This window comes from Lemur catta, chromosome 2 (genome assembly GCF_020740605.2).
Source record: "Lemur catta isolate mLemCat1 chromosome 2, mLemCat1.pri, whole genome shotgun sequence".
Taxonomy (NCBI): Eukaryota; Metazoa; Chordata; class Mammalia; order Primates; family Lemuridae; genus Lemur; species Lemur catta.
In genome coordinates, this window is record NC_059129.1 from 55,834,573 (window position 1) to 55,906,661 (window position 72,089).

Genomic DNA, 72,089 nt, shown 5'->3' on the forward strand with positions numbered 1-72,089 from the left:
GTAAAAAAAGAATTACTCCTAACATCATCATTATCCGTAATAACTATGCTATCATGATACATAATAAAAATAAATTTTAACCCCTTGGTGTATATACTTCTAGATTGCTTTCTTTGTACTTTGCTCTCACTTAAAAAATGTTCTGTAACTCTTCAATAATTCATTTTTTCCACTAAATGTATTATAAATATCCTACTATTTCAATAAAATCTATAAACTAATGTTTTTTTAGAAAAGAATTTGATAGGAGAGTAAAGGAGAGATGCATGAAACCACTGTGGTGCTCAAATGAAGAAAGCAAAGCTCAAGGTAGAGGAGGGGAGGAGAGAGAGTAGAACACTCCACTTGCTGGTCTTTGATAAGGTTGTTCTTGCACATGATCAATCGTGGCCCAGGTTGGCTGACTCACTGGGTCTGGAGTAGAAGGAAGTTTAGTTCTGAGTTGTTGGCTTCTTACCATTAGACACCAGCCTAGTGGCTGGTACAAATTTCTGGAGTTGATGTAAAAAGGAATCTGACCACGAACTCTTTCTTCTGTAAGCTTATTGTGGGCAATCCTTCAAGTCACCCACTTGATAAAGACCTACGTAAACCAGCTATAGGACTTCTGAATTTTTAAAACTCTTGTGTTTTCTTGTTTGTATTTTATCAGGCTTAACACTAAACAAATTTTACCCCCAGAGCTTGAATATATCAATCCTTGCTGCTCATTTTTCTCTGACATTCTTTCCCTGGTTCTCAGGCATTTGTTAACCTTCTGGACATTTCAAGGCCTTCCATGCTTTTTCAGAGAGACCCCTGGATTACGTTATTCCCAACTCCTTCTTCCTCTGTGCGATTGTCACACCGATTTTTAAGTCTCCTGTCTTCTACTAGGTATCGAGTAACTAATTTCATAAACACCTTCATGTTAAAGTTTTCATGGGTGCTGATAGATTCAAATCTTATGTTCTCAGATAATATATCCCTAGAAAGAAATTTTGTGGTGATAATGCCTGAAGGCAAAAAATGGTAACTGTTTTTGAGGCAAGTGGGGGAGACCATTTAGGGCAGGACACTTTTGGACAGTCTACCTAAGTGTCTCTCCACAGTGCCCATGCTTTTTGTTATTAATAGTTCCTACCTTGAACCAGAGAAAATTTAGTGGGTCCAGTGAAAATCTTTTGGCGAGTATCTTTTGAAGATAGTTTTAAGGCTGGATAAAGTAGAACAGAATTGCACTCCTTTCCTTGATACTAATTTGTGTTTATTTCCTGTTAGGATGTGACCCTGTGCCATTCTCTTTGCCATAACTGCTTATGGCCATTTTGTAAGTCCATCCAGTTTGGACATGAAGACTTGGGTCTGGCTATGCCTCAAGCTAGCCCTTAGTTTTTATTGTGGAATCATAGAAGATTTTTTTTTTCGGATTAATTCTAGTAACACAACAGATATTTAAAATTTTTATGGTGATGAGGAGTAGGGGGTGGATTCAGCTTTTTCTGTAATAAGCTGTCAAGAGAACATTCTTAGGAAGCTTTACTCATGGTCACAAAGACAATTGATTAGCAGATATGAGAACAGTGGAGTATATTTTATTGCTTAAAGGATTATGCTAGCATGAATAATCACATACAACTTACTCCAAGAAATTTAATTTATTTCTTTGCCCAGATTCATAAATTCAGGGGAGATCTTGAGAAGTCATTTATTTTATGCTCCACTTTTAAACAGAATGCTTTCCTCCAACCCCCTCTCACGGTCCTTGAAATATTAGGCTCTTCAAAGGAGCACTTCCAGTGTTGTGCAGTATTTCAACAGCAGGCAAAAGCTTCCTTATTTCAATTTAAGGTTAAATTTGTCTAGATGCAATATACTTCTAGAATTCTCAGTCCTGATTATGTTATTTTAATTCTTTATTCTTTAGTGCAGTCTTACTGCAGCAGCTTTTCCCCACATAGGTTGCCTCTCTAAGCACTAGCACATGAAATATTGTGCAAGAAAAGAAAGTTTCCATAGTTACAAAATTTGGCAAACTCTGCATACTATCAGATTCTCTTGGAAATGATTTTTTTTTGTAGGTATCACAGTCTCTGGTAGTTACACCCAGACCAGGCTATCCAAAGAGCAACAGGAACACAAAAACAACGACAATAACAATATACAAAAAAGCAAGAATAAGTGATTTGCATGAGCAGCTGGTTGAGAACCATTGGTTTTGATCATAGTATGCCATCCCAGGGAACTGGGGGATGAGGTGACAAGGGACATCATGGATGGGACACCAGGGGCAGTAGGCAGGCTTTCAACACAGGAGGGAAAAGCAGGAAGGAAATAACCAGATGACTTTATTTTACTTACACAATAGGGTAACAGGCATATTCAATACTGAACAATGAGTTCTCTAAAACAGGTCTCTGAACAAACACATTTAGGACTATATGTTGCATTTATTATTTTCAGTTGTACAGTTAGTGTTGTTCTGCAGAAATACTTATGATAGTTACATTGCTACAGCCTGCTTTTAACAAAACGTCTAATTCTGTACTGGTGATGAAACAATACCTCAGCAAAATAATAATGATCCCGTGGTCAGTGTTTTCTCCTATATGCATTGGTACTTCTGACTTCTTTCTTTAAGAACTGAAAGTTATTTTATGCATGTATATGTAAACAAGAGGAAGAAATAAGTAAATTAAGCAGGATTAAGTGCCCCAGGAGTATTTTAATAGCTATTGAAGGAGTCAAATTTATCTTCTAAAGGGATGTAGACTGTGTTTTTATTTAATTTTTTTTATTTCAGCATATTATGGGGGTACAAATGTTTAGGTTATGTATATTGCCTTCGTCCTACCGGAGTCAGAGCTTCAAGCGTGTCCATCCCCCATTAGGTGTGTATATGTCCATTCCCTCCTCCCCCTCCCATCTGCCCAACACCAGATGAATGTTATTACTGTATGTGCACTTAGGTGTTGATAAGTTAATACCAATTTGATGGTGAGTACATGGATGTACACTGTGGATAGGAACCTGAAGGTCCAGTGAAATTTGGATAGACTGGGAAGAAAGGGAGTACACATTACATATAGGGGAAAAATATGTCAAAGGATGGAGTTAAAAATGATTTTGTAGTGTATGAGGAAGAGTGAAAAGTCCCCAAATAGCCAATATATTTAGGGTTCTCTACCTCTTTATCTCAGTCTGTCTCATGGAACTATATAAGTTGTATTTTTGAAAAGAACTGGAAACACCCTAAAATATTTACTTTCCAAACTTGGACAATAGCACAAATGTTGACCAGTGGATCCAGAAAAAATAAGCCTATGTATGATGCATCAAAAACAACTCTTCGGGCCGGGCACGGTGGCTCACACCTGTAATCCTAGCACTCTGGGAGGCCGAGGCGGGTGGATTGCTCGAGGTCAGGAGTTCAAGACCAGCCTCGCAAGAGCAAGACCCTGTCTCTATTAAAAATAGAAAGAAATTATCTGGTCAACTGAAATATATATATAGAAAAAAAAATTAGCCGGGCATGGTGGCACACGCCTGTAGTCCCAGCTACTGGGGAGGCTGAGGCAGTAGGATCGCTTCAGCCCAGGAGTTTGAAGTTGCTGTGAGCTAGGCTGACGCCACGGCACTCACTCTAGCCCGGGCAACAAAGCGAGACTCTGTCTCAAAAAAAAAAAAAAAAAAAAAAAGTTTAAACGTTCAAAAGCAACTCTTCTGCCAGGCATTCTAGGTTTTCCAGAACAAGGTCTCATGTTACCAAGCCAACCTGCCTGTCGTTTCTCACCATCAGGGACTCTCTACTCCTATGGAGCCAGTGTTCTTCTATCCTTTGAACACTTTATGTTCACTTTTGCCTTCAAATCTTAGCTCATGTCACTCCCCCACTGAAAATATCCTCTGTAGTTATCACTGACAATTAAAGCCCTTTAGTGCTCTGATGAAGTTTTACATTGTCATTATCAATATTAACATGAGTCTTAGGCTGTGCAAGGCCCTGTGGACCTCCAGACATAGAAAGGAGAATTCTTGATACACACACACACACACACACACACACACACACACACACACACACACACAGAGTCTTGTTAATTTCTCATAAAATGTAATTATTTCCTTACTTTAAAAATTATTGTCTAAAACCAAATAAAGCAGCATATTATTGTTTTATATTCTTGTATCATTATTTTTCTGACCATTATTTTTACCTTTTCTCTTCTCCAAAATTATAGTTATCCTCCTTAAGTCTAGGTAACATGGTAAACCTCTCTTGTCCTACCTTATAGTGCTGGGCTTATGGTAGATGTTCAATAAATACTTGAATTAATACACAAGCATGCATTTATTCAGCAGAAGACGCTGAGGAAATCTGTTAAGCAAAGCTGTATCTTGATAGATGGGCAAGTTTCAGAAAAGTAAGAGTTCTGGCATGTAATAATTTGACAGGACCCCCATTTATAATGTGCTTTCAAATCCAATATCCTATTGTTCCCACAATGAGTGTGAGTGGCGGGTAAGAACAAGATTGCCCATTTTACAGATGATGTGGTTGTGGTTCAGACAGTTTAAATAATCTGCTCAAGGTCAGAGGGTATGTGTCTAAGCTGGACTCCAACACTTGTCTTAGGATTCTGAATCTAAAGTCAAGGACGTGACTGGAGAGCCGGGGGTACGGGGGTCTGTGATGAGGAGAGGAGTGGCAATCGAAGGGGAATCAGGAGTCTGAAAAATAAAGATACTCTTTGACTTGGGGCAGGTCTTGAGATGGAGTGGGGTTGGCTGCCAGAGGTTTCTCCTAGAGCTTTCGATAGGTCCCAGGGAGGATTTTTAATGGACATTAACCATATGACTGTCCTCAAACTGTGTGTAGAAGTAGACAGTAGTTTCAATGAAATGGCCACTGAGAGGGTCACAAATCCCTTGAAAGTCCTTCCTAACTGTAAGCTGCAATCTGGAAGTTAGGAAGGGGTTAAGTCTGTCTCTTGCAAAGTTAAGTTACATCTTTAGATATCCACGGATCACCATGTCACCGACTGTGAGACACACAGAACTCTGCGTTCCACTTGCAGTCTGATGTATGAGGGCCCGAGTTGTTTCCTAAAGGGCTTAACACTGACATCTATTGGTTCCATTTGAAATAAACAAGTTCAAAAGAGATTGAAATGCTCAAGACAAATAATAATCATTCCAGAGGAAGTTCTGACATCAGCAGCATACTTTATCCCAGGAACAACACACAACTCCAAGTTTCAGTATCAGGGATACTGTATGACTTTTATTTTTGCAGAGAGCCCATCAAAGAATTCTTGTAAACCTTTTTAAAATAAAAATTCAATAGAAACAGTACAAAGACCTGTGTATTTGGGGAGTTCCTTATTGTTCAAGATTTTAGCCCGGACCATAAATGAGCAAATTGAGAAAATGGATTTGAAGGGGCAATGGTGGGAAATAGTGAAGTTGGTTTCTGCTTTAGGAAACTCAAAAACCAAACCTTCCCATAAATGAGCCTTGTGAGTTACAATCAAGCTTGAATTCTTTTCTAAATGACTCCAAATTTCAAGGTAACCTTGACAATCTTCTAGCTCTTAGTTTCATTTGTGAACCATTTATGTTCTTTTGTATTCAATGCTCAATATCTTTCCTTAGCAAAACTCTGAAGCTCACTGAACATATAACTGCTTGAGATGCTTTTCTGGGCAATTTGGATAATTAAAAAATACTACAGTCTGACAAATTAAAAAATAGTGTGCACACTCCCTACGATATCTTTTCCTAGCTCAGACCTTTACAAAAATTACTAAGAAACAGTAAAATGAACAGTTTGACCTACAACTTCTCGTCCACCCAAGGTAGGTGTGATCTGGCTTGAAGAGGGTGGCATGAGGAAGAGGAGAAAATGCAGGCTTGAATAATCTGAAAAGTGAATAATCAAGTATTGATATATTTGGATTATTGAAGAAAAATGTTAAAATTTTCAGCAGTTATTAATTAAAGAATCATGCATAACTCTGTGAATTTGCTTTTTTGTTTTAAAACAGGAGCCACAGTTACGAGATGGTTTAAAGTGGCTTATTCGGGTCTGTTGAGATCTCTACCGATTTGCTTTTCAGACTCCTGGTGGCTTGAGAACAGCATGGCGTTAAACCACACTGCCCTGCCCCAGGATGAGCACCTGCCACACTACCTTCGAGATGGGGACCCCTTTGCTTCCAAACTTTCCTGGGAAGCGGATTTAGTGGCTGGCTTTTACCTAACAATAATTGGTAAGTTTCCTTAATTCTTCTGTGCAAAGGCTGCACTTAGAAAATTCATGGGCTGATACGCTGATTTTGCAAAATGATTCCAATACTTCAGTGGATATTTTAGTGGAGGTAGAGAGTGGGAGGGAGGCAGAATATGGGGTGGAATTATGGCATTCAATAAATGTTTCTTAGACATGACTTATCTTGATTAATAGACATAAATATTCCATTGATAATCCAAAGAACTCTTACAGCAAAATTATTTATCTTGAGACTGTATTTCACTTTGGTTACTTTGGTAGTAGGTTTATCTTCCGAATACCAAAATTAAGGACAATGATATTTAAACAGAGTGCTTTCATTTTTTCAAAAATGTTTTCGATATAATCGTAAGATTTTACTCTCAGAATAGACCTTAGAAATAATCCAGTTCAGCCTCTTCTGAGTTCAGTGAGCGTAGTTCGATGCCATGGTGATGGTAGACAAACGGAGTTTACTTCACCAGAAAGTAAAGTTGCATCATGACAGCAGAGCTGACTCATTTGGATGAGAGGTGAAAAAATGTATTGGTGATAAGTGGAAGTCAGTCCAGGTTCAAAAGATTTTTGTTCCTAATCCACAAAGGGGTGCATCTGCTTCCAGATGGCCCTATCTAATGCAGGTGGCCACAGATGGCTCCTGAACAGGTGAACTGTGACTTTTTCAAACTGAGATGTTCTGTAGTGTGAATACACACCAGATACTGAAGACCTAGAACAAGAAAAAAAAAATCACATAAAATATCTCACTAATAATTTTTTTAAATTAAATGAAATGTTGAATCCACAGTATTTTGGGTATATTAGGTTAAATAAAATATATCATTAAAAATTAATTTACCTATACATTTTTACCTTGTTTCATGTTGCTACCACGACGTTTTAAAATACATATGTGGCTCGCATTTCTTTTTGACATTATATTTCTTTTGGACAGCACGAATCTAGATAATTAGGATTTAACCACAACACTTTCCTTAAATTTAAAATTGCTGTTTTAAACTTGGGTGACCAGTGTGCAGGTGGGTTATGTCTTTAGGTTCGTCTGCCTTTAATCTTTGCAGATGTTGAGTCAAGCTCGTTCTCTCTCTCTCCTCTCTTCATTTCTCTCTCTTCCTTCCTTCTTTCCTTCCCCCGTCCCTCCTTTTCTCTCTTTCTCTCCTTCTCTCATCTATTTATTACTGGCTAAGAGCTTCATTTAACCTCCTGAAATTAGCAAAACTCATTAGAAAAGTCTTGATATCCCTCTATGGTCAGTGCTTGAAGCCAAAGGAATCCATGAGTTTGGATCAAATTCTGCCGCAAAGTGATTCCCCGGGTCCTTGTCTTTATTGTTAGTTAGTGATTTACTAATTTAAATTCTATTTCTCATGAATGGACCCCTGTGTCCTTTCAACATAAATATATATTTTGCATGCACTCATGGCCACTGTTTTAAGTTGCCGGGAATAGAGCAGTGAATAAAAGGGGCAAACGCTCTGCCGTTTTTGCACACAGGCTATCTAGTGAAAACCACATTGCATTTTTATTAAACGTAAGTACTTTCAATAATCAGAAAAGGCAGAAAAATAAGTGTCTTATAAATGGAATTTAATATATCTGAGTCACAAGGAACATATTCAAAAGTAGTATCTTTAACCTGACCCATCTCTCCAAATGACACAAAATAGGGAGGAATACCCGTCCATTCCCAGTCTCACCATGACGGATTGCTAAGGAAGAGAGGCAACCAGGGTGGGTAGAGGGGACATCAGGAGAATTTCCCACCTGGTGCAGGTGGGATTGGAAAGAAAATTCACAGTCATATTCAAATGGGCTTGCTGAGATGGAGCCAGAAAAACAGGTCCAGAAAGAGTCCACAAACAAGGGGAATGGCAGGTGAATCAGGGTGCTGGGTGGTGAAGCCACAGGTATGTCTCAGAACAGTCACTCAGGCGGAGGAGGGGAGTTAGCTGGGGAGGCTGGGATTGATCCGAGACCCACCAGGTATGGTTTTTACTCTCCTATCATAGGCTTGTGTGGATGTGCCCAGATTCCTTTAAGGAGCCAGAGTAGAATGAACAACATTCTTGGTGAGCTTTGTGACGTACTAGACATCTTAGAGAAAACTGGAAGTTAGAAATATAAATGTGAGTTTGGAATGCACAAGAAATAAATTAGAGAGCAATTTTCCACCTTCTACTCTTTTCCTGTTATTGTAAATACTTAGTTTATTAACAATATGAGATTTTTTTTTGTTTTTATAAAAAGATCTAGGACTTTAATAATCTAAAAATGGCCCTGCCTTAGTCTTTATCTTCTTAATCTTGTTTTCCTTGAACTAGAATTAGAAATAAATTTGCTTTCTCTTGGCACTCATCTATAGATAAGATTGCTTGTGGGAATAATTTACGTGCAGCGAATAGAATTGACTATTTTTTGATAATTCTTTGGGCACTGGATGAAACCCTATGAAGCAGGGTTAGTGAAAAAAATGGAAAGAAATTAAAGTAAGAAAACAAATATTCTCCGAAGAGATGTAGACAGATAAAGGGTGTTTAAATGAGTCTCATGTATCAAAAACAAATGCATACTTACAGTTTTTGGATGCAAAGTAGGTGGCATTAGTTTAATAATTTTTCAAGCCATGTTTTTACATTTTACTATCCCATTGGGCCATGCAAATTGGTTTCCTTTAATGAGATGTAAGTTTCACTGTAGTTGGTTTGCTCTAGAACGCCATCTCTCTTCTATTTTTCCTCCTCTTCTACTTTAAGAAAGCTAAAGAGGTTTTAATGGACCATTAAGCAGCACTGACTCCAGGGAGTCAGAATTCTTAAGAGCACAATGCAGTTACTTCCTGGTGGTTTCATACCATCCGCTGAAACACACATTTCTTTCCTTGGCCCCGAAATGAATTGTGGTGGAGAAGTAGAAATTAAAATAGAAAAATCTGGGTTTCTCCTGTTAATACTCTCCTTATTCCTTACTACTAAAGGCAGCTGTACCAGATTCTCATTTTACACAGCTACACTATGAAGCAAGAATTCCTGAAGAAATCTACTCTACATGTTAAGCTATGGAAGTAGGTGTATTCTTTTCTTAAATAAAGTCAGTAGGGATTGGGTCTTTTTGGATGTAAACTGGGTTTGTAAGAACTTTTGAACAGTTTCATTGTAATGCCAACGCCAATTCATCATTAATAAAAGGATATGAAAAAGTGGGAACACACTTATGTCATTGTTGGTAGGTCTGTTGGGTTGAGGGTCACTTTCTCTCCCCTTGGTGGGAGGGGGAGTGCCCAGGTTATCAGTTGTCATCCACTTACCCTTGATACCTAGTTCAGCAGCAGCTGAAGGCTGTCCTATCTGCCAGACACCCAGTGTCCACGTCTCCTTGGCAGGCAGAAGTCCTGGGCTCTGTCTCTGGGAGAAGAACCATTCCTTGCAGGGCGTTATGGCAGTGTTACTTGGCCCCTGCCTCTCCTGAATGCTGGGGCTCCCTCAGGAGTCCACAGTGATACTGAAGGCAACTTCTTTGGTTGGCTTCATCTTCACAATTTATCAAGAGCCAAGGGGCTAACCCTACTTACCAGAAGGAGGGAGTTCTATAAAGCCAGTAATCTATAAAAATGGCTGAGGAAAATACTCCACCCTGGGGGCCAGTACAAGAACTGACCCCCTGAGCCTCGCTGGGAAGGTAGCCATTCCTTTTCCTGGGTAAGTTCAGCCTTATAATCCCTGACTCCTGTCCCTTTGGAGGCAACCCATCCCTTGCCTGTCACTCACAACTCATGCTTTTTATTTCATCTTCTTAACTTAGATTTTTATTTAGAGTCCTCTCACGACCCTCTAAATCTATGGTGTCCATTTTTGAAATTGAGAAGTGTTTCATATCCCGGTGAACTCTAAACCCTAGTGTTAATGATGGGAATTTTTATTTTTCCTTGTAGGGATTCTGTCCACATTTGGAAATGGGTATGTCCTTTATATGTCTTCTAGACGAAAGAAGAAGCTGAGACCTGCAGAAATAATGACTATCAATTTAGCAGTCTGTGATCTGGGGATTTCAGGTAACACAACCATGCTGTTCCTTCTTTGTGGGTTTAAACTACTCCCTATCCCAAAGCACTTCCTGGTCAGAGGTCACCCCAACCCACATCCCTTTTTGCTCCTGACTTCACATATCACCTTTACAGAGGTTGTAGTAAGTCAATGGAGTGTGGTCTGGATAAAGAGATCATTCATTTAACATTTACTGAGTTTTCTTCTATGTGTCAGACATGTTAGATGCCAAAGATACAATTTGGAATAATACATGATACCTTAGACACCTCAAGGTGCAGTAGGCAAAATGACTCAGAAATCAGAAATTTCCAGGCAGACTCCAGGTCACTGTTTTGAGCTCCCTTACACCCCTCCAACTGTGCAGAAGTCTGTTTAAAGTAAACATCAAGGGAGTGGGGTCTTGAAGGATAAATGACAGTTGAAGACAGTTGAGAGGGGAATATAGGAAGAGGGAAGAGCTTCCCTGCTAATGACATATTTAATCATGACTTAGGGACTGATTGCAAGTGTAGAAAGCTTCCGGTTCAGTGGTTCTCAAACTTGGCTGCGCGCGCGCACACACGCACACACACACACACACACACACACACACACAATCACCCATAAACCAGCAAGAAGGAGTTGGAATAAAATTTTTTTTTAATGATAATTCATTTTTAAAAATATGAATGATTTTGGGTAAGTCACCTCCCTTTGCCTTTTCCCATAAAATCTCAGGGTTCCTTGGATGACTGTAATATGTCTTTGGCTCCCAACATCTGCTATTTAGCTTACAGGCTTAAGTGAGGAGAGTTGGGGAAATTGTGTTTGAACAGTACACATCAGCTCCTCTTACCACTAGAAAGCTTTTAGCAATTTCTCCTTTTTTAAAAGGAGAAAGCCCCCTTTTAAATTTGTTTTCTGATATTTGTATCTCTCTTCCTAAGTGGATATTTCTGCCACTGCTGATAACTAAAAACAAGTCCCCATAATAATACTCTACCTAGTCAGTCACTATTTGTCATATAGCAGTAGATGTGGTGCCCTGTTATTGAGGGTTTGGATGATTACTCGGGAAGGCTTTGCTCAGCAGACAGGCTTACATATCATGAACTCTTGTGGGAAATGCACACGCACATTAAGAGGAGGCTGACAGGCCAGGCCCCTCTCTGTGAAACTAGGAGGAACTTCAGGAAATTTGCAAGGCTGCAAAGTGGCTGCCATTTTGCCTGTTGCCACGCGATGGCGGTATCACAACATGAATGACAGCTTCCCTGGTCACCCAGCTGGCCACTGAAGGTTCTCTACCTGGTACTGAGCGTAAAATGTCTGAATGAAACCTGTCATTTCAGCTATATCCTTCAGCAGTAAATAATACCAGACTCATGCATAAGACTGAATTAGACACTGAATAAAAATGTCCTTGATTGGTCTGATACATTGAAAGTGCTTTCAAGCAAGCAAGTCTGCTCTAGAATTGCACAAAACACCTCATTACTCTGCTTATGCCTTTAGAATAATTCACCAGGAACCATTTCCTTCCATGTGACAGCTTTCTCTAACCCAGATCATGTTTTCAACTTCTGAGCATCTATAATACACTTTCCCTTCCAATAAACCTACAAAAAAGTGTCTTATTTTTTTTTCTTGCTCAACTACATTCCATTATAAGCACCTCCAAGCTGCACTTCCTAGAGGCCAGACCTATGGCGTCAAAACACCTAATGCTTGTTGTTTAAGCACCAATGGCTCCCAGTCACGTATACATATTAGAATATCCTGGGGAATTAAAGAAAGTGTCCAATACCTGGGCTCACCCCAGATAAATTAAAACAGAAGATTGAGGTGTTGGAGCCTTGGACATTAACATTTAAAGCAAATCAAATCAAAGCAAAGCAAAACTAAGCAAAACAAAACAACCCCTCCTGTGCTTCTAATGCGTAGCCAGGTTCAGAAGCATTCTACTAAGTGGAAGAGAGAGAGAGCCATTCTAGATGACAACCCAAAGATTCATCCAAAGCTCCGCTTCAGGAGGAAGCCTGTAAAATTAGCTTGAAATGATAGCTTTGGCTAATTCGAGTCCCAGGCACAACAGACATTAATTTCACTCCATTTGGTCACTTTCACTTATCTTTTTGCTGCCTTCAGCACCCACCTAGCTGACACCCAACTCAAGGCTTTGAGCCTTCTGTCTCCTCTGCCTAGAATCTTTTCCCTCTTGATGTTTGCTTGACTTCTCTCCCACTGATTCAGGTAGCAAGCTAAATGTCACATTCTTAGAGTAGTCTTCCCTGGCACCCTTATGTAAAACAATTTCTGACTATCTCCTTCCTCTGCTTTATTTTTCTTCACAGCACTAATCACCACCCATCACTGTAGTAGACCATATCTTATATTAAAATTTGTTTTTTTTTCCCTGCTCTCCCTGTTAGAAAATAAATTTGTCAATCTCGATCTCCACTTTGTCCCCTAGTGCTCTGCTTTGTGCTTGTTACATAGTAGGCACTGAATAATTATTAATATTTGTTGAATAAAAAAAGAGTTCTTTCACACACCGGTTTGCTCACTGACAATAGGGTTAGATTCACTAGGGATAGGAGGCTCTCACGTGAGGGCGCCCAGACTAGCAGATTGGAGTGTGGTACTGTCTAGGCAACCAGAGGAGACGTGTGTCCAGCTTACAGAAGGCACTCTGTAAATGTTTGTTAATGGGCTGAACTAACAGGAAATCCTGCAAGCTTTTACCCGGGAGGGGCACACCTGGGAGGGGTGGGAGCTAGCACCTGCAGGCTGTGAATATCAGTTGTTTGGTTTTCCTAAGGCAATAGGTTAGGGAATCTTCTTTTGATGTGTAGATCAGATGGAGGCTTTGAAGAACTTCCTCAGCACTTTTCTTTCAGGGAGGGTAAAGACTGAATACAATGCCTGAATAAGAGAGGGCTGCAGGGTATGAATTAAAAGTAGACAAATGGAAAAACAAGCAGCATGTGTACTCACCATCAAGTTGGTACTAACTGATCAACACTTAGGTGCACACATGGAAGTAATATTCATGGGTGTCAGGCAGGTGGGAGGGGGGTGGAGGGGATGGGTAAATTCATAACTAATGGGTACAGCGTGCACTATCTGGGGGATGGACACACTTGTAGCTCTGGCTTGGGCGATGTAAAATGGTAACCAAAATGTTTGTACCCCCATAATATTATGAAATTTAAAATAAATAAATAAATGAATGAATACAATAAAAGTAGATGAATGCTTTCTAGAAAACAAAGCAAAACAAAACAAAACAAAAAAAACCCTAACGGAGGCTCAAGGAATAAATAGCTTAAGTCCCAGAAATCTGGCTCTGGTTGTAAACAGATTGAACCTACCATTTACTGAAATAGCTATCCCATATTTGAATAAGATATAACTCAACAGGACAAGAAAAAAAAAAAAAAGAAAACAAACAAAAAACTGAAACAGAAAAAAACGTGGAAATCTGGTCTCAACCTTAAAATGAAGAAATTTAATACATGATTCTTAAGCAGTTTTGTTAAAACAGTGATTTTTTTTGTTTGAAAAAGAGCTTGACTTAGAAGCTGAATATATAAAACAGATGAAAAAAGATGCGATTGAAAGAAGGTGGAAGATGGAGACCTAGTTGCTTGATATCTCTTCCCCTATATGACTACCGACTTCTTCAAGACACATTCACACTTACCTACTCATACACACATTCTGAGGAGCTCCATGGACCACCCTCCCCCAAGGGCTCTAGGCAGAAAATTGTTGCCCTGTAGGTTATTGGGGTCGCTCCTACTCTAGTATTTTTCTCTCTTCTTCACCTCCCCCCATCCTTTTGCTTCCCTGTGAATGTGCAACTTCCTGGAGTTTCTTAAATACTTTTTATTCATTGATAATAACAATAAGGAAATAGTGAAAGAACAAGTATGTTCTATATTTTTTAATAAATAAAGGACTAATTCAAATTTCCAAGAAAGTTACCCACACTATTCTGAAAACTATGTTTGGAACTCACTCATGCCTTCTTCCTCCAGTGCACTTTACAGTCTTTTTTCTCCAGAGTCTCATTCAACCTCCTCCTCTGAATTCAAAGCAATTAGTTCCCACTGCTTCCCTAATTAAGGCTTTCCCTGATAGATGACCTCTCTCTTTCCCCTCCCAGCCCCTTTGTAGACATTTGACTCCTAAAGCACAAGGTGTTAGAAACTAAGTTCCCTTTTTCATGACAGGAATCTCATGCCCCACACACTCAGATTCTAAAATGCCCTGCTTGAGGGAACAGGATGAGTTGGATTTAAATCACCATCTGTATCTTCTTTTTTTCTCTCTCCTTTTCTTTTTCTTCATTCTCCCCCTCTTCCATCTCCTCCTTTCTCTATTGGTTGAGACAATTTTATGAACGTTTTTATTATTAAAAAGTTGCATTTGTCCCAGGAATGTATGTTTCAACATCATACATTTATTAATAACCCACATTAACAAATTCAGTGAGAAAAGAAACTTTTGAAAGCATTCAATAAAACTTAACATCTACTTCCGGTAAAAAAAAATTCTTAATAGATAAATACGAGAAAAGAACTTCCTTGCCCAACAAAAGGGAGCCAAAACGTCATACTCAAGGGTAGAACATTAAAAACACTTTTAAAAATTAGCCACAAAACGTGGATGCCTGTTATGATCACTTTTATTCAACAATGTACTAGAAAATCTAGATATTGTAATACAATAAGAAAATATATCACATGAGTTAAAAACAGTAATTATTAAATCATGTGTCTACAAAGTGGTCTATCAGTCTTTGAATTATCAGACTCAGCTATTCTGGGATGTGTATATTGTACAGATACAGATAAAAATTCTTTGCATCAAATTACTCCTCAGTTCAGGACTGATGTCTTATTTTAAAGAATTCTTCCCAGTCAAATGAGACCATACTTTGTCATCTGTGCAGCAGCATTTCCTAAAGAATAATTAATGTAATGTCTGCAGGGTTCTATAGCGGAATATATTTGGAAAATGCTATGGCACACGAAGTTAGTTACTTTTCTGACTTTTGGAAATTTTTAGAGCCTTGAATTTTGACTGCCAGGAAGTGTGTATAACAGGTAAACTTGCCCGGTACTATTTGATTATGTAAGTACTTTTGTTTATTTATTTATTATTTTTTTGGAGACCAGATCATGGGATCATTGTTTTGCAGAACCTAAGTTTCTAAATGAGGTTGTTGAAGTTGAGTGGATGCTGACGTGTATTGTACAAAACCTTCTTCCTATGAATAGTTTTCACTACTCACACTTGAATGTTTAACTTTGAAGGAAGGAAAAATGATGGAGTCTTGGGTACTCTGTGGAGGAAATCAGTGTGGAAAAGTTGTGCTTGAAGAAAAAATTTTCTGTCAGAGATTCCACTGTGGATATGTTGCCCCTTCTTTTAACTTTCAAATGAATAGCTTTAATAAAACATTAGAAATGACCAGATTGTTGTCACTGCCCACTGTACTCCCTGAAGCTGGGTCTCTTTTAGGCAGTTCTTAATAGTGTAATTACTTTAAAAAATATCTTTTTATACCCTTTCAATATCTTTGTCTATTATGATGATTGAAAACCTCTCTGGGTAGCTTCAAACTCAGTTTATTCAAAGATAACTGCCAGAATTTTATTAATCTGGAAATTCTGTGTAATCAAGGGCATGTGTGTGTCACATGTACCCACAGGGGAGGAGAGGTCGGGTGAGTTGAGGTGGGTGGGGCAATTTTACCTGGAGGGAACAAACTTCCCTTGACAACTTGCTTGGTGCTCTAGTTGTAGGTAAGCCCTTCACCATCATTTCTTGTTTCTGCCACCGCTGGGTGTTTGGCTGGATTGGCTGCCGCTGGTATGGATGGGCGGGATTTTTCTTTGGCTGTGGAAGCCTCATCACCATGACTGCTGTTAGCCTGGATCGATACCTGAAAATCTGCTATTTATCTTATGGTAAGTTGGCAGGTTTCTCATTCCCTGATAGTCAAAGCTAGGTGGATTGAGTGTCAGAGCTGTACATACTTTACACAGGTAATAAATAAAGATGATTAATAAACTCAGAGATCAAGAGTATTTCTATGATAGCCTGTCTTGTTCTAATATGTGTTTAAGGATTTGAACCTATGTCAAAGTAGTTTCTTTTAATACTACTTGTAGAGTAACGTCCAGTGTTTGGCTACAATGATTTTTAAAAGTATCATTTTCTTATGCACAGTGTGTAAGCTTCCACCATGTTTTGCCATGCAAAGATGTTTAGCTGATTCCCAACATACTAAGTGTGATTATAAGAAAAGCTGTTTATGATTCTCCTTTAGGACTCAGACTCCCTGTGATTTCAGAGATGAGGAATTCCAAAAAGTTCACCTCCAAATTAGAGAGTCATGTAGCTGTGCCTGCAGGAAAGGACACACACATAGAAACAGCACTCAACATGTTTTTGTGGTAATAGTAGGTGGAAAGATGAGTGACTGAGAGAACTAGTAGGGGTGAGCCGGCAGTAAGTTTTCAGAGCCCAAGAATTTTCTTTTTAAATGATTAGACCTTTAACTCGTTAAAAATAATTTTTAGTACTTTTGCTTCCTGGGGCTCTGGGAATTTATTGAACCTGAAAGACATACATTTGGGCCTTTAAGTTTAATACCGAGAACCAGACACATCCAAGGAATACTAATGGTATTGACTCCACCTAGATAAAGCTCCTTTGATTGGCAATCTGTCAGTTAGAGTGGCTGGGGTCACAGTATGGCCTGGAGACTGAGGTGGGAAAAATCGAGTCGACCTGACACTCTCTTTTAAAATTTACAGTTTCCAAATGCCAAGGAAGCCATGCACGGACGCGGGGGGCGGTCGTGAATCATCCTCTTCATGATCTAGCACTCTCTCTCTTTTTTTTTTTTTTTTAATTTACATCTCCATTTTTAAACATTTAAAACTTCCAATAGAAATAGCTTGGATCAAAATTTTCAATAAGATAAAAAATATACAATTATACATATTCTGGATGACATCAGAGTCTAGTTCTTTCATAGACTTATTTTTGGTCATACCAACTAGATTTCAAATTTAACTATACATTTTATAGCTGGGAAGGCAAAAAGTTAAACTTCCTGGGAGTGTTTGAGGAATGCTAAATCTTGATGCCTCTGTTTTTAAATGTTTTCTTGAGTTCAGGCTTTGTGTGCATTAAGGAGATGATGCTGTCTACTGCCAGAATCATTGCAGGGTGTAACTCCATGTGGGAACTGTATAAATTTTCCAGCTTCTTCTAAGGTTGTATCTCAGTAGTATAGTTTCATCATTTAGTCTGATGCACCATTAAACCCTCCACACAGTGTTCTAGACTGTTGGAATTAGAAGGTTGCTTGGGGACATGTAGACCTTTCTCCCATGTAATGTGGTAAACTGTTTTAAGGCATACCTGAGAGACGAGCACTTGGCCTCTTCTTGAATAATTCCAGGGACCAGTGACGGGGAGCTTACTACTGCACAAGGCAGCCCATTCTCTGATTGGTCTGCTTTCGTTGTTACAATGTTATTCCTTATATTAAGACAAAACTGCCTCCCAGTAACCTCCACCCATTGGTCCTAGTTCTGACTTCTGGAGCAACACAGAACCAATCTACTAATCTACTCCCTCCTGTACTTGACAGCCTTTCACCATACTCGAATGTAAGTATAAAACACCTCACAAGTAACCCTAACCATAAATGCTTATACGTATACCTATGCACATCCCCGTAAATAAATGTGATTACCCGTGCCAATGTTAGTTACATCCGTTATAATGGATAACCAAGAGCTGATATATATTGTGGCTACATGATTGCTATCCCTGTATGGTTGAGTTTGAAAAGTTTGCATTTCATGAAACAAAACACCATGTATTTGAAAAAAAAAAATGGAGACAATAGGGTATAGAAACAATCTCTTCTATTTCTTGTTAGTGCTAAAATAAATGAGATAAACTTACACAAGAGTAAAAGTTCATGTTAATGTAGTGCTTCTTAGTTTGCACAGCAATCCCCTTATTTTATTTTATACACTTACCAAAACCTGTAAGCAGTATATTCTTATTTCCTCCATTTTACTGCTAAGAACACTGAATGTCTAGAAAGATGACATGGACAAGGTCAAATACCAGACACAGAAGAATTAGGCCTTATTGACATCCCAGACCTCACACTGTGCTAAGCAAAGGCAGGTCCTGAGTCTATGTTGAAGAAATCATTTAGCTTGTATTGAATACATTTTGATATTTCTTCTCTGCTAATATAAAAGCAATGCAGTAAGGAGTCCCTTCCTCGGCCCTCTTCGTTGAAGGTGATGAGTGAGGTGTGGAGGTATTAGTAATTTCCCGTGGAGGCTGATGCACTGAATCAGGCCGACCTGTCTTTGGTGGTTGTGTTGAACTTGGGAAAATGATCACTAGTACTTTACCGCTTTTCTCAGACGACTGCACTATTTCTTCCTCTTGGAACTCTCTTTTGGTTAACAGAAACTAGTGCTGAAAAACGGAGCTCATTTTTTGTCTTCCTGAAAATATCTTCACCGAATTACTGTTTCAGAACATGACGCAACCTACTTAGCTTCTCTACCTCTCCTGCTACGGCTGTGTGAGGGCGACTGTTGTGTGAATAACCTTTGAAGATTCAAAATCTGCTCCCCAAGTCATCAAGCACAGTCAACCACTTTAACCTCACACTGCAGGGTCACGCACAAGAGCTTCCAACCCCTGCTCAGCACGCTCTTAGAAAGACAGATGAGATTAGAGACACAAAAGCTTTTAGGAAGACGGGTATTTTAAAGACACAAGCAACGTTTCATGACTTCTCACCGCCCCTGAAGGATTCTCCCTTGGATGATCCACTAACACATGCCTTTGAGACGTTCTTCCACGATCCTCCATTGTCTTCAGCATCCTCTCATCTTTTTACTGTCCCCTTTTCCCAGCTTTGGTCACTTCTTGCTCCCAAAGCTCCCAGATGCCCAGAGAAAACATTCCCTGTGAAATCACCTCAAATTTTATTCTCCTAGAGAATGGCCCAAGCTCTGGAACCCCCCGACCTTTACTCCATTCCCCCTCAGGCTTCAGTTATCTGCCCACCTCTCCCAGAATTCCATGGAATAAATCTTTGGAGGTGGACTTTGTCATATCGAGGGGAGGTATTTGGGTGCAGGGCAGATTACATCTGGGTAATGCTTTTCTTCCGCCTCCAGGGGTTTGGCTGAAAAGAAAGCACGCCTACATCTGCCTGGCGCTCATCTGGGCCTATGCTTCCTTCTGGACCACCATGCCCTTGGTAGGTCTGGGGGACTACGCACCTGAGCCCTTCGGAACCTCCTGCACCCTGGACTGGTGGCTCGCCCAGGCCTCGGTAGGGGGCCAGGTTTTCATCCTGAACATCCTCTTCTTCTGCCTCTTGCTCCCAACGGCTGTGATCGTGTTCTCCTACGTAAAGATCATTGCCAAGGTTAAGTCCTCTTCCAAAGAAATAGCTCATTTCGACAGTCGGATCCATAGCAGCCACGTGCTGGAAATGAAACTGACCAAGGTAACTGCACTAATTACTAAATGATGTGTAGGCATACATATGTATAATTTTGTTATATATATGTATATTCTTTTAGCTTATATACAAAATGACATTATATAATATTCTTTAATATTTTATGATACATCTGTATTTCATTTATATTATGAAATATATATTAAAATAACCTAAAGATGAAATGTTTCTAATTATTAATATTTCTGCAAAAAATTTCATCAAAATTCAACCCATATTGAAAATAAACACAACTATTGTGACATCTTCTATACTAAATCTAAACCATTTTCAGTTACTACTAAATTTTGCCCTTGATTTTTCCTACTGAGTAAAAATAAGTAGAAACAACCTCACACTGGGCCTTTTTGTAGTCTTAGAAACCTTCCCCTCTGTTTACTGCTCAGGTTTGTCAATTTGCTTGTTCTCTTGGTGCTTCTGATTTTCAGAACAGCCTGATCTAAAAGCTTATTACTTAAAGGTTGCCTTTCTGAATTCTGGGATCAAAATTACTTAGTTTTCTGTGTACTCTAAGTATTTCTACCTGGGTTATTATTGGAGCCTGCAATCTGTCAGTCTGATCTTGTCAGGTTAGAATCTGGCATTCCATCCATAAACATTTTTCTACTTTGTAGCTTCCATCTAATTAATTGAAAAAAAAAATGACAGTTTTGCTAGACTTTTGTAGCAGCCTGAAATTTCACAACTACAAAACAGAGATGTGCAATATATATAAAATATATATGATAATCTTTATATTTCTGTGATCCAACATAATCTCATTTCTATGCCTGCATTTGATTTTGTAACACAAATTTCATATTGAATAATCAGGATAAATTCAGTTGAAACAGAAATGTCTCTCCTCTTCCTGGGACTACCTAAAATTTCAGGGAAGATTTCATAATGTCATGGTGCTAAGGGATGGGGGCCCCTGGTCTGGTTGCTGTCACTCATTGACCTTGACATTACTGAGATATTTAAGGTCCCTTCTGGTCTTAGTTATGGTTGTCATGGGTTACTTTGCGTCTTTATTGTTCCAACTATAGGCTGGTCAGCACTGCAAGCTATTTCCCCATCTTTCTAAAGCAACCCATCAGGTGGATTTTGGGTGCTTGGCTGGGACCCTGAGAAGTAAGGTGGAAGTTTTCTGCTTTCATATCCCCAAATGTATTGAGGGTTTTGTTGTTCCCCTGCCCCCATCCATGGCTCTTGGTGCTCAGCTCAATGGGGTAGGTTCAGGGCACCTTCTCAAAGTCAGTTACTGTCTCCTCTGATGTTCCCCTTTGCCTTTGGGCTGTAGGCCCTTTACCTACTCTGGGATGGGAAAGCTGGCTCATTTTTACGTGCATTCTCTAAATTATTCACATAGTAATTTTAATGCCCCAGGTCCCTTGGGCCTCTGGCTGTGGATGCCTAAAGTCATCTTTTCCATATTCAAAACCCTTTCTTGTAACTATTTTCTCTCCTATTTTTGCATTTCTGTTTTGAAACTCAGAAGCTGAGAAATGAATGTTTTACTTCTTTGGGTATTTTTGCTTGTAAAAGTCTTCACACAGTACAGCGAACACTCCTGCTGCTGATTTAATGAGGGGAATGGTGGAGTGACAGGAAGGCAATCCCAGAAGCATGGATTAATTTTTCCAAATATGATTATACCCTCCATGTTGGCACTTCATCGTCATTCATTAAACACACTTTGATCACCTGTAATGCTCCAGGCCTCCAGTTAGATGCTGTGGGTACCTGGGTTTCTCTTAGTGTCCCTTATTTAGACTAGAAAGCCTTTCTGATCCCCTCTGGTTAGTTCATGGCCCCCTGTTATGGGCCACCAAAGCACTTGGAACATTACCTTTAGTGATACTTGCCACACTTAACTAAGTCATATGTTTTTAACTCTTTTTTGGCAGACAGTAAGCCAGGTGAGGGCAGGGCTGCAGGTCCTGTTTGCCACTGCACCCTGTAGCCTGGCACCTGCTAGGTGCTTAATCAATATTGCTGGAACAAATACACAACTGGATAAACTAACGTAATGGAATTACCTTGATGAATGTTAAGAGGTTCCCTGACTCCTGGCTTGAGAGCCTCTGTTCCATTTATATCCAATGGGGCATTTTGTTTCACTTTACTCTTTCACACTGATTGTGAAGCCTTTTTAAAACTCTTTAGCCTAAAGTTCTGCTTCCCTCAGCTGACTCCTCTCTTTTATTGTTCATCCAATGTTATCACTGGGGGTCAGATTCAGAGGACCCCCTGTATGGACTCTAAGGGCAGTTTGTGGGAAAGCTGGACTATGCTGCTTTTTTTTTTGTTAAAAAAAAACCAAATTAATTAATTGCCACTCTTTGTTCTTCTTAGTTTATTCTTAGCTGAAATGTCACTACCCAGAGAAGCTTTTCCAAAATTGGATTCCATTCTTCCTATATAGTGTTTCTTTGCAGTCTTTATATTTTCTTCCTGGAACTTGTCACAATTTTTAATTAATTTAGAATTACATACTTATTTGTGTGATTATTTGTTCAATATCTATCTTTACCACTGATTAGTAAAGCCCATGGGGCGCAGGGAGTGACAACCATGTCTGTTTGTTCATTTCGTGTCCTGGGACCTAACATAATGCCTCATACATAGTAAGTATGACGTATCTGTTGAAGGAAGGAAGACACTTTCAGAGAAACATAATACTGAAAAGCATTTCAAACTAGAGATCAATCCCATTTTTGCCACTAGCTCACTGAAAGATCTCACGTAGTTGGTGTTTGTTGTTTATTTTGGCTGCCAGTTGTTGAATCCTTTCAGTGCCTAAGGAATTTCCAGCATTTTATGCCCAGTTGGGAGTGGGAGGAGGAGCCATGTGTCTCTTGATTTAAAAGATACTGAAAAGCCCTGACATTCATTTCCCAGGATTGCCCTGCAGCTAGAGCACAGCTGTGGACCCCAGGCACCGGCTATCAGCCTGTCTCAGGAACTAGTGACACCCGGATCAAGGGGCAGGGAGTTCTCTCCTGAGGCCATGGCTGCAGCAGCAATGGTTTCTGCATCAGAACCAGTTCACCGTCATAGTTTTGGGTATCATTTCTCTCTGCTTGGTCTCAATTCTAAGTGCAGCATTCTGCAGGGATGCACTGTATTAACCAATATCCTTTAAATAAATTCTCTTTTTGCCTCACTCAGACAAAGTCAATTTCTATTGCTTGCAACTCACAATTTTGATTAATTCACCTAGGGAAAACCATGTAATCTCTCTGGGCCTTAGTTTTCTCATCTGTGAAAGGAAGTGGGGGAAGGAAATTAAATGATATCTTTGTTACCTTCTGAAACGCTGAGGGTCTATGAAAATGGCTAGATTGGTTCAGTTATTTAAATGTCTGTGGCAATAGCTCTTATTACTAAAGCCATCTGGCGTCTCGACCTGAGTATTTGTTCTTCTCCAAGCAGCACATCTGCATCTCAAGGGTCTGTCTCTATGATGAACAGTGAAGTCTCCCCTGTTTTGTTGAACCAGATACTTGTAAATCATTTTCTGTTCTTTAAGCCAGTTACTGCCTAGTTGGGGGATGTTGTGTTTAATTTTGGACCCAAATCCTAAAACACAGATGCACAGAGTGACATGACCTAATTTGCCTCCTCTCTTTTCAGTTGCAGCTTTTGCTTGTTTACAGAGTAGTGGTATTTTAAGATTTGAGAAAATTGCAACTGGGAAGTGTGGAATTCTTCTTTTTTTAAGTATGAATTCATATCTTTTGCTTGGATCACAACCAGGGCTAACACGGGGTAGGTGTACCAAAGATCTCAGAAATTTTTTCTTTACGAGTTTATGGATGAGGGTCTAGGACTGTTGGCTTTAATTGTCATTCTGTGGATGAAATAGAAGGAAGGAAGAAATTCAGACTAGACATGCTTAAAGTTGTTGATTGCTTGATTTCTGAAAAGGCAGTGTGAAAGCTAAGTGACACCACCGTTACTTTTATATTTACATCTGAGGGACTTGAAGGCCAAAGGAGATAGGTCACAGTTGTCAAGTTCCCTACTTGCCATTGATAGTATCACTTAGTTTTAGGTGATCCCACGTGTAGAAGGTAGTAGTCTCATAGCTGGCATTTACTACCTCATCACTATCTTTGAATATAATTTTTCCTACTGGTTGGGAGAAAATCCATGTCCTTGCTAGGTAGGGCCAAGATAGAAAAACCAAATCTTATCATCCCTATGCTCCTGTCATTTGCACACTGTCTTGAAGCAGGCAGGACCCTCTTCCTTCCTGTTCACTTGGTGCACAATGTGGTGATCTCTCCCGGTGACCTTATCTCACCCCGGCCACTGAAAAGTCTTTGTTATCTCTAGTCTAAATGGTTCTGAATGTGATTCAGTCTCGTTATGGATGGGGATATTATTCTATCTGTTTGGCCCTTATTTTCAGCCTTTACTTTCACGTCAATTCCATGTCTTCTCATCTATTTCGTTATCCAGGGTAACATGCAGCATCAAATCTTAGCTGAAGTCTTATTCTCATCTGGGCAAAGAAGCCTGCTGGGAGGACCTGGGCACCCCTTCTGAAATGCTTCTTCATAGAAAGTCAGGGACTCCGCCCCACTCACACTGGTCAGTGGAACTGACCATAACCGGTATCATGAAGAGACCTGGAGTGTGTCCATGCCAGTGTCTTTCCTGCTATCCCTTCCTACTTCAGCACGATGAGAGAGGGTAGCAACTCCCTTCTTAGGAAATTCATCTGCCGGAATGGTTCAGATGTTTTGGACCCAAAAGCAGATCCATATATAACTTGCAGAATTTACTTTCAACCACATTATTCTGTTATTGCTTTAATTGGTTAATTCACTGGAATTGAGCAATTAAGGACAACATGGCTTTGGTGACACAATGCCAGCTTGAACTAGAGCTGGAAAGTGCCTATATCCCTTGGTCCTCTGCAGCAAGATGTACTCAAAACGAACTGGGTTGCAGATGTGTGATTCTTTTGTAGAAGCTAAACACATACTCTGTGAATTTCCTCCCACAAAACCTGTCTAATTTAGGATGTGAAGTTTTCCTGCTTTTCCAGTGACCCAAAAGGCAGTGATAAAAGTGAAGTATTTAAAAAATAAACAACCTAGAACAAGTTGACGGGTACAGGTGCCTGTGTTAGAACTGGCTTAAGGATTTATCTGGGGAGGAAATTTTGGAAAATAGAAATGAGGACACACTTAGAACTGAGGAAAGTGAGAAACAGACTGATGAAAAAATTAAACACATTCCAACCTGAGTAGAAAGTTCTGGAAAAAAACGAGCATAATGTGAAAGCTTTGAAAATGTTTGTTTTGTGTATATCTTAAAATGGTTTTAATATTTAAATATCCAATATTTTGTGGAGTATATTTTGAAACAAAAAGTTTATAGAAAATGAATGTGACTTATACTAACTTTATATTCACGTCAAAAACATAAACACAAATAACATTCTGTAGTACCTTTTAGATTTAGCCTTTTATCCCTCTTTCTACTTTAAATTCCCGGTTTTTAGTCTTTCAGTTTAAAGTATTTAGCTTTATTCTAACCTCAGAAAAATCACAATGATTCATTCGCTCTGTGTTTATAAAACCATGGTATATTTAATTCCCCTATGTTCTTTTAAAACGGATAACATAATGCAAATATTTTAAGTCTTTCCTGTTTCCCAATTGCAAACTTCTATAAAAGTAGAAAATATGTAAAATGTAGAAAATATTATGGACTAAGTGTTAATCTATTTTTTGTCAATGACTTTGGCAGCCACACAGAAAATGGCTCTTGAGATACTGTGAAATCATCATATGACTCACTAAAGAAGCAAGGATGGAGCTATGTTAAGTCCCCAGACATCTGCTAGAGCAAGCTTTATTTATATAGTTCGTGTTTATTTGGGGAGTTAGAAAAAGAAAACCCTCACTGTGAGCCTGGATGCATCCCTTCCATTTACAAACAAAAGTCACACAGACCAAACCAAATATTAATAAAAATTTCTCCTGGGTAAGCTTCTGTGGAGGGATGGAAAAGCACCCCAGTGGGAGAGCTGCATGGGTGCACTAGTCCTTGACGGTTTGTAAGCACAGGTGAGAATTTTGGTTCAGGACCCTTAAAGCAAAGCTGCAGGACATGCAGGAGATTTGGGTTCACTTGATTCTTCTCTTGGGGATCCAGGTTCTCTATTGGCAAAGTGGAACAAAATGGATATTGTTAAGGTTTTTCTCTGCAGCAGTTAATTTTCAGAGATGAGCCTTGAAATTCTTGGGTGGAATTTTAGAGCCCGAGACTTTAGGGCAGGTTTTCCATGTTTCATTGTTACACACCCCACAAAGGTGGGTTCCCAGGGCAAACACATTCTGGCTGTTCCACAGGTCCAGTAGACTGAGGGCTATGGACCATTCCCTGCATACAATAGTGCTGCTCCCACTAAAACCCACTGAAATGCACTTACACATGCATGACCTCATTATAATAAAAACACATCCAAACTCTTAAAACACAAAAAATTCACTAATATTGTTGCTTTAACAACGACGTTTAATAAAACATCTTGTGTCTCATTCCTTATCATTGATTCTCAACATAACTTGTCATGACCTTGATGTTGGAATTGTCATTTTACTTCTTAAATTAGGGGTTGAGAGAAAGAGGAAGTGATGCATGGACTCAGATAGCTCTGTCCTTACATCTTCCCAGGGTTTTAGGGAACTCAGAGATAAAAGGAAGGTCCGCTTTTCCTAGAACTCCCTTATAAAATGCCAAAGATGGGTCTGATCAAGATCTTTTGTGTCATGTGCTGGTCCCTGTTCCTATTATGGTAGCCAGAGACATGTCACCCTCTGATTGGTCAGAGTTGGGTCATGTGATACCTATGATGTCAACTCCATAAAACAATCGAGGACACAGAGAGACAAGGGATGCTGAGGTAGAAGATTCTGGGAAGATGAAAATAAAGGCAAACAAACAAACAAACAAAACCAAACAGATGTTTACCACACAGAAGGATGATTTGAATATAGTTTCCTTATTTATTTTACAGAAAGAATGAATACTCTAGTAGATAACAGTGTAAGGATACATTTAAGTTAGTCAATTAGGGCCTGAAATAGCTCAAGTTTAAAATAAAAACCAAAGCTTTGATTTCATTTGTCAGTGTTAGTACTCTAATTAAGACCACTCTTGTTTCTTGTTTAGACTGTTGCCTAACCAAATCTGTTAAAAGTAGAAATTCTGTGTAGGCAGGGATGTGTCTAGTTTGTTTATTGCTTTACCCTCCACATAGAACATATAGGAGATGCCCAGTAATACTTGCAGATTGAATGAATAGACAATGATCTTTCTACTTCCTGTTTCTTCCTGCTGCATTTTATTCTACAGGTTAATCTTAAGGAGCACTCTCATAGTGTTTCCTGCTCAAAAATTATTACCATCTCAAAGATAACAGAACTAATTGCAAACTCGGTCATCTGCTACACAAAACCCTGAATATGGAGATGTTATCTTTTTTTTCTGAGTATTTTATTGTCTTTAATTTCAAAATATTAAGGAGTTACAAATGTTTTAGGTTACAGGGATCACTTTTGTAATGCTTGAGTCCTGGCTAAAGGTGTGCCTGTCACCAACATAGGGTTCATAGTACTTGTTAGGTAGGTTTTTGCTCCTCCCCTCCTTCTTCCTCCCCCCGGTTGATTTCCACTGAGTTTTACTTCCCTCTGTGCATGTGTGTTCATTGGTTAGTCCCAATTTAATGGTGAGTACATGTGGTCTTTGTTTTTCCATTCTTGAGAAACTTCACTTAAGAGAATGGTCTCCAGTTCCATCCAGATTATTGCAAAAGATATTAATTCATATTTTTTTTGGCTGAGTAGTACTCCATGGTATACATATATCACATTTTATTAATCCTCTCATGAATTGATGGTCACTTGGGTTGCTTCCATATCTTTGCAATTGTGAATTGTCTCCAATAAACATTCGAATGCAGGTGTCTTTTTGATGAAAAGTCTTCTTTCTCTTTGCATAAATATCCAATAGTGGGATTATTGGATTGAATGGTAGGTCTACTTTGAGCTCTTTGAGGAATCTCCATACTGTTTTCCATAGAGTATGTACTAATTTGCAGTCCCACCAACAGTGTATAATAAGCATTCCTTTCTATTTGCATTCATGTCAGCATATATTGTTTTTCGACTTTTTCATAAATGCCATTCTAACGGGGGTAAGGTGATACCTCATTGTGGTTTTAGTTTGCATTTCCCTGATGATTAGTGATGTTGACCATTTTTCATGTTTATTGGCCATTTGTCTTTCTTCTTTTGAGAAGCTTCTGTTCATATCTTTTGCCCATTTTTTAATAGGATTGTTTGTTTTTTCCTTGCTAATTTGCTTGATTGAGTTCTTTGTAAATTGTGGTTATTAGTCCTTTATCAGCTATGTTGCTTGAATATTTTCTCCCATTCTGAAGATTGTCTATTTGCTCTGTTGATTGTTTCCTTAGCTGTGTAGAAGCTTTTTAGTTTAATCAAATCCCATTTATTATTAATAATTTTTGTTGTTGCCATGATTGACATTGGGGTTTTAGTCATAAATTCTTTGCCTAGGCTGATATTTAGAAGAGTTTTACCTACACTTTCCTCTAAAATTCTTATGGTGTCATGCCTTAGATCTAAGTCTTTTATCCATCTTGAATTAATTTTTGTGAGTGGTGAGAAATAGGGATTCTGTTTCATTCTTCTGCATGTGACTATCCAATTTTCCCAGGACCATTATTGAATAGGGCTTCTTTATCCCAATGTATGTTGTGGTGTGCTTTGTCAAATATCAGTTGATTATAGGTAGATGGTTTTGTAACTGGGTTCTCTGTTCTGTACCATTGGTCTATGTCTCTATTTATGTGCCAACACCATGCTGTTTTGGTTACTATAGCCTTGCAGTATAGTTTGAAATCTGGTAATGTGATGCCTCCAGATTTGTTCTTTTACTTTAAGATTGCCTTGGATATTTGGGCTCTTTTCTGGTTCCAAATGAAGTGTGGAATTATTTTTTCTGGATCTGTGAAGTATGACTTTGGTAATATGATGGAGATGGCATTAAATATGTAAAACACTTTGGGTAGAATGGACATTTTAACAACATTGATTCTATATATCCATGAGCATGTTATGTTTTTCCATTTGTTTGTATCCTCTGTGATTTCTTTCCTCAGAGTTTTGTAGTTCTTCTTGTAGAGATCTTTTACCTCCTTGGTTAAGTATATTTCTAGGTATTTTATTTTCTTTGTAGCTACAGTGCATGGTATTGAGTCTTTGACTTGACTCTCAGATTGACTATTATTAGTATGTAGAAATGCTATTGATTTATGTGGATGGATTTTGAATCCAGAGACTTTGCTGAATTTATTTATTAATTCCATGAGACTCTTGGTGGAATCTATAGGGTTTTCTAGATACAAGATTACATCGTCAGTGAAGAGCAATAGTTTGTCCTCTTTTTTCCTGATTTGGTTACCCTGAGTATTCTTCTCTTGTCTGATTGCTCTGGCTAGGACTTCCAGCACTATGTTGAATAGAAGTGGTGACAGTGGGCATCCTCCTTTTGTTCCAGTTCTTAGGCAAATGCTTTCAACTTTTCCCCATTCAGTATGATGTTGTCTGCAGGTTTGTCATATATGGCTTTTGTTAATCTGGGATACATTCTTTCTATGCCTAGTTTGTTGAAGGTTTTTTCATGAAATGGTGCTGGATTTTGTCAAATGCTTTTTCTGCATCTATTGAGAGGATCATATGGTCTTTGTTTTTGCTTTTGTTTATGTGGTGAATCACATTTATTGATTAATGTATGTCGAACCATCCTTGCATCTGTGGCATGAAGCCCACTTGGTCCTGTTGGATTATTTTTTTGATGTGCTGTTGAATTCAGTTTGCTAGTATTTTATTGAGAATTTTGACATCTATATTCGGAAGGGATATTGGTCTCTAGTTTTCTTTTTTTGTTGTGTTCTTTCTTGGCTTTGGTATCAAGGTGATACTGGCTTCATAGAATGACTTGGGGAGTATTTCCTCTCCTTCTTGATATTATAGAATAATTTCTGTAATCTGGGTACCAGGTCTTTGTAGGTCTCATAGAATTCAGCAGTGAATCCATTTGTCCCAGGGCTTTTTTTGTTGGGAGGATTTTTATTACTGCTTCAATCTCAATATTCATTATTCATCTGTTCAGGAATTCTATTTCTTCCTGGTTAAATCTTACAAGGTTGTGTGTTTACAGAAACTTGTCCGTTTCCTCTATGATCTTTAGTTTATGCATGTAGAGATTTAGATAGTATTCATGGACCATATTTTGTATTTCTGTGGTATCAATTATAATGTCACCGTTTTCAATTTCTGATATTTTGTATTTCTGTGGTACCAGTTATAATGTCACCATTTTCAATTTCTGATTGAGCATATTTTGGTCCTTTCTCTTCTGTTCTTAGTTGAGCAAGAGGTCTATTGATTTTGTTTATCATTTCAAAGAGCCAACCTTTTGTTTCATTAATCTTTGTATTGTTTTTTTTTCCAATTCATTTAGTTCTGCCTTGACCTTTATTATTACTTTCCTTCTGTTGGCTTTGGGTTTGGTTTGTTCTTTTTTTTTTCTAGTTCCTTGAGATGTGACAGTAGGTTGTTAATTTGTGATCTTTCTTTTTGATGTAGGCATTTAAGTCTATGAATTTTCCCCTGAGGAATGCTTTTGCTGTGTCCCAAAGATTTTGATAGCTTGTGTCCCCTTTGTTGTTCAGTTCAAAGAATTTTTTGATTTGCATATTAATTTCATTCTTGATCCAGTAATCATTCAGGAGCAAGTTGCTCAATTCCATCACTTTGTGTAGGTTTGAGTGTTTCTCTTTTAATTAATTTCTAGTTTTTTTCCTTGCTGTGGTCTGAGGAGGTACATGGTATGATTTCCATTTTTTGAGTTTGTTGAGATCTGTTTCATGGCCTAAGACTGTGATCCCCAACCCCCAGGCTTTGCCTGGTACTGGTTCATGGCCTGTTAGGAACTGGGCTTCCAAACATCACCACCTGAGGTCTGCCTCCCCCACCCATCCCCCATCCATGGAAAAATTGTCTTCTATAAAACTGGTCCCTGGTGTCAAAAAGGTTGTGGACCACTGGCATGATCAATCTTGGTGAATTTCCCATGTGCTGCTGAGAAGAATGTATATTGCATAGTTTTGGGGTAGAATGTTATATAAATGACTATTAGGTCCAATTGATTTAGAGTTCTGTTTAAGTCCATTGTTTATTTTTTGCTTTGATGATTTGTCTAACTCTGATAGTTGGGTGTTGAAGTTCCCAGCAATTACAATGGTGCTATTTATTTCTTTCCTTAGTTCTAGTAAAATTTGCTTTATGTATCTGGGAGCTCCTGTGTTGGGTGCATATATATTTAGGATTGTTATATCTTCTTGTTGAGGAGCTCTCTTGACCATCATATAATGACCCTGTTTGTCTTAATTTACCTTTGTTGGCTTCACTTCAATTTTATCTGATATGAGAATAGCTACTCCTGGTTTCTTTTGATTTCCATTTGTGTGGAATGGTTTTTTTTTTTTTTTTTTTGAGACAGAGTCTCACTTTGTTGCCCGGGCTAGAGTGAGTGCCGTGGCGTCAGCCTAGCTCACAGCAACCTCAAACTCCTGGGCTTAAGCGATCCTACTGCCTCAGCCTCCCGAGTAGCTGGGACTACAGGCATGAGCCACCATGCCCGGCTAATTTTTTTGTATATATATTTTTAGTTGGCCAGATAATTTCTTTCTATTTTTAGTAGAGACGGGGTCTCACTCTTGCTCAGGCTGGTCTCGAACTCCTGACCTCGAGCGATCCACCCGCCTCGGCCTCCCAGAGCTAGGATTACAGGCGTGAGCCACCGCGCCCGGCCTGGAATGGTTTTTTTTTTTCTATCCTTTCGTGTTGAGTCTGTGGGCATCCGTGTGATTTAGATGTGTTTCCTGGTTACAGTGATACTTGGGTTGTATTTTTTCATCCATTCAGCCAGCCTATGTCTTTTGAGTCTGTTAGTGATATGTGGGATGTTGGTCTGTTCATTTTGTTGGGGTGGTCCCTTATTGCTTTATTTTACCTCTTGTTCTATTGTTTTTATAGGAGTTGTGAGTTTTGGGGGGTTTTTTTTAGGTGAATTCCCACTGGTGGGTAAATGTGCTGATTCGTGTATAGTGCTGTTCTGAGTATTTCATGCAGGGCAGGTCTGGTCATAGCAAATTCCCTCAGTCCTTGCTTGTCTGGAAAAGGCTTAATTTCTCCATCAATTGTGAAACTTAGTTTTCAGGATAGAAAAATTTAGGCTGGCAGTTTTTTGTTTAAGTTGATTGAAGATGGGGCCCCAATTCCCTCTGGTTGTAATGTTTCCACTGAGAAGTCTGTAGTTAGTCTGATGGGTTTTCCTTTGTAGGTTATTTGAAGCTTTCATTTTGCAGCTTGAAAATTTTCTCCTTCATTTTGACTTTGGCCAAATTGATTACTACGTATCTTGGAGATAACCTATTTGCTATGAATCTTCCTGGTGTTTGACATCTATCTTGTATGTGTATGTCTGAATTTCTGGTGATTCCAGGGAAGTTTTCCTCAATAATTTCCTTAAATAGGTTTTCCATGCTTCTAGTCCTTTCTTCTCCCTCAGGAATACCTATAATTTGTATGTTAGTTCACTTTACATAGTCCCATATCTTTCTCAGTGATTGCTCAGACTTTTTTATACTCTTATCTGTGTCTTCGAATGACTGGTTTATCTTAAGAGCCTTTTCTTCAAGCTCTAAGATTCTTTCTTCTCCTTGGTTTAGCCTGTTAAAGCTTTCTGCTGCATTTTGAAATTCCCTAAATGATTCCTTCATTTCTTTAAGTTCTATTATATCCTTCCTTATGTTTTCCAGCTCTCTAGTGACTTTTTCATCTTTTTCATTGATTTTCTGAAATATTTTTGTCTTCTTTTTGTTGATTTTCAACTTCCTCTTCAGTTTGATTCATCTTATTTGCCATCCATATTCTGAATTTCATTTCTGTCATTTTGGCAATTTCCTTGTGGGTGAGGTCCACTACTATAGCTCTGTTTTCTTCCCTTAGGGTGTCAAACTATTTTGTTTTTTCATGTTGCAAGGATTCTTTTGCTGGTTTCTTCTCATATGGCTCCCCTTCTCTCAGCTCTGGGTTAATTGGATTGCAGGAGACCTGTTGTCCTTTGCTGGGGACTCTTGCAAACCAAGTCCAGGAGTGATGGCTGCTCAGGGCTTGGGAGTCCTGAGCGAAGTGTTGGACCTTGGGAAGGTTCTGCTGGCCCAGCAGTAGTGGTGGGGACAGTAGTGGGATCTTTGTTCCAGGCATAATTCTGAAGTCTCTGGGGTGGAGTCACAGGCCCAGTGGGAGCTCTGGAGCTATAGAGGCAGAGCCTTGGACTCAGGCATAGCAAGAGCTTCAGAGCTGTCTTTGGATCTGTTTCAGGATCAGAGCCTCCCTTTATGGGGGGCTGTTCCACCAGCATGGGGACTGCTGATGTCCTGACACACAATCTCAACAGCCTAGGGTCTGTGTAGGTGGGCTGGCACTGCTGTTCATCCCAGGTTCTCCCCCAACACTGAGAACCCACTGATGCAGTTGCTCCAGGCTTCCCAAGTTGTACCTGTGGCTTCTGGAGCTCCTGCTCTGTTTGGCTACGATGCCAGGGAGATGTGCTCAGCTCCCTGTCACAGGGCTCTACACAGGGGAGCATTTGTTCCCTCTCTGGCTCAGGGAGAGTGATACAAAAGCTATTGCTGAGAGACAGGGTCCCATGCAGACCTGGCTCCATGCACCAGAATGATCAGGATGGCATCAGTTGCAGAAACCTGGGATTGTCAGGCACCAGCTCTCTGCTTTACCTGCTCTCCAGTGTAATGTCTCTGCACAGACTCTGAGCAGCTCCCTGATCAGCCCTCAGGTCTGCATTGGAGGAGGAGACCCTTCACAGATCAAGCTGCCTGTAACTTTTGTTTCTCTCTTAAAAAGCAGTGTCCTCTCAGGTTGCTTCTACCCTGCTGTCTTCCCCTCTTCAGAGCAGTGTGAATTGTATGGGGATCCCCACCCTAATCTCCAAGATGGTGGGTAATGCTTGTGAATAAGAATTTTCAGCTATGCCCTGTTTGATTGAGTTGGTAGATACTGTGATGAGTTGTAGTCTTACTCTGCCTGTCAATAGTTGATGCTTGCAGGAGAAAGCCAACTGCAGCGATGTTCTTTTGTGCCTGTGATAAGCTCTAGTCCCTCAGGTGGAGCACTTGAGTGCCCCAGGCTTTGGGAGAGGCCTTGTAGCTCCTAGAGGGTTGCTTGATCTCCCCTCAGCAGAGGCGAGTGGAGGGATGAGGTTGGTTGTGGTCAGGCTGTGTGAGTCTGGAAGGCTTTGCAAAGTCTTGGCAGGGCTCTGAGGTCTTATTCCTGCCTGCTAGGGGGAGCTGCTAGGAGAAAGGTCGAGGCCAGCTCTCTAATCTAGAAAGGCTGCTTGTGAGGGAGGGTTCACTCTTCCTAGACTGTAGGGAATGAGCTCTGCCCCTCTTGTATTGCCCCTGCCCTCCGGCCCTGAAGGTGCTGCACTTCATTGCTATGGTGCCATGGGCTGGGATCTTCCTTGTTTAGGACCTGCCCTAGTTCCACAGCAGGGCTTTCCTGTGGGGAGGATGGGCGCTTCCCCATTTCAACATGTCTTGGACCCCAACAGTTTTCTCCCATCAGTTCTGCCCTCATGGGCTCCCTCACCTTCCAAGTCCAGCTCCTAACCGACTCCCCTGCCCCTCCCCCCCACCCTGTCCCCCAGTGAACTGCTCAAGTCCTGGGGGGCATGGAATCCAGCCTGCATATCTGACCTGCTAGAGTTCATCTCCATGAAATGCTGGTGGGGAGGGAGCTCCTAGATTGGGTGCGCCAGGTCCCCTGCAGGTTCCCAAGAGGAGAGGCATGGGCCTCAGTCTGTGGAAACATTTATTTATTTATTTATTTATTTTTATTTCAGCTTATTCTGGTTATATGTATTGCCCATGTCCCGCCCATCCCCCCGAGTCAGAACCTCAAGCATGTCCATTCCCCAGACAGTGCACCTGGCACTCACCATGTGGAAACTTTAGACTTTAGGACACTCCAGCTGGGGCTGGAGGCAGGGAGCTGCTGCCCAAATTCTTGGCTCAAACTGCTCTCCTGGTTGCAGTGGGTGGGGGAGGGGTGGGGAGAGATAAGAATCTGAATGGAAGAAAGCCGGTCATTCTCCTTGGAGGGAAACCCTGTGGGGAGTGTCCAAGCTCTGGGATCATGCAAGTTTTCCCCACAATTCCATGGTTGCTGCAGTGCGTGGGTTTGTGGGGGTGGAAACACTTCCCAGTAACTTGGTAGTGTGCTGATCACTGAAGGCTTGTGAGAGAGAGAAAGGGATCCCCCTTTACCGCTTTGCTGGGCTCTGAGCCTCCCTGGCTTTGGTCCTCACCGATATCTTTTTTCCTTTATCCTCTTCCTTCTCTGCTTCGCAATTTTCCTCTGTGAGGTCCTCAGCAGGCTCCAGCACTTCTCTCACTGAAATTCACCTGTGCTGTGTCCCCTCTCCTGTCTCCCTTTTCCGAAACCCTTCCTTCTCTCTGGGACAGTCCGGCAAGCGATGTCTCTAGTCAGCCATCTTGCCGCATTTGGGGGATGTTATCTTTCTTTCCAGCACCTCTCCCTTTGTTGCTTTCTCATACCAAAGTGAGTGGGTCACTAGTTCCTGTACAAACTCCCATATTCCGGTGTGAGCCTTTGCTTAGTCTAGTCTCACTGCTGTTCCTTTATGTCTACTTGCTAAGGTGCAGGTTATATGCTACATCCGCCATAAAACTTCTCAGTTTGCACACTAGGATGTAATTTGTCCTCCTCTGAGCTGACACTTAAATCACATTCAGCCTTGTAGTATAGTTATTCGTATTCTAGAGGGACACAACTCAGGCACTGAGGTATACCGATATTCCCCACAGCACTTGCCATAGTGTCTTGCACAAAGGATTTGCTAAAAAGGGTTTGTAAGTTGAAGTGAGATGATGTATATGTGTCAAGTAGGTGGTTACACAACACTAATTAGGACTACATTATTAAAGGGACTGAATTGCAGATGGTAAGAGACTTGTGAGGTTGTTTAAGACTCTATCTCTAATTATTCTTTGGTCTGAAAGTAAAGAGATCCCTAAGGTAATTAGAATTTTGTGAGAGAGAAAAGTGCTTTCTGGAAAATTCTCACTTTACACAATTCATTTTATGCCACATTGGCTGAATTTCAATGACTCTATTTTACTTTACACCTAGTGAATTTCCACTATCTGAGCCCCAAACTTGAGGAAAACTTGAGCCAAAAGAAATAACATTTTTAATGGAAACCTCTGAAGATGTATATTAGAATTTCAAAACAGGACAGAGTTTCTAAGTTTCCTGAGGCAAATATGGGTGCTTTAAAATATCATCAAGGTGAACATATTTTCCATCAAGTTTTTAAGTGAATATGGGTTGAGAAGTCTGGAAAGCTCAGGAGTACTGATACCTTTTTGTTATGATTTCTTGCCCAATGTAAGCACAGTCTGACAGCTATTCTGGAGTTATACTTTGGGTCTTAGGGCACATTCAAATTCTACAGTGGAAAATGGATAAGATGTGGTAAATGGGATAAAGAATTATAATCACTTCATCTGACGAACATCTCAGAAGTCTGTATGAAGTGATTCCTATGGACAAGGTAAATAATAGACTTTTGTAGGTGTGAAGAGGTGACCTGCTCCTTCACCCCCATCATTTCAGGCTTTGTCCTTTACCAGTGTCAAGGTTTCTTGACACTGTTCCCTGTTGTGTTTTCTCCTCAGGTGGCGATGTTGATTTGTGCCGGCTTCCTGATTGCCTGGATTCCTTACGCAGTGGTCTCTGTGTGGTCAGCTTTTGGAAGGCCAGACTCCATCCCCATCCAGCTCTCTGTAGTGCCAACCCTACTTGCAAAATCAGCAGCGATGTACAATCCGATCATCTACCAGGTCATTGATTACAAGTTTGCCTGTTGCCGAACTGGTGGTTTGAAAGCAACCAAGAAGAAGTCTTTGGAAGACTTCAGGTAACATTTCAGAAGCCAGAAATGAACTAATGCTTTCTTTGTTTGCAAAATCCTATGGTGTTCAAGCCACTCGGATGTGCTGTCTTCTTAGGGTTAAAGCTCATCACCTAGGAGTAGTGTAAGGAGAACTTTATTTTCTGTTCATCAAAATTCCAGCAATCAAGCAATCAGATATGTAAGGGTTGTACGATATGGATATGGATAGATAGTGAGAAAAGTGATTCTGGTTTTGATTCTGGGGCAACTAACATACAGAGCTATGTCTATTTGAGCAACTGCTGTGTATCAATGGCCATTACCTTCCTTACCTGGGCTTAAATCTGTTTTACTGCAAGTGTACTGCTTCACATGGCATTGATCCCAAATTAAGTTCTCACAACAGAATGATCCTCTTGTCTGGGACATCACTATCACTAGCTCAGAGCCTAGGAGTTGGGCAGGCAGAGGAAAGGAAGAAGGGACAAAACATCTTTGCTCTGTGCCAGTATCTTCTATTTTATTTTCACAGGAGCCCCATGTTATTCTTTTTCTTTGTCAGATGGGGAAACTGAGGTTCAAGTAAGGTTAAGGGTAAGGAAGCTGCCCGTGTTTACACAGCCAGAAAGTAGCAGAGTAGGGATTTAAATTCAGATCTATTGGGTTTCAAAACATACGTTCTTTCATTTATACTGTTCTTGCTACTCAGTGAACAAGAGAGTTTGGGAATACAGCTCCATCTTTCCTAAAAGCCCAAAATGCTCAGAGTGAATAGAGAGCCCAGGATGACTGGTGGTCTTCTGTGTCCACTCAGGGACGGTCTCAGTGGTAAAAAGTGGAACAGGCACCCGAATTCGTGGTCTGAGGTGAGGGGTGTCATGAAGGCCCTGGTATGAGCCCATTTCATTCTTGTTTCTTTGATGTTGAGATATTTTTCAATACTTCTTTCCTTGAGTAAGTAGGGGACTGTAGACAAAAAGGTAGAACTAGCTGTGGGAATATGTGGGTTTTGTCTTGTTTTTTCATGGGACTTAAGCAAGTGGCAAACATTTTGAATTTTAGGTTCCTTATCAGGGATCAAATGAAAAATACAATAAAAAGGCACACATAAAAGGTGATATGGTCATTGTTGCTGTGGAATAGGGGCAGAGACAAACAATTTGGAGATAGAAGGCCAGTGCTCAAGACTCTGCTGTTTACAATAACTCTATAATCTTGGGCACATTAACTACTTAGGGCCTAGGATTGGAATGAGCTGATAACAATACCCATCTCCTGAAGTTGTAAGAATGAAGCAAAATGGATGTGTAAAAAGGTGTAGGTGACAATTGTTAGTCATTTTTTTTATATTGTTGGTGGTTAATGCCTTAGCTGTTACATTGAATAGTTAAACCCAAATGCTAAAATGTGTCTATTTTAGAAGTAATAACACTATGCCTTCATCAGCTGTTGATACTTTATTATGAATGCAGGTAGAGAGAATAATTTTAATAGAGCAGTTGTGGGAGAAAGTGATGGGGCACTTCTTCATCTGAAGGATGTGGGAATTCGACAGGAATGGCTGTAAGCAAATTTCACCAACCTCATAATTTCGTCTCAGACTGGCTCTGCTTTCTGCGCATTCACTCACGACTGTGAGAAGCCCATAAATATTCAATACTCAACAATGGGAAGAGGGAAATTTATGTGGAAGAAAGTGACTTAGGGCCACAAACCTTTGGGAAAATCAGCCAAGCAAGAGACAGCTCAGTTCACTTGTTCCCATTAGCCGTTTATAGGAAATATCGCAATTGCTTTGCCGGAGGAGGACAAGGGCTATTTCCTTACTCTAGACTGTCAGTTTCCGGTGGAAAAAGTGGGCAGTAGTGCTGCAGCAGCCAGGAGCCCTTGGGTTCTAGAGGTTGAAGCATCTTAAGAGAAGGAATGCTGAAGAGGTGTTCAGTTGCAGATTTTAGAAGGGGATATTTCAGAGAAGAGCAGAAGGGTAGAAGGTGGCCACCAGAGGTTTCTTTTTATCTTTACAAAAAAAAAAAAAAATGTTGTGTTATCATTGTTGCTGCTAAGAAGCCAAGCAGGTGAGTAATATGGAGGCCTGTATAGTGAGGTTAAGTGGTACAAAGCCAGTCCACAGTGGTTAACGTACTACTAGAACACTTGCATTGAATTAAACTAGATTAATCAATATCCTTGTTCTTTCTTTTCCTAAGCTCCGAAATGTATTTGCATATAAGGGAGGACCCTCTTGGAAAATATTTTGAATTCAAATAATAAAGCTAATGTATTGAACGTGAGATTGCAGAAATAAATTTTGAATAATTTTAACAAACCATTAATAGTTTTTTTTAAACCCTAATTCCATGACAGATGATCCTTAACAGTTAAACTCATTTTTGCCCCCTGGATTCAGTCCCCTGAGATTTTGGTAGAAGCTGAGAAACCAAAGGAAAAAATGTGGCCAAGAGCCCTTTTTGAAAAGTTATTATTCCCCCCACACCTGGGTATCCAAATATAGTCTCCCGTATTTTGTAAACAGTGCTTCTCCACCCCAGGCTGTGTAGTGGAGACACTTGGAGACTTTGAAAAACTACCCCTGCCTGGGTGCCACCTGCAGAGATTTGGCTTTAATTGTTGTGGATTGGGCCTCAGCGTCAGTTGTTTGATTGTTTACCTCTCTCAGGTGATTCTCATGCATAGTCATTGTTGCAAGTGGGTGACCCAGAAGCTGAGAAAGCAAAACATTGGTAGTGCAGCTCTTGGAGTCATAGACCTTTGACCCTCTTTACACAGAGACCAATGAGGCCACCCTAGTCTGGGAATCAGTGACAGGGGAAGGGGGCTTCAGATTCTGGGTCAATCTTAGATAGAGAACAAATGTTCAAAAGACACTGGAGGCATATAGTGAAGGAGTGAAGGATGGAGGCATTTTACATTCCTGGTATTGTAGTAAAGAAAAAGGGAGAACAAAGCCCCAAACTCTAGCATTGCTATTGTAACTGAACCTCCCCTGACTACCTTAGCTTGCAACGCTGTCTTTCCAAAGAATGTTCTCCCAGTAGGTGAAGCACAAGGCCCAGTTGAGTGGTAGGTAGGTGTGCAATGAACTTTGTCCTAGAAAACAGGAAACTCACTATGGCACAGGCAATATGCCATAAACAAGTGCCTTGCTTTTGGAAAGCTCTGACTCAAGGATTTCTTGACTTTGAATATTCTAAATTGAATTATTATTTTCTCTCTCTAATTCAGGTCTTGTGCACATAATTCTCGTGGCAATCAAGTTTGACATGGTATATGTATATATGTATTTATATGTGTGTGTGTATGGATATATGTACGTAAAATTGCATTTTTCTTCTCCTATATCCAGGCTGCACACTGTAACCACAGTCAGGAAGTCTTCTGCTGTGCTGGAAATCCATCAAGAGGTATGAAGATGGACACAGCATTGCTCATGGACACACTGATTCACTTATTTGCCTCTTTACTGCTGTTAACATTTGATCGTGGCCACACTTTTCTCTTTATATTATATTTTTATATTTTGTACACTTTTCCTCAAGCCAGGGTTTGCTGGGAGATTCCAATGGCCAAATGGAATTAGATTATAGGATATATGGAATTAGATTAGATTTAAGGTATATCATTAGGATGAACATCCCTGGAACTTTCTTTTCTTGTACTTTAAAACCTATTGTGATGCCAAACATTATTAAGTCTGAGATAGTAAGAAAAATGTTGAGAAGTGTTATGTATTAGGGTGTTATTTAATTTCATTACATCATTGTCATTATTATTCTTAATGTAGGATACAGGGGTAGTTTGTGGGGTTCATCTAGGTGGGAGAGCACATGTGTGGGGCCATGACTCTTTGGTTCACGTTTCTGGTTCTCACAGTCATTCTCCTTTCATGCTAATGGAGGGTCACACCTGAATGGCAGGGATTCTGCAAGGGAGTCCTCCAGGGAAATCAGTTTTGCCTTAAATCCCTAAATGGAAAACTCTCTTGTTATCTCCGAATTTGAGGACAAAAAGAATTCCCAGTGATAATTTTACCCCCGTGGGTTTTTCTCATTAAGTTCTAATTACTAATATAGTGGCTGTAATAGGGCATTACAAGGTGTAATTGCTTAAGAAATGAATTTAGTGAAAATAGCTATCTGTAAGTGTTTGTTTGTTCTGCGTTAGCTTTGTTCTTTCTTTTGTTCATTCTTTTTTTTTTTTTTTTTCAACAAATACCTTTTGAGGTCTACAGGTAAAGAGAAGCATGTATGGATGGGATGGAATGATTTAAAACGCAGATCCTTGCCCTTCAAAAGCTGATGAAAGGGGAAGGCATGTAAATACTAGGTCTAAATAGGCCTTCTACTCAGTGTCTATTTGCTCTTCTGTCCTAATCTGATGAGCAGGGCCATCGACATTGCACTGCCTTTAATTCAAGGCCTATGCAGGTGTCCTTCATGCTCTCCCTTCCATCTGTCTCCCTTTCCACTATGAACATAAGCTTTGCTCCTCAACCTGACTCTGCCTTTCTGGTCACTGCTAGTGAGAACAGTGAAAAGGGGAAGAAAGTGGCCCCTCTCATGCCACTGATGGTCTCTCCATTCCTTCTCTCCTCTTCTCTCCACTTTTTTTACTTTTTTTGAGAGTTGGGGTAGGGGATGAGGAATGAGTTGACGTGTGTCATCGGTTTTAGATAAACTCTAAGTAGTAAACAGATGGCATAAAACGTGCTGTATGATTAAAGCAAGGAAAGTAATAACTCTGCCTGGGGCTTGGAAGTGCTTATCCGAGTCTGGAGAAAAAAGGCAGAATTGTCATTAGAACAGGGACCTTTAGGTAGATGTATAATTTAGAGTGGTGTGAAAGAGTGTGGCATCTCGGATGGAGTGGCCCTGTGCCCTCTGGCCAGCATGTGAAATGGGGATAGTAACAACAGCATCACAGGTCGTTGTGTGGCTTAGATGAGATAATGTCCACTAAGTCACTCAACACCACGCCTGTAACAGAGGAAGAAGCCCCTGTGTATTAGCAATTGCTCTTATTATTAGTAAGGTGGGTGGTGATGGTCAGAGATGAGGTTGGAAGTGATTAGTCCAGCAAGAGCCAGATCATGCCCCCAGATCATACCCCAAGGGCCTTGATGCTTGTGCAGTTATATGAATTTTACCCTGAAGGTGACAGGGAGACCACTCTAGATTTTAGGCGGGGGAAGGAAGACCCATCTGATGGTGGTGTGGAGGGTAGATTGTCTGGGTGGGAATGAGGATCATGATGAGAGGCTGGCAGACCAGTTAGAGAGCTTTATAAAAAAATTACAATTTATGAGGGGCTGAATTAAGGAATGACAATAGAAATGGAGATGAGAATTTAGGTTTAAAATATTAAAAAAAATAGGAGTTCTTGGCAATTGGTTACATGAAGGCAGACGAGTGAAGAGTGACTTGGAGGCATCCGCTTAGGAAACAGTGTGGATAATGGTGTCTATAGAAGGGAAAAGTGCAGGAGAGGGAACAGGATGGGGAGGGAAAATGAATTGTATTTACGATGTGTTGAATGCAGAGCGTTTGTAACATAGGTGAAGAGATTTGGAATAAGTAGTTAAAAATAATCTCAAGTCATACTCAATGATATGGGGATTATAGAATTAGTGAGTGAAGCAGGTAGGAAAAGAATATTAGAGAAAAAAGTGCTGGTTTCAAAAGATTTCTAAACGAAGTGAAGTCATAGAGTTTTGTTTGTTTTGAGAGGATGATTGTGGAAGCGGATGGTGGAGGTAGAGGTCATAAGAGGAAAAAAGAACATTCAAGTTAGTGTAGATTTGTCTAGAGGGTGGAAGAATTTAACATTGGCATACTACAGAAGTCCCTGAAGGTAGATGATACTCTCTCGTTTAACTGTTTAACTAGAATGTGGTCTTTAATATTGCTTTAAAAAAACATGTATAAGAAAAGATTAGCATAGTGAGGAGGGAGAAAAAGAGCTTTGGGGGAGATCTTAGAGTTATTTCTGCTACCAATTTGAAAAATATGATTTCAATTTTCCATGCACTGGTTCCACATTTTTTTGTAATACTCTGAGAGCTGGGAGGCACCAGCATTGATACAGAAAAAGAGAGGCGGTCCTTGGGGTAGAATGGAGGAAGAAAAGAATGAGGAGTCGTGAGGGTTGGCTTGTGTACACCAGGCTGCCAGTGGATAATTTCCTGAGTGCATTTTGCTTCCCCAGGGTCTTCCAGTGATTCGAGAAACTCTGTGAAGTCCACAAACACTTTAACAAATTCAATTTTGGCTTATTTTAGCTTCCAAAAAGGATACATTTGCATTGTGTGTCTGGTGGGGTAGTGTGCAAGAATGACTGCAAAATGCTAGAGCTGGTACCGTGCCTGTTCTCCTTTGGGTTCCCATACCTGGCTCAGTGCCTGACACATGAAAGGCCTCTTGGAAATGTTATGGTTAAAATCAAATAAGTGACTATCACATTATGTTTTGAGGAGGATTTGGAAACACAGGATAGAGTATTAAATCAAGAATGTAAAATTCTAGATCCCTGGACCTCCATTTAAGCATAGCCTATTCTATTCATAAATGAATGAATAAATGAATTTACAAAACAGGGATTGAAGGTAGAAATACCCTACTAACTTGAAAAGTTGAATTTTAAGAATCATAATAAAATCTAAGTGTATTTTTATTTTTTCCAAGTGGAATAAGAAAATAGGAATATATTTCATAGTAAAACACAATTTTTTTTTTGCTTTTAGAGATGAAGTTTTCTCAAGAACAACTATTATGCTTATTTAGAACTGAAATAGTAACTAAAAAATTTAAATCCAATTTAATTTTTCCTTGAAAAACACGCTACTTCCTTCTATGGCCTTTAGTAACGTGAACCACAAATCCATGAGTGGAAATACTTCTCTATTAAGTTAGTGCAAATGAGGGAAAAAGGAAAAAGGAGAGTAGGGAGGAAGAGAGAGTGAACTGATGAGTAGGCAGTTTGTTGAAGGGATCAATGACTTCGGCATAAGGAAATGTCTTAAAGGTTGCCAAAACCTCAGAGGACGTTATATACAGAATGAAGATATGTGTCATTACAGAAGGAAGGTTAGTGAAGGTAGAATTGGCCTTTGATTCAAAAAGTAATTTTTTAGACAGAGAATTAGGCCTCATTGTCCAGAATATCAAAGTGTTGACCATTTTGTGTTCCTCTTGTGAAAATGGGACAAAAGGCAAGAAATGTAGGACCCATAGGAAATTTGATAAGAAACACACTCAAGGGCGTGCCCTTAGTCAGTACAGACAGCCGAAAGCCTCAAGTCACTAGTGTATGCCACATAGCAAAACCCCTGGGCACTACTGTGACCTGGAATGAGTTTTTAAAGATTGTACTAACTTTCCATATATTTGTACATCAGGTTATGGGACTGTTTGGGATATATTCTGAAAATAATTTTACCCAAGAGATCTGAATCAAAACAAGTATTGCCATTTACAGTGTTTCTCAATTACTTTGGACCTACTCTCCTTAGCCATGTCAACAAGAACCTCACGTGCACGAGGGCTCTAGAACAGACAGACATACATTACATAAAATGTTTGAGAGCAAAAAAATCATTTCAAATTGTACATGTGCTTTGTTGGTTTTGGTTTATTCTGGTTTTAACATTGGCCAAATCTACGGAGGCAAATACTGCGTTTGCTCATTCAGCTTCACATTCAGGAGCTTTTAAGTGCCTGCAGGATGTACTGTCCTAAATGTTTTGAGAGATACAGAAGAGGGGAGAATGTGCTTTCAGTTTTTAGGATTTGGGGGGTTTTGGCAAAGTTTTGACCTCTTTATACATTGTAAATAGTTTTAATTGTAATAGTTTTTAGATGAGGACCTGTGGGTACCATCTTAGGATTTACTTTGATAGGATACCTTGAGAGACTGCAAAGTGTCGGGACAGGTCCTGGGAACTGATTTACATGTATGCCTCCCTTCCCCAGATGCGGGGAGAAATGTGGGAACTTTTGCAAGGTCTTTCAGAGAAGAATCCATTCATTGCCAGGGGCACTGATCTCCTGTTATCTCTGGATGTTTGAATATATGCTTTGAACATAACAAAATTTTATGAATTAGTTTTCTTTTCTGGGATGCAACAAAATGGAGCTGGCCAGGTGATTTGGGGCAGTGTGGATTCCACCTTCTTCTCCAAACAATGACTAGAGCATTGAAGACATAGCATAGAAGCTCAGAGTACAGTTTCAGAATTAGCCAGACTTGATCTCCAACTCAGGTTCTGTCAGTTCCCAGCTATGTGGGCAAATTGCTTTATCTCTCAGTGTCCTCAGTTGTTCTGGCTGTGAAATAGAGACAGTCTCACCTTATGAGGATGTGTTATAATTCACGTAAAGTCTGTAAGATTCTTAGGACAGTTCTGGTCCATTGAAAGTATAAAATAAATAGAAGCTATTGGTATCATTACTAGAAGAGCCATTTAATTATTCCAAGGGGTATTGTAGTGATAGCTGTGAATTCTTTTCTAAAGGTGGTAGGAGAATGTTTCTCAAGACGTCTGGTCACCAAAGATCTGGAATGTGTTCAGACTGTTTGAGAAGGTGAGAAACACGCCAATATTAGGTGGGAATAGCCACTGGTAGCTTTGCCACAGGAAACCACTGGTGTTATGGATTGTTACCATAAGAAGGTGCTTGCCCATTTGAGCCATCGGTGCAGGTGGTGGGTGGTGCATCGGAGCAAGGAGAAGAGGGCTTTGCTCCATTCTAGTGGAGTCATCCTGGAAGGGGAAGGGGGTCAGAGCATCTTCTCTGTTTAGCTCTGTTGGAAGGATCAAGACAAACAGCCTTCCAGTAGACACTTCACTGAGGTGAGAACACAATAATCTCCTACTATAGATCTTTTTGGGAATAGAGGTAGAGTCAGAAACTTTCTTTGGGGTTCATGCCAGTTACAGACATTCTCAGTTACCTGGACCTCTGGTTCCTAGCTGGAGAGTCTATTTAAAACAGAGCAGATTCCATTTTGAAGACTTATCTAGAATTTTTAACTTGCTAATGTCTAGATGTGATATTGTTATATATAGAATATACCCAAAATGTAGTCTGCAGACCCAGAGCTTGGATGTCTCCTGAGAGCTGGTTAGAAATGCAGAACTTGGAACCCACCCCTGACCTACTGAATCAGAATCTGTGATTTAACAAGGTGATTTGAATGCCTGTTAAAGTTGGTTAAGTCAATGGTCCTATTAAGATTGTTGTGGTTACAAGTGTTTTCCCATTGGATGTGGTATCAATCAGAACTTGCCTGAGCAGTAGCACCCTTGCCAATGGACAGCTGTGCCCGAGCAGGAACTTGGAGTCTTGAGAGTGTCCCTGGGTACTGGAATGAGCCTTCTGTGAGCAGGATACTCCCTAAGGTATGTTCCACCCTTAGGACAAAGGGACAATATGGCATCAGGTTTGTTGAGGGGAGACTTCTAAGACCACAGCCTCCTATGGAGCAGTGGGGACAAAATCCATTCACCTCTCCAAGAAACCAGGAAAGGGAAAATGAATCTGTTAGGTGAGAGAGCATTTCTCCACATACACATTAGCAGGGATTGCCTACTTAGAGCTAACTTGTTCAGAGAGAAGGATCGTTTGCTTAATGTCAAGAGTGATACTTTTCTAAGTATTTTTTACTTTGAAAGTGACATTCACTTCTAACACCCACCCGCCCCACATAACATACACACCCAAATGAACAAAATGAGCAAAGTCTAATTTGTTAGAGGGGAATAAAAGCATCTGATCCATTTGAAAAGTGAGTCAAATTTGTCAGCAAGCATGTGGGGCTTATCCGAACGGTTCAGAATTAGATCTGAATCTGCACATTTTGACATTCCATCCATGCAGAAGCAAAGCCATGTGTGAGCCCAGGCTGACAAAACGTTTTAAAGGATTGGAAGCAAAGAATAATAATAGCATGAAAGCAGCAAGTTACTCTTGACACTGCCAGAGAGTGGGGAAGCTGGTTCCCATAGGACCAGACCTGAAAATTGTACAAACACTTCCAACCTAATGTTTTGTAGGAATTCGCTGCCAGTGGGGATTTGGTAAAGCTTCCATTCAAAAGATAATCTTATTCTGCCGTTGAGCCTGAATGCGCGGTATAGATGAGGGGCTTAGCTCAGGGTGGGGATGAAACCAGGCACTCCACAAAGATGATACCTCTTCAAAGAAGGAGAAGATGCTCTAAGGTGAGAGAAGACCCTTCCCACCTTTTCTGAGCTGTTTCCTATATTGTTGGTTGAGATACCTGGGCAAGCATGAAAATCAAGTCAGGTCAGCCTGGGAGCCAGGGGACTAGGTAGGGTCCACTGCAAGAAGTGCCTGGCTCAAAGGTGCTCATGACAAGGGTTAAAGCAACTGGAGTGTATAGGGGTTGAGCAGATAGGGAAGAAATGAGAGGGAGAGTGGAGGAGGCACATGGGAGTGTCTGAGAGCATTACTGAGAATTTTCTATGTCATTCTGGGTTGCAGCAGCTGGGTTGCTGCAGATCCAGCCCCTGCAGATGAAGACAGGCATTCGGAAGCTCTAATAAATAACCTGGGGACTGTGTGGGCAGAGGAGAGCAACAACTTCCTCTAGACAAACCCTGCAAAAACCATTTTTGCTTGTAAAAGTTGATATAAGAAAAAAGCAGATGTCGCTTCTTTAAGTTCATTTAAAAAAATATATATATTTAGCTTCTGGAGCAAATATCAGAAGCAGTTAAGTCATTGTACCTATAATGTACAAACACTATAACTAGGACCTCTAGCTGTTTGTCTTACCCCCAGGCCAAGCGTAAATTTCCTGAGTAGTGGCATTGATGCCATGACTTGCTTGTCAGAAATCTCTAAAATTTCTGAAAGTTGGAAATTTTTTTTTTTTTGTATTACAGTATAAGTAGAGATTTGATGCTGGAGGGAAGAAAGGGAGTGACTTATTCCATATTCAGCAGGTTAGTGCTGTGGTTTCATTGAGTGTTGTCTGGATTTAATTTAACACAGTTATTAATTAACAGTTGATTGTTCAATAGAAATGATTTCAAACGAACAAAATCATTCACATCAATCGGTCTGCTGCTATCGGTGCATTTGCCATTATCATGTCTTACTGGTTTTTCAAATTCAGTTTTGTACTTCAGAAGCATCAGAATTACAGGGGAAGCTATATTATCTCAGACAGTACCCTGCTGGTTTTATTTCTGATGACAAACATAAATGAGGAATGGCGAGGAATCTTCTGAAGTGGTGAGTCTCAGATGGCAGCTCATTTTGTGTTGATTCCAATTAATACAAATAGGCAAGATGTGTTCTCATTACAGTGGGAACATGACTAAAGGTTGCAACTTGAGTTATTCACCAGGAAGCAAATTTTTCCAAGGAAAATAATAACAGCTACAATATTATTAAGTTTCATGTGTGATAAGCATTGGTCATCTGCTAGGGTCAGCAAACTACAGCCCTCTGGACAGACCCGACCCACTGCCTGTTTTTGTAAATAAAGTTTTATTGGAATACAACCATGCCTATTTGTTTACATATTATCTATAGCTGCTTTTCCTTTTGAGTAGTTCAGAGAGACTGTCTTGCAAGTCCTAAAATACGTACTTTCTGGCACTTTACAGAAAAACTTTGCCAATATCTGCTCTACTGTTTTATATGTTTTAACAACCCTAGGGGATATTCTTTGTCCCCTATTAGGTAACTGAGGCACAGAGAATTTATTCAGCCTGCTCAAAATTACACAGCCTGTGGATGGAAGAGCTGGGATACCAGCGTTCTCAGTCTGTCTCTAAAGCCTGTGCCTCTAAAATGCTATATGGTTGTCAGAGATTTATTCTGTATTTAGATTTTCAATTGTCTTCATTCTTCTTGCTTGCTTTAAAATCCTACTGTAGGTCTTTTACAATAATTCTATTTCCTTGCTTCATTTACAAGTGGGTTGGGGAATTAAGAACTGATTTCTATTCCTTTTAAGGGAGTCAGGAGGTCCCGGGACCAGGTTTGTTAAATTCTAACTTGGTTTATGGCATAAAGGCACCAGTTGTATGGGGTGTGATAGCATCTGAGGATAAATTTAAGTACACATTATTTATTGAGTACTTCCTATATAGGAAGCCAGGCAAAAACTAATGCATGCTGCTTACATGAAAAGAGGTTGTGGCGGGGTAGAAAAACAGATGAGTAAGTACAGTTGATTCTCGAACAACGTGGGAGTTAGGGGGACTGACCCCCCCCACGTAGTTGAAAATCTGCCTATAACTTTTGACTCCCCAAACACTTAACTACTGATAGCATATTGCTGAACAAAAGCCTCATCAATAATATAAACAGTGGATTAACACATATTTTGTATGCTGCATGTATTATATGCTGTATTCTTACAATAAAGTAAGCTAGAGAAAAGAAAATGCTATTAATAAAATCCTAAGGAAAACAAAATATACTTACTGTTTATTAAGTGGAATTGGATCATCATAAAGGTCTTCATCCTTGTCATCATGTTGAATAGGCTGCACTTAAATAAGTGTCCCACGTAATTCTTGTACATCCCACATTTTGAGAAGCATTGAATAATGGTTTTAAAAAGAAATAGGGGGAAAATTAATCCAGGTGAGGGCTGATGAGGATCTAAATATTGGTACCTGGGCTGCAGGGAAAGGACCATTAGATTTTAGAAGTATTTTGAAAATAAAAATTGACCAGAGTTGGTGATTATGTACGTGTGGGTGGCGGGTAGCAAAGGAAAAGGAAATACGCTTCCTTATTAAAAAAAATTCTGACTCAGGTTATTCATGTGAGATAGAGAATATTTTTTTCCCACCCAAAACTACACCTTTTCCTGCTATTTTCGTAGGTCAATTCAGATTCTTGCTCAATAACTTCCCTGTTTTTCACTCTGAGATGAAACATGCCCACCAGTTTGGAAATAAATAACCAATTTAGTTCCCCAGAAACTTGAAACTATGTCCCGAGTAGTTTGTTGGAAGATATATTTATTGAAATGAAGAGCCTGATATGTAAAATGGTATTTTTGAAAGTTTCTTGCCAAATATGATAGGGAGCCCGGCAAGTAGGGCAATTTAGTTCAATTAGGGAGTCTGATCTGTGGGCAGATTGGCCACCGGAGAGCTCATAAAAATTTGTTCATGAATCATCATCATGAACATTTTCTTTTGTAAGAAAATGTTATTTGGTTGATCTTTTTTTTGTCATCTCACACTTCTGTTGATCAAACCCTCCAAATAAAATCCTCAGGCTACAGAACTCCACAAGCTAATCTGTCACAGACAATCCAAAGGTGGGATAAGAGGTCCCACCCATGTGTTAGAAGGACACGTGGTCGAGGATACAGTTTGCCTTGGTTGTGAAGAGCACAAGAGAACAGCTTGGAACCCTGTTGTGATTCCAGCAAAGCCCCAAGCCACATGCCTATTGAAAAGAATATCGCTAAAGGAGTCATCAACTGGGTTATGCCTCTGGCTAGTTATGTAACCTTGGCCTAGAACGTGACTGGGTGGTAATGTTGAATAAGACATGAATTTAACCCTCAAGGAGTTTATCCTCTAACAGAAAAGACAGAGTTGGGTTCGAGAGACAGTTGGCTTCAAGGAGGAAGTGCTATTTGAGCAAAAATTTAAAGGATAGATTAGGTTTTCAAGTAGGTTTTCAAGAAGGAGGTGGAAGGGCTGGCCTCAGCAGAGGCATGACGGGAAGACAGAGACCAGTTTACATTGAATGGATTGAAGGGGATGTAGGAGAAAATTAGGTGGTACAGGTGAGTAGAGAGCAGATCCTAGAGGGCCTTATAGGTTCGTCATTGGAGGCTGCATTTCCCGCTAGGCAATGCTTAGGAATAACAGACAAGGAAAGGTGATGGGCGACTTTGGAGGTGGTACAGAAAGAAGGGGGCCTGAACTAGAGTTGTGGCCACTAGAATGTCCAGGAAGGGAACGAGATGAAATGCACCTGGGTAGTGGAATCTGCAGGACTAATTGTATGTGGGGAAAGAGAGACGGGAGTTCTGGGAGAAGCTGTCCTTGATGACGACTTTCATCCCAATCCCTGTCCTTTGGGTGTGTATGTGGTATGTTTAGGCTCTGAATTTAGTTTTGGAATCCCTCCACTTACTGGCTGTGTGCCTCTCCCTGAAATGCATTTTTTTCTTCTCTACAGTGGAAATAGCAAACGTGCTAGTTGTGAACAGCACATTTAAAGTGCTTACCCAGCGTCTGGCACATGCAGGGAAGTTAGCTTGCAAATGTTAATTCTCTGACTTCCCATTCCTACCCCATCTACCCTGTCCGGGCAAAATAATTCACGAGGGATAGCAAAGCAGTGATGCACCCTGAGGATATCCAAGTATCCTACCTGAATTCTCCCTCTCTAGTATAGTGGTAGGGTTACCAACTAGAGAGTGATAGAAACGCATGCTTTCAACATCTTGCAATGCACAACTCAGTCTAATGAGTAAGGTCCTCACTTCCTACTGAGCTGGGGCAGGGAAAGCTGGCCTGCAAAGCCTGACCAAAGGAGATCAGGCTGTGTCTCCATCTGGGGCAGCTACACTCCACGTCTGTAATTTGACTCGTTCTATTGCAGATGATGTACGGGGCAGAGGTGAGTGTGCATTGGTGAAAACATATTTTTTATGACTGGGAAAGCAGTGCAAAGGGGTCTTCTACTGATAGGAAGAATTGCCACGAGGCAGGGTCTGTCCCTGATGCCTTTACTCCAGTATCTGAGCCCCTCTCAAGTCTTTCCAGGCCAGCTCCAGCTTCAGTGAGGATGGTGTGGGCTTTCTGTGCCCCAAATATTCTCACTCATTTATAGCAATGTGTAGATTACTGCTCGTCCCAGCTGCAGGTTCCCAGATGTGGGTTCCATGTAGGTACTGACTGACTGACTTCCTTTTTTTTCCTTCCTGCTTAAAGCTCCTGGGAATGCCTCCTCTTAGAGGTCCTTGGAGAATAAGAAGTTAAACTAGGATAACCTGAATCTATTTTTTTATAAAGAGGAGATTAGAGAGTTGTTATCCCTGTAAGTCAATAGAATAGCTTTTTATCTTTCTTTTTCCTTTGTTTGGAACTATACAATAGAAACAAAATAAGAAGATTCTCCCTTAATTTTAAAGGTAACTCTTATGTAAAGAAGAAAGTCATTATGGCCAGAGGAAGAGTGGAAATAGGAACTTTAGGGGAGGGAAACAAACTTAAGCACCTTGTAAACTTTGAGTGAATTGTGAACATGTAATAGATGAATGAAAAGGGCTATTTAGGAGACTGAAATGGTCCAGTTGGGAAATGACTAATGCATACGCACAAATCTTGGTGACAGGTAGATTAGCTATCCATGAACTTTCTAAAGGTTAAATGAATAATAATAATATCTTGTTAATGCGACAAAGTGTGTTTAAACCATGAAATACATGATGCAAATATGCAAGTATCTTTAATTGGGCATAATTAAAAATAATGAGGTATGTGTACAATAATAACATTTAGAACAAGAGAGCAGTTAGGGAGAATTTTTCTAAAAAGGCAAAAAGTGATAGTTGCTTGGTGATTTAATTGTAATACTGAAAGATAATTCTCTTATTATAATAAATTAGGCACTTTGCTAGGTGAACTGGGTTCTAGGCCCATTGCAATTCTCTTAGGATTCCTTAGAAGCTAGGAACTTCGACATTCGCACAAGACAGCTTCAATGAAAATGAAAGATGAGCACAAGTCTTCCAGTCAAGTTTACTGTTGCCAAGGTACATTGAATGTTTGAGGATTCAATTCTGTGTTATTCAGGAGCTGATTCTGTTTTTCCTCCTGTCAAACCTTTGGTTGATTTTGACTGTAGTAGCACATCTGGCAGGCATATGAAAACAAATTAAGTTAAAAAATACAATTTAGATTCCATTATTGTTTCCGCAAATGGCTTTATGGGGAAGAAAGTTGAGGTTATGACTGAAGATGGTACTTGTCTCTGGGTGACCCAGCTGGGTTATTCTTGACTGCTGTCACTACGAGTGACCTTTTTTGATTAAGTGTGAGAAGAGCTTTATTGCCAAGGTAGTGAAAGAAGCAGGTAATTCACTTTTGCTTGAGAGGGTCTGTAAACTTTAGGAGATTAGCCATTCCTTTTAGACTTTCGTATATGTCCTAAGATACACCATGTATGTATATACACATAATACATATATTATATATGTGTATATATATCTTTGGCTTGCTTAATATCTTTTCAAAAACTTTTATGGAATTTTTCAAATGTGTAAGAGAGAAAGAATAGTATAATAACTCCCGTGTCTTCATCACCTAGCTTCAACAATGATCAACATGTAGCCTATCTTGCTTCCTATTTACACTCATCCACTTCCTTCCTTTTCCCTCTCCCTCCATTATTATTATTAAAACTGTGGAGTCATTATTATTTTGAAGCAAATAACATTCTGGGATTTCATCACAATATTATTAATATGAATGTTTGATTTGTGAGAACAAGGTTTCTCAAAGCACGATCCCCAGAAACCCAGTCTTGCAAAGCTAATGCAAAAATAAAGGGTTCTAATCTCCAAATACTCCGGGCAAATGTTAGACACCATCTCTGCTTTTTGAAGTGTTGTCCCATACATGAGAATGTTAATGGTTCTAAGAAGTCTGCACCTACGAAGTCATTTAAACCAATATCTTCCAAACTTAATTGAGTCTGGAACTTTTTGTTTCCAGGAGTCTATTTATATCATGTAAAAGAAATGTTAAGACACAGTATTTAAATTATTTACCAGACACTCCCTATATGCCTGCTTTTCTGTGAAATATTTTTTATGTGTATTACCTCGTTAAATCCTTATAATAATTCTATGAGGTTGGATTTACAGATGAATATATTATTCCATTTTCAGATAAAGAAATTGAAGTTCAGAAATATAAAATAACTTGACAAAGGCCACACATCAGGTGAGCAGGGGCAGGATTTAGCCCCAGCTCTATGTGACCCCTGAACCTGAGTTCTCAACCACCATGCTAGGCATTTGGGGAAGGAGTGTCAACATTACCAGAGACAGAAGCACCTTCTGGTGGCTATGATATACTCTTATTTTCTTATAGTTACATGGGAAACAAAGGTACAACAAAACACACTAAGAATTTTCTTTAATAATATTTTCTATTTCCATAGAAAACAATTGTCTTGTACTTTTTAGATTATCCTCACTTCTGTTGTCTTTGATAAACTTCCCAATGCCTTTGGATTAGCATTTTTCTGATTCAGGCATAGATTCTGATAAGGCATAGAGAAGGTGCATATTTGCCCAAGGCCACAAGTTCATTACAGAGCTGGAATTAGAGCCTAGATATTTGTGTCTAGGACTATTTTTCTTTGACTGCACCGTGAATATTGCTTTGACAAAAAGGATTTGCCTCCAATTCCTAGCTTGTTCTGGTTGATGTAAACTGGGGAGGCAGAGGAATGGGAGGTGGAAGAGACTGCCTTAATCCAGAATTACTTGATAGTGGAGCATCTGCTAGAGCAATATTCTTCAAAATATTTTAGAGGCAAGGTCTGATGCTTCCCTTAGCATTTATATTGTGTTTTGCATATTTTTGAGTAGGAAAGGAAAAATCTAAAGATTTAGTTTTTTTAGAATAACCTGTGAGCTACCATTATATTCCTTTGTTCCTTTAGACTGTAGAAAACCCCACAAACGCTCATGGTGATATCCACCCACCCCAACCTGTTTTGGAAGCTCTGGCCCTCTGCCAGCTGTGATGGGAGAGGCTCTGTGAAACCACTAACGGGTTCCTTAGTGGAGGTGTCCAGGATATAGCTGAGAAGAGCACCAAATGGAGAGTCAGAAGAGTGGCTATTTACTCTCCATCTCACTTTTCTTGTCAAGGTCAAAGCATTGTCTTCTTGATGACGTGTTTGGTATATTATTCCCTGAGTACAAAATTATGCAAAACATTTTAAGAAAATTATGCAATTATTTTCAAGTGTATCATGGGAAGCAGGACAGTTGCATAATAGCTATAGAGAATTAAGCACCAGCATTATTAGAGCTTTAGCAAGGCAAACTAAACACATTTAATTAACTGGACATTTATTCTGGCTGAGACAAACTTGCGTGGAGATAGGGAACATTTGGATGTACTACTGTGAATAATGAGCATTATCGCTTCATTAAAGTCGGTCAAGGTAAGCAAATGTGATAGTTTCTTTTCCACATGCTATAATTACCAAGGGCAATTCAGTAGGCTTTAGGCCTATATATATCTAGACCATAAAATTATATAATAAGCAGTCATTCATTGCAGGTGATTAAAAATAAATGTCTCCAGACAGATTAAAAGAGGAGAGACCCAGAGTAAAGCACCATGATCCCACTATTTATTATATCCACTCTCATAATTAAGGAAGGTATAAATTTAAAACCTATTATTAAAAATATGGAGGCACCATAATACTGTACAAAGAGCATTGGTCTTGGAATTAGACAACCAGGGTTAAGTAATCACTTAGGCTTTTGACAGTGTGGCCTCAGGAAAACAATTTAACCTCTTGGAGCCTTAGTTCGCTTATTTGAAAATGAAAGGTAACAATAAACCCTGAAAATATTTTTTGGTGATCAAATAATATAATATACGTACCTGCAAAGTTAACAAATGATTATTATTCATAATAGTTTAAAAAAGGGGAGCAATAAGGCCAGAGCAGAAAGGCAGCCCCGAATGACAGAGCCCCTGTAACGAGGTGACATGTCGGAGTGTGCGAACGTGAAGCCTGCTCCTCTGAGAGGAAGGTCAGCCAGTCTAAGGAACAAGCCAGGGAAAAGCAGAAGAGCCAATCACACACTAAGCATCGACCTAAGAGATGCAACAAGTATTGACTTTGGGATCTGTGACACTAGGAAGAAAGGTGTTTTTTTTCTGTCCTGCCCACCTGGTTTCTCATTCCAAATATAAGTATTGGTAGTCAATGGTCATTGTGATGTAAGAGTGTAAATCATATGTGTGTTTTTTTTTTGGTTGGTTTAATTAGTTTGTGATAATCCAGAATGAGAAATGCTCATTCTGTGCTCCCAGGGAAGTCTTGCTAACACCAAACTTTGAAATCAATTAATGTTCAATGGACTCACTTGCCATAGGAAGTCAATCAGGCTGTCCATGTTTCACTCCTACAGGTATTGGGACATAGAGCTTACCCCAAAGACTCCCCAGTTAGCACAGAAACTTATAAATAGTAGCAGGGCTGGAGATGACTGCATCACGTGGGGCCTTTCCACCTGCTTTATCTACTGGAAATTAATTGGATATTTTGTAAAATATCCCAAACATGGCTCCTCACAAATAATAGTATTAAGGAAAAAGTATTAAGGAAAAAGGAGATTTTAGAGGGTGGCAAGGGTAGATAGGTGTCTGGAAATGCTGAGGGTAAATTTCAGGGATTTGTGGCAATCTGGTAAAAGACGTGAGAAAGTCTGCAGTAATCACTTTCTAAATAAGAAGACAGGGTATATAGTCTTTCCAAATTAAAGAGGATGCCTAACTGGAAGTCCCAGGGGTACACGAAACTTCACAGCATGATGTGTGTCATTCCACATAACTCCTTATTCATACATATAAGCAAACTTTAAAAGAGGCAAAATCTTAGATAAAACCAGAGAATTTCAAAGTGCTTGAGACTTTTCAGCAGAATCATAAAAACCCAAAACTACCTTCTTTGGGTTAAATCTTAATATAGAAGAATTTAGACTGGGCTTCCAGTTAGGCATCTTTTTAAATTTATATATATATACATATATAAGAATATTTACCCTATTTTCTTACTGAGAGTCTGTTGGAGGTTAAAAAAAAAGGCATCAAAAGAAGCATATCTAGAAGAATTTGCTTCTAGAAAATTAGCTCTGCACAGAATCCTAGAGGTTACACAATCAGAACTCTTCCCTCAGCCCTCATCCCTCATTTTTTTCAGAGAGAGAGGTACATGGTGACATGTCAATCAGTGACTGTCATGTATCCTCAGGTCAGCTCTTATCACCAAAGCATATTTAATATATATCTTTGTGGACATAGTTGTATAATGCAAAGGTTAGGAAATCAAGCTGAAGAGACATGGCCCTAACTTTCAGAGAAATCAAGAGCCCAGAAGCAAATGAACAAGTAAAATAAATAACAGAATGAACTACGGGCTTTAATATATATGCCATGTGTGTGGTTTGCATTCTGTGGGATGATGAAGGAGGAGTGTCTGGAGCAGGTGCACATTTGGACAACATGGGCCTGGGGAGAAATAGCTGGCTCGCTTCTAGACATGCTGCTACCTCTGTCTAGTGCATATAACAGGGAGAGCTGGAATGAAACGTAATTTTCTCATGCAGAGATGCAACTTCAGTCTAAGTCCAATGAGGTATAATCCCACTATGCCAGGATTACTTTAAAAAATCATTTTGGGGGCTATCCAAATTATAAGATAACAAATACCATTATAGCTACCTAATGTATTTGTCCACTCCATGGGAGAATTTGAGGAAAAAACTCTTTCTTTCTTTTCTTTTATATTCTTTTCTTTCCTTTTTCTTTTTCCCTCCCTCCCTCCCTTCCTTCGTTCCTTCGTTCCTTCCTTTCCTTCCTCCCTCCCTCCTTCTTTCCTTCCCTCTGTTCTTTCTTTCTTTTCTTCTTTCTTCTTTCTCTCTCTTTTCATCCATTCATCTATTTATATATGATATGTATGTATGTACATCTTTATATGTACATGTATATACCTGGATACAATAGATCTGTCTCTCAACCAAACATTTCTTAAAGACATGGTGAATAATAATTACATTATTTTTGGAGTTCTCTCAAATGGGAAAATTGGGTATTTCTTACTCTTGTGATAATTAGTTTTAATTACAGAAATGTCAGCAGTAGACTGCCTTTACACATTTCCTAGTGGGGCACAATAAAACAGGCCATTCTGGTTATTAGTTTTACTGGGTTCAGCCACTACTCTTGGAGCTCTCTCCTTCCCATTAGGCTTTCATCTTTAGGGTCTATCTGAAGTTTCCTAAAACAAGCATTAAACTTTTGGCTCTGTAAAATATCAAACAACCCCCCTATCTTCACTCCAGTGTTCATAGGTAAATAGTGTCCATAAATAAATAATGTGAATAAATAGATAAATGAGTCTGGCCTCAAAAGGTATAGTTCAGAGATTGTAGAATGTCCACATTGTTCTGCCCTCTGTGAATAGGTATAAAAAGGTGTGAATGAATAGATGCTGGATCCATCCAATCAGTGGATGTCTTGCACCTCAAAAACGTTGTTCTTTTACAAAGAGCAGGTACAGATTTAGTAGGACCCATGCTACAGAGGAAGAGTCATAGTAATGATGGTGACTGTGGCAATAAATAGAAACCTATATTCTGAGGCCAAGAAATCCCATGCCTGTTCACCAGGGTTTCAGAAATAAATGGCAAGCTCCAATACATCTTTTGAAATGCTGAAAAAAAATTAGTGTATTATTTGTATTTATTTTTGAAGCTTGAGAAGAATACATGGCTAATGCCAAGTGAAGTGTTGTGACTAAAGATGAATTATGAGTATGTAACATAGATCAAGTACTCACTCTCCAGTCTTCACAGATGATTAAAAAACAGTGATGCAAGACAGAAAGGACAACCTGAGCAATGGGAAGGCAAAGAATCACCTGAGCTTTTCATTCATTGTGATAGTTGAGTTTCTTGACATATTTATTATTGTAAAAATATCCTTGAAACCATCAACTATTTCTTCCTGTAGATGGTTAGAATTTTGAATATTATCTGGAAAACTTCTAGAAGCATAATCTGTCAAGTCAACTTGTACACAGCATTTGTAAGTACTCTCTATGAGAACATTCAGACGATGTCTCAGTTTCTGACTTATTCTGTCTAGCCCAGTTGTGTGTTGCATTGAAGGACACTTTTGACTACTGTGCTGGGAAAAATGGATTACTTCTTTTTATCTCTGTCAGTTTCTCTTTATTCACACATTTAAAATAATTTCTCTCTCTTTTCCTTTTAAGCCACAGCTGTGTTATTCTAGTACATTTTTTTTAATAAAGGAAATACACTGCAGTGACATTCTGAATCATTTTGGTTTTGCTGGTATTGTTTATTTTAAATCTAAAGATTCAGCCACACAAGGGCAATAAATGAGAGGCTTTGACAGGACTAAAATAAGGGTACCTTACATTAAATGGACCAGCCAAATTGCACAATTCAGTAATTCTCCATTTGCCCATAATGGTGATTTGTGTGGATTTTTCTAAAACCACAAGGTTTGGGTAAAAATGCTCACTGGTTGGGAATATTTCTAAACATTTGGCAGTACTGGGAATTGTCCAATAAACTCAGAATATCTCTGTGAGGTATGTCACTTACTTCTTTGTCTAAACAAATGCAAATCTCTCAAGGTCACCCTCTAAAAATTGCAACCACCAACAAATATTCTGTTGTAACCTGTATGCCTTCACCTTATCAGAGAACATTTTCTAGTTAAAAGAGCTGGTTTTCCCACTGACTGTAAGAATTTAGAGCAGTCATTGAATATTGCAACAAGAGCCCCAGGAATTTAGAGGGACACGCTTACCCAATAAACCCAGCACCACAGCAAACATCTCAATCCTGTATTATGGCCATTTAAGAAAGGAACAAAAAACATGCAGGAGAGTAACTTGAGAGTTACTCTTGAGAGTGTCACTTCACTCTTATGAAGTGACAGCCACATTTCAAAATCTTTTAACATATTGCTATTGACAGGTAGCACTATTTTACAAAGCTGTGTAAAACAAAGGCTATGCTATGCTGTAGCAACACCACCAACCAACCCACCCCAAACTGTAAAACCAAAAAAATCCCTACTATGAATTGTTTAGCACAATGAATGTTATTGCCTGTTTGTGTCACAATCCAGTGCCACTGGACAGAGGGGCTCTGCCCACACAGTCCTTCAGGGTGAGGCTCATTCCATTTTGTGACAGCTCCAACTTCTTCAAGGTAGCTGCAAAAGGGAGAAGTGAGAATGGAGACCCAAGCGGTGAGATTTTATGTTATGTCAGGACGTTTTATCTGTCACTTTCATCCACTCACCATTGGCCAGAGCTACCGTATGGACCAACCCAGTTGCAACAACATGCGTAAAAATAAGTCTTCCTGTGCACCCAAGAAGAAAATGAAACACATGAACACGTGTGTTGAACACATGACATAAGTGGTTGTTGTTTTTGTGTTATTTATTGGTGCTAGCAAAGAAGTCAGCTCTTAAGTCTAGTTCAAGTCTTTTTAACCTTATTAAAACATAGTAGGAGGGATAAACATTATTATACAATAGTTATTAAGTTCTTAAGACATGCTGGAAACTCTACAATGCTTACTTAATTCGGTTCATACTGACCTCATGTGTATGAAGTAGATACTGTTATTATCACTCATTTTACAGATGAGAAAAATGAGGTTTAATAAAGAACTTATTTGGTAAGTGACAGAGCTGGGTTTTGCTGCAGCCATTTGCTGCCAGAGCCTGGGCTCTTACTCAGTGAGCCATATTGCTTCATCAAACAAACATTTAATCCCATATGTATTTGTTTGGGTTGACTCTTTGACTTGATTCAGAAACAGGTGCTTCCCCCTTCTGTGCCTGATCTTGGTGATCTACAAAAGAGGGGCAGAAATACCCGCCTCCTACTTCCTTGGCATTTCAAACCAAATGGGGTAATAGCTGTGAAGTGCATTAAATTTCCTCCAACAAAACTGCACAGTATCTTTATAATTTAAATGTGATTTATTTTTTGAATAGGTAATACAATCACATGGTTCAGGTTTCAAAAGGTACAACAGGATCCAGAGTGAAAAATCTCCCAACCATTCTGTCACTTCTCCACCCATTTTCCCAATATAAGGGCAATCAATATTACTGGATTAATTTGCATACTTGTACATTGCATTATCTATATAATTTGTATATCCTTCAAGAGATAGACTGTATTTCAAAAACAATTCTTGCATTTTTGCAATTAACATTTTAGTTCACTGATCAGTCTATATTCATACATAGAATTTCCTTATTCTTTTTATCTGCAGCATAGTTATCAATTATAGGAATACATTCTGATTTAACCAATTTACTATTGATGGACATTTAAGTTGTTTATAATCTTTTTGCAATGTTTCACACGTGTGACTATATTATTAGGGAAAATTCTTCACAGTGATGCCATAAGAAATTAAAGATAATATTTAAATTAATATCTTTGCATTTAAAAATTGAATTTGGTATTAGTGGTGATAGTGTGAAACCATGAATATCATGGTAAACATCAAGGCATATAATATCCTCTTGACCATCTCAGAATGAAGCTACTGTTAAAAGAAATGAAGCTGTGATCAGCAGCATCAAAATCTAAAAATTCTTATTCTAGGTTCACCTTACTTAGGTATCTAGCTTATTCCTTTTTTAGTTTATTGATCTATATATCTAAATAATCATGAATATTTCTATTTGTTATAACATTGCTGGAAGAGGCCATGACTCCAAATAAAAAGTTTATGAAGCCACTTTAGATGACATTTTGAATAATTAATCATACTATAGTTTTTGCTATTGATATTTTGCTTAATTCTAAAATAAGCCAACATCGTCTGCAGATACAGTCAACTTGTTTCACAATTCCCCCATAACATCTAAAACAGAAACTATAAGTAACAGTGGCTCAAATAAGTCAGAAGTTTATTCCTCTGGTAAGTGGTCTAGTGGTGTTATGATAAATTTATTCACTCTCATCAGGGACCCAGGTTCCTTCCACCTTGCTGCTCTGCCATTTTCAATGTGTAGCATCCATGTCAGTGTTCAGGATGGCTATTCCAGATCCTTTCATCCCTTCCACGTACCAGAGAGCAGGAGGGCAGAAAGGAAAAGAGAGCAAGCCCATTCTTTCTAAGGGCACAATTTGGAAATTCCACATATCATTTTTTTTTCACAATCCTCTAGCCATAAGTTAGTCACATGGTCACATCTAATTACAACAAAGATTAAGAAAAGTGGTTTTTATTTTGTTGCGGGGGGGAGGCAGGCGTGTTTCCCTATGGCTAAAACATGGACTTTATTATGAGAGAGTAGAAGAGAATGGGGGACAAACAGCAGTCTCTGCCACAGCTCATCTTTCTGCCAGCCAATACCTGTGTGTACCCTTCTTCTCACCAACAGAACACACTCCATCACCCGACCCCACCCCCACCCGGGAAGAAAACCTCAAAGTCCCATCTGGTTAACACATTAGGAGGGCCCAAAAGTTCTGCATGATGTGAATCATCTCCATCATGTTTGGATGAGGCACCCTATTGTCTGTTAATTACCCCTCATCCCCAACTCCACACAACAGACAACGGTGGGAGTAGGAACTGGATAACTACCATAAAAACTCTCATTCATAAAAGCACACAAAGGGAAATATGCAGCAGAGTCATAGCATTTATCAAATCCAACTCAGCAGGCATTGTGATACTTCCCTGCCTCATCAGTAGAGTAAATTCCTTAATTAGCTCCATCTGGTAGTTCCGGGTCTTCCTACTGGAAGGAATCCCTTATCATTTGGCTTCTGTGTCCACTGGCATTGTCTTATGGGAATCCTTTTTGGCTCTTTATTGTCTACTACTAAATCTGAAGCAGACACTGGAGAATGAATGCTTCTGAAGGCTGAAGAGGGTTCTTAGCCTGCTTCCTAATGGTGTATGTTTGGAAGTTCAGGGTTATTATAGGGATCAAAATCACAAACTTTGAAAGTGAGGCTTGCGTGAGTTTCCCCACACCTGTGACTATAAAGAAAGTGGGTTAGAATTCTGCTGTCCCCCAGCACCAGATGGAAAGAGAATCTGTGTGCTTGGGGGAGGGAAAGTGAAGTGATTGTGGGACTTTGCATTGGAACTCAGGGCTACCCTGTTGCAGCAGATACAACATAAGGCAGAATTCTGCCAATGTCCACAGGGGGAGCTTTTAGACCAGCCCTGGCCAGAGAAGAATGCTCCCCTCCAGTGGTAGGAACCTAAATTCTGGCTAGCTACAACATTGGCTGATGAAAGTGGCCTGGGGCCCAGAATTGAAATGCAGTCCTTGGGCAAGTCCTGGTGCTGCACTGGCCTCAGAGCCAGTGGACTTGGGGTGCACATGACCCAGTGAGACACCAGCTGCGGTGGTCAAGGGAGTGACTATATAATCCCTGCCCCAACTTCATGTAGTACAGCTCTGGGAGAGGCTCTTTCTGCTTGGGGAAAGGAAAGGAAAGAGTACAGAGAACTTTGTCGTGCAACTGTGTACCAGCTCAGCCACAGTAAAATAAAGTACCAAGCATATTCCTGAAGCTCCTGATTTCAGGCCTTAGCCCCTGGATGACATTTCTAGACCTACCCTGGGCCAGAAGGGAACCCACTGCCCTGAGGAGAAGAACCCAGTCCTGGCAGAATTCACCACATGCTGACTAATGAGCACCTGGACCTTGAATAAACATCAGCTGTAGCCAGGCAGTAGTTGCCACAGGCCTTGGGTGACACTGGGCTGGCAACAGATGGGACCCAGTGCAGTCCCAGCTGTGGTGGCCATGGGGGAGTGCTCACACCACCCCTCCCCCAGCTCCAGGCAGCCCAGCATGGAGAGTGAGACTCCTTGTTTGCAGGAAAGTGAGAGAAGAGAGTGAAAGAGTTTGCCTGGTAATCCAGGGAATTCTTCCATATCTCACCCAAACCCACCAAAGTGGTACCACCAGGAGTCTGCAAGAGTTGCAGTGTTACTGGGCTTGGGGCACCCTCTAGGGATGAAATGGCTACAGTGACCAAAGACTTAGATCAAAACACTCAATTCCCTTTGAATACCTGGAAAGTCTTCTCAAGAAGGACAGGTAAGAGATTTAGTCAAGATGGTTGACTAGGACATCAGTCACCAGATTATCTCAGAAAGAAGGGAAAATTTTAGATCTATAAAAACATACCCAGGTATAATTATGAGGAAAAAGTGCCCGAACTTGCCAGAGATTCCATGGGAAGAAGTTACAGAACAGAACAAGGAGAAAGATTTTGGCAGAGATCAACTGCCAAGGAATCTTGAGCCCCGTGGAAAGAGTAAGTTGTGGTGTTTGTTTTTCCTCCCCTCACACCCCTGGCAGACTGCAGGCTCCTGAACTGTTGGAGAGTTTCTCTACTCTCATGAACCCAAATGCTATTGCTGCCAGTGAACTGGGAACTTCTTGAGAACAGAGCACTGGGCTGCCAGCCCCCCTGGCGTCGCTCCCCCTCACCACAGACCCAAGCAGAGGCAGCAGGTGCCATTCTGCTTCTCCATTCATTGTGTGCTTTGTCCTCCCCAGGGAGCTTCAGTCCTTCAGTTTTTCTTGTCACTGGTCCCCATACAAACATTTCCCAACTCCTGCCCAGACTGTGGTGGCCAGAGGGGGCTGATGGGTGCCAGGGGAATGCTATGATCCCAGAGCTTGGACATTCAGGGTGGGCTACCTTCATGGGAGAAGAGAGTGCAGCAAGCCAGGGAGAGCCCTCGGGACAAATGGGACCAGAGTGCTAGCTATCTTCAATTCAGAATCTTCTTTTCCTTCCCTCCCTACAGCTGCCTGTCAGCCATGGCAGCTGGGTGCCTTAAGGGACAATTGAGCCAGGGGTCTCAGGAGCAGCTGCTTCCCCTCTATTGGTGTGCTTACCACATCAAGGCATCCACAGAGGGGCTCATGCCTTTCCTCTTAAAGACCTGCAGCAGACCACTTGGTGCTCAAACTGTGAGCTCTCTGCATGCTGGCCCTCTCTGGTACTGCTCACCTGTTTGCTACCACAGAGTAGGACACACCCTGAAATGGAGGGACATTGAACCTATTTGAGCACTCCATGGGCAACTTAGGCCCATATTTTTCACAGAAATAGAAAAATAATCTTAAAATTTATATGGAAACACAAAAGACCCAGAATAGCCAAAGCCATCCTGAGCAAAAAGAACAAAACTGGGGGAATCACATCACCTGACTTCAAATTGTACTACAGAGCAGTAGTGACCAAAATAGCATGGTACTGGCATACAAACAGACCCATAGACCAATGGAACAGAATAGAGAACCCATAAATGAATTCACACAACCATAGTGAACTCATTTTTGACAAAAGTACCAAGAGCATACAGTGAGGAGAGGACAGTCTCTTCAATAATTGATGCTGGGAAAACTGGATATCCATATGCAGAAGAATGAAACTAAAGCCCTACCTCTTACCATATAGAAACATCAAATAAAAATGGATTAAAGATTTAAATCTAAGACCCCAAACTATGAAACTACTGAAAGAAAACATTGCAGGCAAAGATTTCTTCCATAATACCTCAAAAGCATAGGCAACCAAAGCAAAATTAGACAAATAGGATTACATCAAGTACAAAGCTTCTGCACAGCAAGGAAAACAATCAACAAGGTGAAGAGACAACACACAGAATGGAAGAAAATATTTGCAAACTATTCATCTGACAAGGGATAAATAGCTAGAATATATAAGAAGCTCAAAACTCAGTAGGAAAAGCTCAAACAATCTGATTAAAAAATAGGCAAAAGATCCAAACAGACATTTCTCAAAAGAAGACATACAAATGGCCAACAGGTATATGAAAAAATCCTTAATATCATTAGTCATCAGAGAAATGCAGATCAAAATGACAATGAGGTATCATCTCACCCCAATTAAAATGGCTTTTATCAAAATGACAGGCAATAACAAATGCTATCGAGGATGTGGAGAAAGGAGAATCCTCATACGCTGTTGGTGGGAATGTAAATTAGTGCAACCATTATGGAGAACAATATGGAGGTTCCTCAAAATGCTAAAAATAAAACTACCATATGACCCAGAAATCCTACTGTTGGGTATATATACAAAAGAAAGGAAATCACTATATCAAAAATATATCTGCACTCCTATGTTTATTGCAGCACTATTCACAAGAGCCAAGATTTGGAATCAACCTACGTATTCATCAATGGATGAATGGATAAAGAAAATGTAGTATATATGCACATTAAATATTATTTAGCTGCAAAAAAGAATGATCAACACTATGGTGCTCACATAGCAGTAATATTCTTCAGGAATTGGGGGCTTGGGGGTGGGTAAACTCACAACTAATGGACGCGGTGAGCATTGTAGGGGGGGAAAGGCATGCCTCAAATCATAGTTTGGGTGTGGCAAAGTCATAACATGTAACCAAAATGTACCCCCATAATATCCTGAAATAAATAAACAAACAAATAAATAAATAATGAAATCCTACCATTTGCAACAACATGGATGGAACTGGAGAACATTATGTTAAGTGAAATAAGCCAAGCACAGAAAGACAAATCTCCTATGTTCTCACTCATATGTTGGAGCTAAAAATTAAAACAATTGATCTCATGGAGACAGAGAGTAGAATTATGGTTGCCAGAGGCTGGGAAGAGTAGCAGGGATGGGGGAATAATGTGGGGAGGGTTAATGGGTGCAAAAGTATAGTTAGATAGAATAAATGGGATATAATAGTTGATAGCACAAAAAGGGTGACCATAGGCAACAATAAGTTAGGGTATACTTTAAAATAACTAAAAGAACGGAATTGGAATGCTCCTAACACAAAGGAATGCTATATGGTTGAGGTGATGGATATCCCAATTACCCTGATTTGATTATTACACATTGTGTGCCTATATAAAAACTTTCCATGTTCCCCGTAAATATATACAACTATTATGTGTCCACAATAATTTTTTTAAAAAGAAAGAAAATGAGGTAGAGAAAGAAGATACTAATACTATAGTTAGAATGGCCATTGCCAGAAACATGTGTGACTAGAACAAGTCCCCCTCTTAAGGTCGATTTCATCATCTACAAAATGAATGATTTGACTCAGTAGTCTCTGAGGGCTCCAACCACTTCAATCTCTGACAGCTGGTTTTAAGTGATTAAGCAGTTGCCATTTCTAGGAATATTTGAATTCCCATCAGAATTGAAGTCCTTTAAAAATCTTTTCTTGTGGGATGTAGTTCATTAAAATAGAAAGAGCACATCATCTCTTGCATTCCTAGAGTTTTTTAATGTACTTTTTGCTATTTAAGCCCTCCTTTGCTCCCCACCTCTTATCCCTAATCTAGGAGACAGGGCAGCTTCCCTTCCCATCCTGCCTGCAGCATTCCTGTGTCTCCTTATACAATAGGAAACTGCAGGACACTTCCTTCTCTAAACAAAGGAAATTTTCTCAGTTTAAGGATTAGATGGCCAATAGTCACAGATTCTAAATCAATGGTTCTCCATTGTGTGTGTGCATGTGTGTCTTTGTGTAGGGGGAAAATTGTATGTTTTGAAAAATATCCCCAAGATATTTGTTGATACGCTGTTTAACACTGCTTGGTTTAAGTACGGCAGATTTTGAAAGAACTTCTGGGGTGTATCTGATTTCTATTCACATTCAATGACGCACCTTAATGGATGCATGCATGTGTGTGCGTGCACACACACACACACACACACACACACACACACACACACACACACACTTATAAGCAGTACCCCAGACCAGAGAAGTTGTTCAACATCTACATAATAAGAACTCAGCCAAGATGAAAATTTGTTTTAAGACTGTGTTAGGTTCCAGTTGGTGCTGTAACAGATTATCACAAATGTAGTAGTGTCAACCTAAACATTAATAGCAACTGGAGAGAGGGTCTCTAAAAGAAAAGATATTTATTTGGGAATAGAGCCTTGCGAAGGGAATACGCATGGCATAGTAAACTATGTGTGTATTCAAGGAGGTAAAAGGAGACTGAGGTTTGTAAAGGAAAAAATGAGGAGGATTACATAATTGTTTTGAAGTAATTATTCTTGGCTACAAAGGTCAAAAACAAGGGTGATTCCCATCCAAGTTTGGACAGGCAGTTGCTGGGCAGATGTCCTTATGGAAGTATTTTTTTTGGTAAGGCTGCAATGGCCTTTGTGCAAGGTTTAATTTTTGTAAAATATTTTTTGTTATCACCCATACAGGCATGAGACCTCTCTCTTCCTGGCCTTCTGTGGCTCTATTTGCCAGGGTTTTCTTAACATGGGTGGCTCAATTTTGATTCTGACAATGTTCACAGTAGCTTAAAATGACACAAATTTTATTATCTTATAATTCTGGAGGTCAGTAGTCTGAAATGGGTCTCTGGGCTAAAATCAAAGTGGCAGCAGGGGTGTTTTCCTTTCTAGAGGGCCTAGGGGAAATTTCTAGGTATATCTCTTTCTAGAACCTGATCCTCGTTCTTGGCTCATGGTTCCTTCCTCCGTCTTCAAAGCCAGTAATGGCTGGTGGAGTCTTTCTCATGATGTCATCTCTCTGGTTCTGACCCTCCTGTCTCCCTCTTCTCCATTTAATCTCTCTGTGATGATATTGGGCACATCTGGATGAGCGAGGAGAGTCTCCTTATCTTAAGGTCAGCTGATTATCAATCTTAATTCCATATGCAATGTTAATTCTCTCTTGCCATGTGAAAGCATATTCATAGGTTCTGGACATTAAGACATGGATGTATTTGGGGCCATTATTCTGCCTGTCACAGTACCAAGAGGGAAGGAGAGAAAACTGGCAGGTGATAGCATTTTAGGCAGTGTTAATGGGGAAGTTTGCGGATCAAGCTGGAGAGAGAACTCCAAGCTAAACCTTTGGCTTTGTAAGTGATTTTGAGGCATTGGCACTTTATCTTGATTGTCTCGGGAAGTCACTGCAGGCTGGGAGGGTCACATTTCCCTCATTTAAAGGTCATTTCATAAAGCTGCACCAGGGTAAAGGTGTTGGTATTGGAAATAGGAGTGAAGGAGGGTAGGTTTGTGCTATGGTTTGACTGTGTCCCTTCCAAAATCTACATGTTGAAACTTAATGGCCACCATGTTGGTATTAAGAGAGAAGCCTTTTAAGAAGTGATTAGGCTGTCAGGGATCCTTCCTCATGAATGGGATTAAGGACCTTTTAAAAGTGGTTTCTCACGGCATTCGGCTAGCTTGCCCTCCTGCTTTTCCCTTTGTGAGGACACATTGTTCCACCCCTCTGGAGAATGCAGCAGCAAGGTGCCCTCTTGAAAGCAGAGAACAGCCCTCACCAAACAACAGAACCTGCCAGTGCCTTGATCTTGGACTTCCCAGCCTCCAAAACTGTGAGAAAAATAGTTCTCTGTTCTTTTATAAATTACTTAGTCTGTAATATTCTGTTATAACAGCACAAACAGACTAAGACACTATGAGACACATTTAAAATAATTGAGGGGACCAGGGGACTGACTTCTTGTGCTAAATAAAGGAGAGAATGGAGTCAATGACTATGAAATATTGCCCTTAGTGACAAAGCAAAAAGAAAGTGAGTCTGAGGTAGGGCAGATATATATGAAATGTGGAAGATCCCAAAAGATGATCAGAAACATCCAGCTCTCCCCAGAGAGACCTTTGGTGGACTTTGAAGAATTCTAAATAAAAATGTTAGTTGTCGTGTTTTCTTTTTTTTCAATTTAGAGCTATCTCTGGCCAGTAAAATTGCCACCTTCTTGTTTTTTTAATTGTAAAATGTAAGTAATATCATTTCATATAATTTGAAGATCAAGTTGAAGGTGAAATATAATAACAAGTTTCCCTTAAAAATAGATCTAAGCATTTTCTTGCTTTCCTCCTAGGTCCAATCTAAAGATTCAGTGATGGGGAAATTATTTCATCTCACTTGGAAAAGTGACAGGGGATGTCTTATGAAAATCTATTTACAGTAGTACATTTTCAGCCCCATCACTGTAAAGCAGCAGCACACCTCCTCTGGAGGATTTCACGCTTGAGTATTTCATTATGTCACAGGTTCCTCCTGGTGTGAAATTCCTCTGATTAAGAAGAGCTGACAGAGGCAGGAGAATGAAGTAATTCTCTTCTTCTCCCCTCTAAACAAGTCATACTTAATATTTCTTCAAGGTCAAGTGCGATTGAAAATAGGACAGGATGATAGCTCCTTAGATTTGTACTAATAACTGGGTGTTCTCAGCAGAGGCCTTTTGGCAGGAGAGTAGAGTTAACTTATCAAAATGCTTAAGAAAGCAAAATTGTCTGCCAGATGGGAGATCCAAAAGTTTCAGGGCCCGTCATCACTAGGTTTTTCTATTCTGCTAATAAGAATGAGCCTAATGCTAGAACAGCAATATTCCTCCTAAGATTTTGTATGTAATTTTAATTTTAGGTATTACCTTGGTAGTGGCTTCAGAATTTTAGAAAAATTATGAGAGAGGCCAGCGCTCTTCATCTTCATGGTGGTTGTTTGAGTGATGCCTTGGAGCTTGTATTCAAAGGACCAAGTGGCTTCTCCATTAACTTTCCTCAACTAAACCTTCAATCTTTCCAACCACCTGTTATGGCCTGTTATTCAGAGCCTCAGATATCTGGAAAGTTGATTTTGCTTGTCCACAGAGTCAAGAGCAAGTGTACAGATTCACTTTAGCTCATAGGCGTCTAAGAGGAGGGGCTCATATTTTCACAACAGGTAGTCACTCTCAAAGAGCATGGTGGTATAAGCTCCACCCTTGCCTATGTTCATGCTCTTGGACAAGTTAGTTAACCTCTTTGAACCTCAATTTCTTAACCAGAAAAATAAGGATTAGTAGAGTATTTGCCTCATGGGGTGTTTGTGAAAATTAAATGAGATAAAATATGGAAAGAATTTAAGCCAGTGGCTGGCACATAATGAGCTCTAAACAGGAGGCAGTATGTGCTCTAAAGAGAGAGAAATGAAATGAGACTCTCAAGTTTTGAAAGAAATACTTGAAGATTTTCTACTGCCTTTATATCCCCTGGTTGTTTTATAGTTTGAAACCACCTGGCTTCTCTAACAAATACAGCATCAAACTCTATTAACACATTAATAGAAAATTCATGTTTAAAAAGGAAAAAAAATGAAAGGAGGTATGATGAAACGATATGTGGAAGAGAATTTTTCTGGTAGATATTAAGATATTCAGAGGGAGCACAGAGAAAAGCCTCTTTGGCTTTGAAGTGCTGAACTAATTAGATGTGGAGAGCAGACCCTGAGAAAAGGTGGGGATGATAAAAGAGCATCCTTCCAAGAAACTCAGAGGAAAGAACAACGTGTAAAGGGGCCTGAAGGCTTAGCATTATTCCTTCAAAAGGAGTGACAAATAGGGGAATTAAAAAAAAATGAAGATTAGTGTACCTGGAATGTTCTTTCTTCTCTCTGTACTAATTCTGCCTAGTTTTGTAAGCCCAGGTCAGTTTCCACCTCAGAGCAGCCTCACACAGTAGGTACCAAAACTCCTCCAGCCCGGTCTTCCCTCTGAAGGTCCATGACCCTTGGACATCTGAGATTTAATTTGACATTTCATTGTCTTTGCATTTCTCAGGTTGTTTTGATTTTGGTGATCGGGGTGCCCATGTTTGATCGTGTGCTCCTCTGCACAGGCTTGGGCGTATAAATATTTACCAGTACTTTCATTTAATCTTTACACCTACTCTATGTATAGTGGAATGTATATAGGGAGAAGCAATGTCCACAGATATGCAGAGTAATGTACACACAGGTAGTTCAGGCTCAGGGAGTTCAAGTAATCTGGGAAGGTCATAGATCTCTGCCTTCCCTGTCATCTGGTATCGACTGTGTCGTGTCCACTGGGCCTGCTGTAAGAGAATACCTTAGACTTAGTAGCTCATAAACAACAGAAATTTGTTGCTCACAGTTCTGAAGGCTGGAAAGCCCAAGATCAAGGCCCTGGAAGATTAGGTGTCTGGTGAGGGCTCTCTTTCTCATAGTTGGGACCTTCTCACTATATCCTCACATGGGCGAAGGGCAGAGTAAGTTTCAGTGGGTCTCTTTTATAAGAGCACTAATCCCACTTGAGGTAAGAGCCCTGATGATGTAATCACCTTTCAAAGGCCCTACCTCTTCATACCATCACCCTAGGGGCTAGATTTCAATATAGGAATTTTGGAGGGACGAGAACATCCAGACCATAAAAGACTGTATATTCATCTTCCACTACTCTGTACAAAT

At 39.8% G+C, this 72,089-nt stretch overlaps 1 protein-coding gene across 1 annotated transcript; it reads left to right on the top strand.

Annotated features, from left to right (window-relative positions):
* The first annotated feature begins 6,099 nt into the window (after positions 1-6,099).
* On the top strand, positions 6,100-51,911 carry OPN5 (opsin 5). Its single transcript, XM_045542134.1, has 7 exons — positions 6,100-6,251; positions 10,200-10,319; positions 16,104-16,274; positions 19,539-19,873; positions 36,765-37,006; positions 40,347-40,404; positions 51,187-51,911. Exons 1-7 carry the CDS (start codon positions 6,122-6,124, stop codon positions 51,193-51,195), a joined length of 1,065 nt encoding a protein of 354 aa, XP_045398090.1. The 5' UTR covers positions 6,100-6,121; the 3' UTR covers positions 51,196-51,911.
* Positions 51,912-72,089: the final 20,178 nt, after the last annotated feature.

Coding starts and splice junctions, on each gene's coding strand:
- OPN5 (XM_045542134.1), top strand. CDS start 6,122: ATGGCGTTAAACCACACTGCCCTGCCCCAGGATGAGCACCTGCCACAC. Junction 6,252..10,199: donor CTTTTACCTAACAATAATTG/GTAAGTTTCCTT, acceptor TTTTCCTTGTAG/GGATTCTGTCCACATTTGGA. Junction 16,275..19,538: donor AATCTGCTATTTATCTTATG/GTAAGTTGGCAG, acceptor TTCCGCCTCCAG/GGGTTTGGCTGAAAAGAAAG.